This window comes from Panicum virgatum, chromosome 9N (assembly GCF_016808335.1).
Source record: "Panicum virgatum strain AP13 chromosome 9N, P.virgatum_v5, whole genome shotgun sequence".
In the NCBI taxonomy this organism is placed as follows: Eukaryota; Viridiplantae; Streptophyta; class Magnoliopsida; order Poales; family Poaceae; genus Panicum; species Panicum virgatum.
In genome coordinates, this window is record NC_053153.1 from 20,089,937 (window position 1) to 20,154,724 (window position 64,788).

A 64,788-nucleotide genomic window follows, 5' to 3' on the forward strand; every position below is an offset into this window, starting at 1 on the left:
ACCCGTTAACATAAAGCGGATATATGCACATACCTTTATAGTTTCTTTGTGTGTTAAAATATAAGTACGAAATGGTAGATGGACTCAAACTTTAGCTTGAATCATCTAAGGACCGGACTTAAAAGGGACAAACTCTTATCTTATAAAATATATGTTGGATTGTGAAGATACCACTAGAATCATGATCTGTTACCACCCTTAGTCCCCCCCCCCCCCCCAAATACTATAATAAAACTAACACAACACATGCCCTCGCAAACCATGCACATCCATGTCGGCGCCAGAAAATTAAACCACCGGAAAAGAGGAGTAGGGTACGATCGAACGGGTGGGGGCATCAAGGGCGCATCATGCGTCCTAGGGTGACAAACCGGTAAAGAGGAAAAAGGGCATCGTCCCTAGTGCAAGAAAAGGTGGATGTTAAAATGATTGGGTCGCGACGCAGACGCAGGAATTTTGATAAGATCAGATCTATCGATCAAAGCAGGAGAGGCGGGACAAGTGTGCAAGCCTGGGTTTCTTAAATCGCCTGCGTTACGCCGCCCTGACAGCGACACCATCATATGATGTGCCAGTTTTTCTTTTGATCCGATATTTTATATATATATATATATATATATATATATATATATATATATATATATATATATATATATATATATATATATATATAAACTCTCAAACGCGGCACTGACACACGGCATAGGAACATGTTTAAGACCCCCCGGGGAAAAGTTTGCGGCGATTCCATGCGGCTTTTGCACTGCACTGGCACTGGCACACGGCTGGATGGAGCTGAAGCAAGATAAAGGGTTGGAGGCAGGCGGGATGGAAAGAAAAAGAGGAGTGAAAAATGATTTAAAAAAAAGGGTTTCCTCCGACGCCGGGAGCGACTACTATGCGTGTCGTGTTCTGTGGTGTCAGCGTCACACAAAGCAGCGGTATGCTGCTGATGAGGCTTGAGATTACTTGTGTGTGCGTGCATGGCAGCATCAGAATGCACCGTACCGGGAATACATAAACGGTAGTTACACTTACACAGTCCGGAAACAATATAATTAACTTGTAGAGCTTGATTATATATATTGCTACTAATAAGTTGATTATCTAGTTTCTCTAGTAAGGTGATTATATATGTGTTCAAATTGGCACACGGCAAACTTGGTATATTTGCCGTGAGCCCTCGATTTGCCGTGTGTTTTTTCTCTTGGCACACGACAAATGTTGTGTTTGTCCTATGCTAGTTTTGTGCCATGTGTTTTTGTACAATTAAAGGTAAAAGTTGTGTTTGCCGTGTGTCTGAAATGTTGCACACGGCAAACCCAGGGGGCACCCGACAAATGTTGTGTTTGTCGTGTGCCAGTTTTGTGCCGTGTGTTTTTGTACGGTTAAAGGCAAAAATTGTGTTTGCGGTGTGCCCGAAATGTTGCACACGGCAAACCCAGGGCACACGGCAATCACACGTTTTCCGGTAGTGTCTCTCTGGTTAGATATCTGAAGAGTTTTCAACTGTCCATAAAGATACTTCAAATATCCGGAAGAGAGGGCATATGATGAATATGGATGACCACCATATAAGTAAACAAGTTGAAATTAGACTTTTCCAAAGTTGGACTAGTTGTACAAGCAAACATGTACAAGCAAAGAGAGGGTATATGTTTACATTGACTTGGTGAAAGCAACGCTGGCAACCAGTTTCTGTAGCAATTTTTCATACCGTACTTTGATTAACCGCGGATCCTAACAGCACGAATCAGTAGCAACTTCGCCTCTTCACAGACCACGCCACGTCATAAAACGGCATATATTTTATCTGCATACACCGAGCCAGCGGGAGAGAATGGAGAGTTGGAGACTAGATCATGGTCCACCGGCACAGCAACTACTCCATGCCGGCGAGCCGCGGCGATCCACGGCCATGATGGTCCAGCCAAACGCGCACGGTCCCGTGTTGCTGGAGACCATCTAAGCATCTTTCTTTTTTTCTTTAGCCCTCCCCACCTCGGGTGGCTTTGTACTCTTCAGGCTTGCAAGGAACTAATCAAGCAGAACCATCCATGATTGTGAAGATGAAATCGCAAATCTAGCACTTGTAGCTTGTGTGCCGCTGGACCACTCTCCAGTCCAGGGGTTAGCCACGAGCCTCAGCATACCCTCGATACCGAATCACATGCCGAGACGTGACTCCTAAGCTCGCCGAATAATTAGAGCTTGCGCCTGAAGGAACTGTGAACATCTTCCCAGCGAATCAGAGCCCGGCCAGATTCCCTCATCACTCCCTGTCCTTCCAACCTCGTCGTCTCACCCGGGTTGCGTGGGGTTAACAGAGGATTAGGCTGGCGTTATTAGAGGAAAAGGAAGCTTCTTTCTTGGGAGAAAAAGATTTTCTGTACCGCACTGGCTTTAGGCTGTGCCCCTGGGAGGACCATTTCTGTTGCAGCAAACCTCCAAGATTGTTCTTGTCAGAGACGGGAGCTATCATTGGCTCGGCGTGTTAACCTTTGCCAACTGTTGGGCCCTCCATAATCCCTGGCCTTGTGTGGTTGTACAAAGCTAGCTACATGGTGCGCTCCATTAACCTTTCAAAGCAGCACCTACCCGGCAAGTGAAGCTAGGACCAACTGTTGACAACAATGCTTCAACGGCCACCATCAAGGAGAGCCGGCCAATTTGGTTGGCCCTGGGTGGAGTTGTACGTGCGCGCGGATACAAGCCTTCTGATGCCATCAGATTAATTGTGTAGTATATGCTTATACTCTGATATCTGGCGCCACTAACCAGGATAACACAGTGGATGCAGCACAACTATAGCAATCTTGCGTAGAAACGTTGATGTACCTCGCCCAACGCTACTTGAAAGGTGCCAGACTGGTGCCACTAGGCGACGGTGAGGAGCTGACCATTGGCCTGGGAGCTAACCAGACACTGATGTACAAATATATCTAAGCTGAACCAAAGCAATTCACCAAACTTACAGATAGACTTTGATATCCAAGTGGTTGCTGCTTTGACACCTCTGAACTTTCAAAATCACAGAATTTTGCCATAAACATTAAGGGTGTCCTGCCCATATGACCATCAGAGCTGTGAGCTTCCTTCTGGTTAGGTTAAAGTGCCACCGTTCAAAGTTATTTTGGTTTTACTTCAAAGATTCCCAGGGTTTTACTAAAGGTACCAACACCTAAAGCACATACTTGAGTGATGTTGTCCTTACAGAGCAACAAAAAGTGACCAAAACATCATATTGCCAGTCAGAAGAAATCCACTTCACCTGAATATGCTTAGTTTCTGGCAGAATAAGGTGAATATTTCTGGTGCGCTGCTCTGGTTGTCTGTCATGCATACCTAATGAGTAATGATTCAGTGAGTGAACCAAAGCACCAGGGCATTAGGATACTGCCCTTCCAGATATCCAAAGAGTAAAAGTCACTGGCAACATGCATAATCTGCTTCCAAGGCCATAGCATGCAAGGCTTCCCCTGAAACTCCATCTATGTTCAGTAGAGAATAGAAATAGAACGACAAGTTGCCCAAATACCTGAAACTGAAAGCTGACTACCAGGAAGCTTTTGAGGAATCAGTTTGTTTCCCTTTGTCAAAAACCCAAACTCAATAAAGGATCAGATCTTCCCGTCAAAAAATAAAGGATAAGATCTTAGAGAATGAATTCTCTTCCACATTCACCATGAGGATGACCTTCAATCGGAATAGGATCTGCCAAAGTAAGATGGAAAAAAGAGGAAATAGTAAAGCTTCCATTTCTTTTGGTTGCTAATAGAGGCAGGAAAAGGGTAAGAGATATAAAGTTGAAGTGGCAGAATATATGAGTTGTTGGTCGTTATTCCCTTGCCAGAGGAGTCCAGCCAATAGTGAAAGCTATACACAAATACACACACTAGGCAACATGGAGAGACATGGCTCCCATGTTATCCCGTGCAACCCCCTGTTCCCCACTACTGCCCCTCCCGTTGCACATGGCCTTGTAAACAACCATTCCACCCCTCCCCTATAGTTAACATTGCCATGGGCCCCCTTCCCATACAGAACAATTATCACCACCTTCCTTCCTCCGTTCCTTTGTACCTGCACTTCTGTATTCAAACAGTGCTTTATTTTAAGTACGGTATGGTGCAGCAATATCTCTACTATGATAAAAGAAATTTGTGAGGGCTAATCAGAGGCTTCAATGAATTATTGCTTGCACTTACTAGCCTTGCTATGAACGGGACCTCAACTACAGGATACAAAAGTTTCAAACCAAATTGCACGTGCCAAAAATGCCAAATAACTGCAAGATTAGGGAATCCTTAATCAGCATCCTGTACCACATGTAGGACTTGAGTTCAGTAAGTTCAGAGCTGATGCTGTAGATAAATATTCCATATTGGTGGAGTCCTAGTTCTTTAGAAAGCAACAGGTATTCTTTACTTTGATACCTATCTACACCATCTTTCTTGCCAGGCCAGTCATGTGTATGTCATTCTATCATCCAGTCAGATATGAAAAAAAAAATCATTTAGATTAGCGGGCCAGGTGACTAATTAGCTAATTCCACTATTCCAGGATTAGACTTAGAGCTCAAAAGGGTACTGACCACCAGGGTAGGAACTGCGCTAAAGAATCTTGATACCCTAGAAATGTAGCAAGTTACTGTTCATTGATAGGAACATATGAGCATATAAATTCTAGCAACTTTTCAGCCATACGAGTGGGCTGGCCTTTGAGGCGTCACTTTCAGAGGCCATACTTACAGTTGCACAACTTTGATGGTGATAATTTAAACTAGAAGCTAGATAAGAATTATAGGGCTCACATATAACCATTAATGGAAACCTTTTGATGATCGCTGCATAGCCCAGAGCAGGAAGATTCTCACCAAGTTGGAAATAATAGATTTGATATAGCGGAGTTCTGATATGAGCCAAACAGTTCCTCGAACAGCAGATGCCAGTCTTAATATTCCTTCACCTGAAATAAACATTTGGAATGAAGCCACTGAAGTATAGGCGATCTTTCTATTGGAACAGGTGAAATATAAATGAATCATTTTAAATATGTCATCATGTAATAGAGAATAATTGATCTGATATTATATTTATCTGTCTTGACTCCAGATAGATTGGGTGTTCCTGAGTGTTTTATACTTGGTATTCAGAAGACGAACATTGGAAGCAATGAAGTGAGCACCACCATATTAAGTTGAATATGCAATCGGTTCTAATGGAATTAGTAGGGATATCCTTCAAATAAATTATACTTGAGTCACTCCAAATAAGCACAGGGTCTCTAGTCACTCCAATTGCTGGATAAGAATCGAAGTCCAGAAACTATTATACTTGAGTTTCACAGAGTCATCCTCCTTATCCTATGTTATACACATGTCACATCAAACAATGCAGCCCACCCTTTCAATCATAGTCAAAAGGGTATATCCTTCAAATAAATTATCATTGCTTCACCTGACATAACTTGCATTATGTACCAAGCTGCTTTACAAAAGAAGGAAACAAACCTTACATGTCCTGTAACAATTTGACTACTGACCTAAATAATGCTGGATGTGATATGGGGCAAGCTGGGTGTGATGGCAGCAGGATTGTTCAAGAACAGAATAATAATCCACTCACATCGATGTCGTTAATCACCATCCTAGAAAGAGTTCTTAATGTTAAGACTTAATAGCTACTAAGTATCATTCTTAATTGTGTTATCCCTGATTTGCAAATCTACATAAAGCACTCAAAACAATGACATGTCTACATTAACTAAATAGAACATGTATCCCTTTATGATTATTACTTCTGATAAGTTAGAGGCATATTTTCCTTGTCCTTTTTTTATGGAAAATCTTTTATTGAGTCATGCAGAAATGATATGAAGGCAGGTATATACTAAGCTAAAGCTACAAAATGCCAGAACAGGACATGAACTCAAATGCCAGAAAATAAAAACCACAGAGCAGGTAACTCATTTCACTCAAAACCAAATGCTTGTTCAATTATGGAGGACGGGAACAACATTCCAGCACTATATATACTTGAGTAATTCACCATCCATACAATTGGGTCCACACTACAAAATAGATTGAAATACTACCTGGTTTAATTAGTTTTCCACAAACCTTTTCTGAAGAATCTTTCCAGGTTGACCACCAAATATTGGACGGTATATGCTTTCCCCAATAGTAAACATGCATGAAGTGCATAAAGAGCTTACATAGTTCCCTCAGAATAAATAGCTTACATAACTACTAGAGAAGTTTGGTGCCAATAGAGAAGTTTGGTCAGATGATGCTCTTTGCTCTACCATGTTACTTATTTGTTACAGCTGAATTTGATAGTCTATCAAAATCTGTGACATTCAGGATATGTATGGAAACTCACTCCAAGCCCATTGCATATTTATCAGAATTTTGTTATTGTTTTGAACTCTCATGCATATGTCGATAAGAAAACAATTGTCATATTCATAAAAGAAACAACTAATGTAAAAGAAGCTTTCCCAACAGTGAAATTGTCATCGCCGAAACAAAAATCAAAGCCATGAACGGTAGTACCTTAGTAGAATTCCAGTTACTGTGGATCGATATTATGCATTTATATAAGCTGTTGAATATAGCTGTACAGATCTCAGAGCACACTCGCACAATTGCCAAAGTGACAGACAAGAAACTGTTAACCAGCAAGCCTTTAGCCCCCAGTCCATGTGACATGCAAAAAGTGTTGAAATATGGCTCAGACTGAAGTTGAAATAAGTTTTCATGTCACTCTATGGTTAGCAGGTGAACCAAAGTATCGAGCCAAACAAACAAAAAGTGTTGTGTGCCGTACCGTCTTTCGGCACCAACTATGTTTGAACAAATTGCTTAGATACTATTTTCCTTAGGCCCAATCTGCAAAGACATTCTATAACATTGTACCCATGTAGGGTCAGGCAACCAACAGTCAGGTTGCAGTTAATGTAAAATTATTATGGTCAACAACTGATCTGGTTCTAAAATGCAGGGCCAATTACTAGGTCGGCACACGCAACAGTTGTTGCGCGCCAAGCCACCACCTAGTCCGCAACAAAGCTAAGCCAAAGCCATCCATCATCGATCGGCACAACAAAGGGCGAACCGCATGATGGCCAGAGATGGGCGATATAATCACAGCCGGATACGAATGTCACGAGACCCGGTTACAGGATCAGCGCCGAGCAATCATCGGGGACTACCAGCTCCACCCACCCAGCCCGTTCCGCGCCAGACCGCCGCGCGAGCGCCGTGAAGAAAGCCGTGGAGGACTGAAGGGGAATGGAACAGAATGCACCAGGGAGTGAGGGAGTTACCAGTACCGCCGCCCCGTGACGGCGGCGGCCGCTAATGCGGAGGTCGGGGGGCTCTTCTCCGGTCCTCCCCTCTTTCCGGCCCCCTCCGGGTCGGACCGCGGGAAGGTATGAGCGAGCAAAGGGGTTGGAGCTCGCTGCTCGCCTGAGCGCGCGCGCGCCGGCAGGCGGCAGCTGGGGATTGGGATGAAAGATGGCGCAGCAGCAGGCGGCAGGACGCAGCATGAAGGCCATGGTCGCTGTGGTGAGCGATTCGGCTTTCAAGCTTGGGACGGCCCAGCGGGAAGGCCTGGCCTGTTGGTTGTGGGCTTGTGGTGGGTGTTCGTATGGCAGGCCAAATGTTGTTTCCGATCCAATACGTCCGTTAGCTTCCTCTCAAAATCTACTCCGTACTTCTGTTATGCGGAGTATTTTGTATGTTTTTGCACTCTCTCCGTTTTAAATTGTCAATTATTTTCACTTTTTCAAAAATTTAAATTATTTTTATGTTTGATCAAAATTATAGAAAAGATTACAAAGATCTATAGCACCAAATAGATATACTATAGAAGTATATTTTGCGAAGAATCTAATGATACTTATTTGAAATCATAAATGTTAGTATTTTATTTTATAAATTTGGTCAAGCTTGAAATATTTTAACTCCCCAAGAGAGTTAGGATGACTTGCAATTTGGAACATACCGTCATCCTCCATGTCTTCATCGGTGTCGCCCGTGGAGCTCCAGGTAGTCGGCCTTTTTGCCACCGCTTGGTGAGACCACTACCGGAGGCCCCGTGTGCTGCACACGGCAAACAACACATAGCAAATAGACGTCGGCAAAGATGTCCTTTGCCGTGTGCCATTTATCGGGCACACGGCAGACTCTTTGCCGTGTGGTTTGTAGCACTCGGCAAACAAATTTTGAAGGAATAAAAAAAAGGGAAAATTCGATTCATGCCACCACAACTCCGTGAAATTGGGTTTCATGTTCAAAATCATGCCACTCAATGGCATAGATTTCAACATGAAATCCAATTTCAAGAAGTTGGAGTGGCATGGATCCAACTGACCCATAAAAAAAACAGCCGCGTGTGGCGCCGCCGCCGGCACCACTGTCCGCCGCCGCCGACACCATTATCCGGCATCGCCACTCGGAGGAGTCGTAGCCGCCGCCGTCGTGGTCCCTGCCATCGCCGCTTGGAGGAGCCGCCGCCACCGCCACGCTCTTGGTCCCCACCACCGCCGTCGTGGTCCCGGCCGTCGCCGCTGCACGAGGGGGGCAGGCGCCTCCTGGTGCGCGGCGGCGCCAGAGGGGAGGGACGGCCGCCATCGGTGGTCCCTATTGGCCGGGAGCGCCGGCCGGGGCGAGTCATAGCAGGGGTACCTGAAAGGATCGATGGACCAAGAGGGGGGGTGAATTGGGCCTTTTTCAATTTCTAAAACACAATTAAGCAACCTTAACCTATGCAATGCTAGTAAGGCACCAATTCACCAACCGGATAACTAAGCTACCTACACAAGCTATGAGAGATAGAACGAGAAGTAAAGCCTAGCAAGGTAGAGCTAAGTTATGATCTCTAAGTCAAGCACATGAATAAATTGCATGAAAGAAAATATTTGAATAAAGAGAGTGGACAAGAGACGGCCGGATTTTTTCCCGTGGTATCGATGTGTTGGTACACACCCCTAATCCACGTTGTGACACTCACAAAGAGTCTTGTCACCTCCCAAGTCACCGAGATGAGGGCGCTCACTAAGAGTCTCCATTCACCATCCCGGCATGGTGGAGATCAAGCCACGTACAATCTTCTTCTCCGGGCTCCCACAATCCTTGGCAAGCTCCGCGAGAAACACCTCGATTACCAAGATCGCCTAGGTGATGCCAATCACCAAGAGTAACAAGCTAAGGCCTTCACTTGAGCAAGAACCGATCACCAAGAACGGATGCACACAAGCTTCTTGTAAGGATCGATGGACCAAGAGGGGGGGTGAATAGGGCCTTTTTCAATTTCTAAAACGAAGTAAAGCAATCTTAACCTATGCAATGCTAGTAAGGCACCAATTCACCAACCGGATAACTTAGCTACCTACACAAGCTAAGAGAGATAAAACGAGAAGTAAAGCCTAGCAAGGTAGAGCTAAGTTATGATCTCTAAGTCAAGCACATGAATAAATTGCATGAAAGAAAATGCTTGAATAAAGAGAGTGGACAAGAGACGACCGGATTTTTTTCCGTGGTATCGATGTGTTGGCACACACCCCTAATCCACGTTGTGACACTCACAAAGAGTCTTGTCACCTCCCAAGTCACCGAGACGAGGGCGCTCACTAAGAGTCTCCATTCACCATCCCGGCGTGGTGGAGATCAAGCCACGTACAATCTTCTTCTCCGGGCTCCCACAATCCTTGGCAAGCTCCGCGAGAAACACCTCGATCACCAAGATCGCCTAGGTAATGCCAATCACCAAGAGTAACAAGCTAAGGCCTTCACTTGAGCAAGAACCGATCACCAAGAATGGATGCACACAAGCTTCTCTCTACTCAAGTCCTTAATCTTGCTTCTTGATTGATTGAATGCACAAGTATGTGAATGATGAAGCTCAAGGTGGCTCTTGACTATAGTATGAGTGTTTGGATATTGTCTGGTGTCAAGAGTGTGCGAAATGACCCATTGGAGGGGTATATATAGGCAGCTCACACGAATAGAGCCGTTGGAGAAAAGCTGCCAGAAAACTGCGTAGCGCCGTTTAATCCGACGTCCCTCCAATAGTCAGCGTCGGTTTGACCGGTGAATGTAAACGGCCCCTTCTAAAAACTAGCCGTTACAACTTGGGCAGATTAACCGACGTATCATCGGTTTAACCGGTGAGTGTAGTTGTCCACTGATCCACTGAAAAACCAAGTCTCTGGACAACTGCACCGACGTTAACTCAAACCTATCGTCGGTTTAACCGGTGAGTACATCTTCTGAAATCCTTTGAAAAACCATCTCACTGGTCAATTGCACCGACGTCTTGATTCAAACATCGTCGGTTTAACCGGTGTATAGAACTTGAAACACCCTGGAAAAACCAACTCTGGACTAATGCACCGACGTTAAATTCAAACACGTCGGTTTAACCGATGTATTGACTTGTCCAGACTCTGCTGACTTCGTTTAACCGACGTATAGAAAATTTGAAGCGTCAGTTAAACCAGTGTATAGACTTCTTTCTGATTTTGTCTTTTCTGATTTGAGTCTTAAATGAAATCTAAATATTCTTGAGATATAAGTTGAGAACCACTTATTTGAACTTCTAGAAACCTGAGTGACCAAGGTGTGCATCTATTTTCAAATGACCATGTCCATGCTCAAGTTACTTAGCCTTAACCCCTCTTAATAGTGCGATCACTACAAAACTATAAAACTTATACTAACCTAAGTGTCCTTCTCAACCTTGTGACACTTAGGACTAGAAAGATCCTTAGCCTTGACATATATAAGTTGAATACCGAGATCGCCTTTTTGAATAACCGAAATTGAGGGGCCTCTTTTGACATATGACCAAATGAGCGATAATGATCTATTAAGCTGCACAAACTCATTAGTCACAATAATGGTTGTCATTAATCACCAAAACATACCTTGAGGGCCTAGATGCTTACACTTCTCTCTACTCAAGTCCTTAATCTTGCTTCTTGATTGATTGAAAGAACAAGTATGTGAAAGATGAAGCTCAAGGTGGCTCTTGACTATAGTATGAGTGTTTGGATGTTGCTTGGTGTCAAGAGTGTGCGAAATGACACATTGGAGGGGTATATATAGGCAGCTCTCATGAATAGAGCCGTTGGAGAAAAGCTGCCAGAAAACTGCGTAGCGCTGGTTAATCCGACGATCCTCCAATAGCCAGCGTCGGTTTAACCGATGAATGTAAACTGCCCCTTCTGAAAACTAGCCGTTACAACTTGGGCAGATTAACCGACGTATCATCGGTTTAACCGGTGAGTGTAGTTGTCCACTGATCAACTGAAAAACCAAGTCTCTGGACAACTGCACCGACGTTAACTCAAACATATCGTCGGTTTAACCGGTGAGTACAACTTCTGAAATCCTTGGAAAAACCATCTCACTGGTCAAATTGCACCGACGTCCCATTTCAAACAGCGTCGGTTTAACCGGTGTATAGAACTTGAAATCCCCTGGAAAAACTAACTCTGGACTAATGCACCGATGTTAAATTTAAACACGTCGGTTTAACCGATGTATTGACTTGTCCATACTCTGCTGACTTTGTTTAACCGACGTATAGAAAATTTGAATCGTCGGTTAAACCGGTGTTAAAGACTTTTTTCTGATTTTGTCTTTTCTGATTCGAGTCTTGAATGAAATCCAAATATTCTTGAGATATAAGTTGAAAACCACTTATTTGAACTTCTAGAAACCTGAGTGACCATAGTGTGCATCTATTTTCAAATAACTATGTCCATGCTCAAGTTACTTGACCTTAACCCCTCTTAATAGTGCGATCACTACAAAACTATAAAACCTATACTAACCTAAGTGTCCTTCTCAGCCTTATGACACTTAGGACTAGAAAGATCCTTAGTCTTGACATATATTTGAGTTGAATACCGAGATCGCCTTTTTGGATAACGAAATTGAGGGGCCTCTTTTGACATATGACCAAATGAGCGATAATGATCTATTAAGCTGCACAAACTCATTAGTCACAATAATGGTTGTCATTAATCACCGAAACATACCTTGAGGGCCTAGATGCTTACAGTACCTCGGCTCCTGCGCCACACGCGTGCCTCGCCGCCGGGAGAAGGAGGGGCCCGCCCCGCCGCGCGCGCCCCTCGCCGCCGCAGCCCACCCGCGAGCCTTGCCGCCGGGAGAAGGAGGGGCCCTCCCCGCCGCACGCGCCCCTCGCCGCCGTAGCCCGCCCGCAAAGCCTCGCCGCCGGGAGGAGGGGCCCGCCCCGCCGCGCACGCCTCTCGCCGCCGCAGCCCGCCCACGAGCCTCGACGCCAGGAGAAGGAGGGGCCCCTCCCGCTGCGCCCGCCTCTCGCCGCCTTGTCCAGCCTCGCCGCCACGCGCTGACTGCCACCAAGATCTGAAGGGAGCAGCGGAGGCGTAGAAGAAAAGGTAGCGGTCGGAGAGAGAGAGAGAGAGAGAGAGAGAGAGAGAGAGAGAGAGAGAGAGATAGGGAGAGAGAGAGTGCGTGTGGGCCAATGGGAGAGCCCCATTTCAAGGGACGGATCGATGAAATGGCAACTTTGCCGAGTGTCCACAAATACACTCGGCAAAGATGACATGATTTTTATTTTTCCTTTTTTTTATCACGTGTTCTTCTAAATTCATGTCAAATACAAAAGTTGTTAACTACAAAGTTTTAGATTCCATCGAGCTGTATGACTTTGGTATAAACTTTTTGAAATTTTAATTAGTATAAACTTATTTGAAATGTATTTAATTAGTTAAATATAGCAAATAAATACAAAAATATACCAAATTTTAATATGAAGTACCACATGTTGTATGTGAAGAGTGGAAAAACTTTAGAAGTCGAACTCAAATTCAACCGTCACTTTTACTCCAAACCTAACTACATCCTTCTCAAATCTCCGAATCTTCTCCGGAGATGTTTCCATTTGTAAGCATTGTATGTGAAAAAATTACGAAACCTACTCAATTTTTTACCACTGCCTCCACATATGATATAATGAGATATTGACAAATCTCATAATTTTCAGACTTCATTTGCTTTTTTAGAATTTTAAAATCATTCGAACACACGCTCGTGGCTGTGTTTCCTAGACAAGATGTTGAAAATTTCTTTTCATTTCATGTGTAAGACCTCAAATTGGGCTAAATAATATGAATATCATTTTTTCACTAATTTTATTTTATTATTTGAATCATTTGCAGTTCAAATATGACTTGATTCAAAAAATTGCTTGAAATACAATTAATTAGTTATATATAGCAAAAAAAATTTAAAAATGTACCCAATTTTAATTTGGGGTACTACATGTTGTATGTGGTGGGTAGAAAAAGTTTCGAGGTGAGAAGAGAAAAAAAAATTATAACTTTGCCGTGTGCCGAAAATAACGCACGGCAAACTATTGACTTTGCCGTGTGCCAAAAAAAAAGCACACAGCAAAGTCTTAAGCATGGATTTTGCCGTGTGTATTTTTTTGCCGTAAGTTTTCGTTGAGGCACCCAGCAAAGTGGCTCTTTGCCGTGTGCCCGACAAAAAGCACACGGCATTCTAGCGATTTCTGGTAGTGGACCTGGTGCGTGCGGTGGGTCTTGTCGCTCCGGTTGTGGCGGGCCTTTAAGGCGTGGGCCGCGCAGTGGAGGCGAAGAGCGCCTCGACGAGGTTGGGCGCGAACGTGCCGACGGTGGGGCTCGGTGGAGGCCATGCGCGGGCACTGAGGAGGAGGCGCAGTGGTTGCACGCAGGCACCGAGACGTGGGCTGCACGTGGGAGAAGTGGTGCTCGGGGCTGGCTGTGACCGAATCCGACCCTCTGACGGAGCGGAGCGGATGTTTGGAGGCTGCATGTAGAAGTTGGCTGTCGCTCGGGTGGCGCTGCGTACGGTGGAGCTTCCTTGGCTGCGGAATCAAAATGTGGGGTGGATGGGATTCTTCGGACCAAAGCCTTGTCGGGATTTCTGCTGGCGGCGATGGCGATGACATCCATGAACATTGTTCTCTCTGTTGGGGGCATCATTTTGGAGCCCATCTATGTTGCACAGGGTTCTCTGGGTGAAAGCCCTGTCCGCCTTCAGACGATCGACGGCGGTGCATTCGGCGTCGTCACCTACTTGGAGGCGTCGTTTTGCAGAGACCCGTCTCGGCCTGTGGCATTGGCGGTGTCGCCGTTGGTCAGGGGTTGCTTCCACCAGTGGCGCGGCAAGGCGGGTGGTGCAGATGGTTGGCTCGATGGGGTTGACGAGCCCTCGTGGCGGTGACTAAAATTATGCCGGCTACCAGGGGTCTTCGCATGAATGTCGGCTTTGCCTGCTTGCAGCGGACCGCGGCGGCTAGCGTTGCTTGCAAATTGCCAATGTGGTGCAGGACTACGTCGGAGGACGGCGCTTGCAGCAACAATACTATGAGAAGATTAGGTTTGCAGCGGACTGCGGCGGGTTGCTCGGCCTCGCTCGGCGAATCCGGTGCGGTACATCGTCGAAAGACAGCACATACGACAGCTTGGCTTGCTCGCATGATGGCAGAGGCTGTGTGCGCGGGTGGTGCAACGAGATACTGTTGCTCGGTAAGCGTGGCTCGTTTGTTTGTGATGGTGTTCTTGGAATCAGGGCAACAATGTTCATCCTTATGATAATCTAGTAGAAGGATTTGCGACTTGGAGTGCTGAGGCGGGTGTGGCGAGGCCCCAGCATGAGGCGAGGCAACAAGTGTGGAGTCCAATGGCGGATGTGGCGAGGTAGCCTATGTGTGGTCTCGATCCGGTGGTTTCACCCTGTCGGATGGTGTGTGGTGTTGTAGCGACACTATGGCGGTGCGTCCCGCATGACGGTGCCCTTCTTCGGTGTGGTATGGTCTGTTTTTCTCGTTTCCCTATCAGCACGGGTCCCTACCCGACGGCGGCTACATAATGAAGAGAAGGATTGTTAGCCGCGGCCCTAGCGGAGTGCGATGTCCCAATCCAATGGGGTCGTGCTGTCTCGTGGAGACAAATTGTGTGGCTTGCATCGATGTCCCAATCCAATCAACCTAAGTTGTTTGAGTGGAGTTGGGTTCAGCGCGTGTTGATGATCCAATTCAACCCGCCAGTGTTTTTGTTATTGTGTCTTTTTTTTCTGGTTATGACCTCCCAGGGCTATTGTTTTTTTTTGCTATATCAATAGAAACACAATCGTGGAATGTTGTTCATTTTTTAAAAAAAGACATCTCTGAAATTGTACTTGGAGTATCGAGGGGAACTTACAAGTTATTAGGATGATGATCATCTTTACAATGCACCAACAAGTATACTAACATGATTCAAGACGCATTCTTCGTAAGCAATCATCATGGCGTTATCCAATGATACTAGATGTATCACAGAGTTTACACGATGTCTTTCAGAGAGCCGTGACGCTCAGATTGTTTACATGCTCTTTCTCGTACCAAAATGCCGTCCTATCCTCGTCCTCAAACAAGACCAAAAAAAAAAGGAGCGTAACGTGTCCAAGAGTTCTGGCACCCATCCACAGGTCATGCTATGTACACTTATACAGTGGCTGAGCGTAACGAATGGAGGTGTTCGCGCCATTCGCCAGATGGACCGCATCCTATCTGTTTGGAACAGCAGGGATTCGTGTCAGATAATGATACAGACGAAAGAAAAAGACTGGCCGGAATGCTAACCAGCAGCAATATATAAGTGGTGGGTTAAGTGGTTTACCTGTGCTGCTGCCGTTTCCTGAACTGCACGAGCATCGGGTATATGTTCTCAAAGGCTCTGTATATCTCCTCCCGCACCTTGGCTCCGGTGAGGACGACCTTGCCAGAGACGAAGGCGAGGATCACGACCTTGGGGTCTGCCATGCTGTAGATCAGCCCAGGGAAGATCTCCGGCTCATACTGTCAAGCATCAGGAGAGCAACATGTAAGTAAATGCTTCAGGTGAATGACTCGTCAAGGCAGTGACGCACACATGTTTTGAACTGAAGAAAGAAAAAAAAATCAAGGACCAAACTCCAGATGTTGCTAATCGCGCAACCGTAACCTTACATTGGCAAACGTTCCACTGACCATAGCAAGGCCCTCCAGACGAATGGGAAATTTAACGTCACATGACCCAACCATATTCTGGATCTTGAAATCCTGCATGGCACCAGAACCGATAGAGTCAAGGTGAGAGATCAGGAAACCTGTTCCTTTTCGAAAGAACCAAAATGGCACAATCATTACCTTGAAACGAGCTGGGAAGCCGAGCTTTTGGACAATTCGCGCGTACTGCAATAGAGAATAACATGAAACATCAGATACATATTAGTTGCATAGCCAAATTCAGCAAAATACTGAAATCAGGATCCATTTGGAATGGCGAAACCATGCGACAATTTTATCTTACCTTCCTCGCAGCAAGCCTTGAATGCTCTTCGCTCTTTGCTCCTGTGCAAACCATCTTCCCTGAAGCAAAAACCAGTGCCGTTGTCTTCGGATCCCTTATCCTCATGATAACCGCAGCAAAACGCTGTCAAAACAGTATCAAGTTTAAGGTGAGACTCCAGTTGATAAACGAATGTAATATTTTCTTTGGTTCCACGGAGAATGTCCAAAGTAAACATAATAAAGCATCGGCAGCATTGATTATACCTTTGGGTTGTACTCTGCGTTACGAGCGCCGTTGGCTATGTGTTGCAGATCCAACTGGCAGTCCAAATTGACTGTGGCGACAATGTTCCTGAGACATTAAACAACAGGCTGGTTAGAACAACACTCAAGAAATTGGGCAGGAAAGCAGAGCAATCACCCATCGACCCTTTCAAATTAAATCAAGAAAAATCTATCACAGAGCAGCAGCAACTGAACGGCCAGAACAATAAATATGGTACTGTAGTTCGTTTTGGCGCAAGTTCAACAAACTTAGGTTCTCCATAGTTCAGGATCAAACTGGCCTTGCATATTTCCCATACGGTCCTACCCCACTGAGATCACGGTTCCCAGTTCAGGCTATCGACTAGATATGTAACCCCAAGATTAAGCTCGAGCACTATGTAAAAACGTGGCCAAATTTGGAGCAAAACGTTCAGTCGCGATCGGTTCAGATTATCGAGCAAGTGACCCAATAAGAATCCTGATCATAACCCTGTCAGAATCATGCGCGAATCCCCCTTCGCACAAGGCGCAACGCCCTGAATCGGTTCCCAATCCACGCGAACGCCAACCCCCTCCCGATGCAAAGCGTAACAGATCAAAACCTAACGCCGGCGCGCGATTACTCACAAACCCCGTCCCCAACCCCCCACCGTCCACAAACCCCACCAAATCGAAGCCCGCACGCGGCGTCACCGAATCTTTGATCGTGCCGGGGGGCCTCGGGACTCACTGGATGGTGGGGACGAGGCCGGACGGGTGCACGTCGAGATCCACCGCGCTCCCGCTGCGAAGCCCCAGCCCCAGCACCGTCGTCTCCGCGCCCGCCGCGGAAGCCATAGCTCGAACGCCGGCCGTGGGTCGGGCGGGGCGGAGCGGAGCTTGGAGGCAAGCGATTTGAACGGGGCCGGGTTTTATCTGGCGAGAGGGGAGGGGGGGTTGGTCGGTTGGGCGTGCGGCGGCGTTGGTTGGGCTCGGGTGCGGGCTGGCTAGGCCGCTAGGGTTTGGATTCGGTTGGGCTCGAGGCCACGAGGTGGGAACGAGGAGGAGGAAGGCGGCGCGGGTGTCTCTGGATTTATAGGCTAGGCCGTGGGTGGTTCTCTGGATTTATAGGGCTATGCCGTGGGTAGGGTTGAAAACGGTGGGGATAAATCCCGTTCCGTTCCGTTCCGATTTCTACATTTTACCGATCCGTTTTCATATTTTCGGACAAATTCGGAATCAATACGAAATACGGAATGTCAAATTCGAAAACGGGACGGAAACGGTTTGACCTATATTCCGATCATTTTCGTATTTCCCGTATTTGATCGGGATATCCCGTTTTCACTAATTCGGGATATACCGTTTTTTCAGCTTAAGCATAACTAGTTTCAAACCCAACCCCTTAGGCCTTGATGTCCCCGCCTCCCTCCCTCGCCCGCTGCCTCTCTCCGCCTCTCCCTCCACTTACCATCGCCAGCCGCCTCTCTGGCTCATGTCCCCTAAGGCCTCGACTCCGGTGTCCAGTCGTCCTCGGTCGTCGCCAGCCCCTCCTCCGGTTGTGAGTTGTGGTTGTGACTATGTACCGTCATTTGTCTATGTATTTTTATGTACTCATGTCGAGTTTGTTGGATGACTGGGCACGATCGTACGGGTCGGTGTTTCCGTTTTACCTTTCCGTAGACCGTTCGCTTTCGACACTTATCCGTTCGAATTGGTTCGTTTTCGATATACTGTGAGTCCGTATTCGTATTCGTGTTCGACTTGTTCGTTTTCGACATCGCTTTCGTATTAAAATGTAAAAGTGAAAACGGTAACGGGGTTATCCCGACCGATTTCAACCCTAGCCGTGGGTGGGTTTTGAGTTCGAGTCCAGGTCGGAGCAGGGTTCACCAAATCAGTGGGAACCGGTCCGGTTTGACCGGTAACCGGTCAAACCGGTCTGGCCCGGTTCCGGTTTGGGCCGGTACTAAACCGGCCCAAATTCAAAATTTAAATTTAAATTCAAAAAAATGAAAAATTCTCAAAAATTCCTAAAAATACTTCAAGGTGCGACGAATCTAATGGTGTCAAATTTTTTCAAAAATTCGTTCATTTAGTATAGTTTGCGGGGATTTGAATTAAAAAAAACATACATATAAAAGTATACAAACACAATGTAAAGGTAGTACAAAAGAGGATTGGAGGGTTCATTTAGGCTAAAATATGTTATATAAATATTTATTTAGTATACTTTGCAGGCATTTGAATTTAAATAAATTTTTTTTTGAATTTGGCCGGTTATCAGTCAAACCGGCCGGTAAACCAATCAAACCGGCTACATGGCGGCTTTTGAATTCAAATTTGAATTTAATTGGTTCCGACCAAACCGGACCGGTATACCGGAATCGGACTCCGCCGATTTGGCCGGACCGGTCGGCAAGTTAAACGCTGGGTCGGAGACGGACGGACAGCCCCCGGCAAAGAGAGCGTGGGTCGAGACTCGAGAGAGCCTCGGGGCTTGAGGAGGCCGGGAGATGAGTTGTGGCATGTTTCGTGCTGGTGAAGTAGACGAGAAAAGGCCTGGCCAGCGGCCTGGTGGTAAATGAATGGCATGGACTGGAGAGGCCGAAATGAAAATGGGCGTCCCAGGTGGTCATGTTGGGCCAAGGAGGGGGCCATGGGCCAAGGAGGCGTTTAGTTGGTTTGGGTGAAAAATTTTGGGTGTCACGTCAATATTTGAACAGATATCGGGAGGGTTTTTCAAACACTAATTAAAAAACTAATTTCAGAACTCACTTGGAAACCGCGAGACGAATCTTTTGAGGCCTTTGACCGCATCATTAGCACATGCGGGTTACTGTAGCACTTATGACTAATCATGCACTAATTAGACTCAAAAGATTCGTCTCGTCGTGTACATCCAAACTGTGTAATTAGTTTTATTATTTAATTACATTTAGTACTTCATACATGTGTTTAAAGAGGAGGTGAAAATTTTTGGGTGAAAATTTTTGGGAACTAAACGGCCCCCAATTGAATTGACTATTCGGATGGAAACAACGGCATTCCGGCGGCGGCGACACGAGCCGGCACCGCGGCACGGAACGCCTCCCCCGAAGCACATGGCCCGTCCAGCCGCGTAGGCGCAGCCACCCACAGCGGCGCAGGGCTTGGCATAGTAGGATTTGTTAGGTTGTTGGACTAGGTCTAGTCTGGCTAAAATTCTAAATCTGACTAGATTAAATCTGGGTTAGGAGATGCAAGAGCCTATATTTGATTGCGTGACTTGAGTTAGCCAGGGTATGCATATGTTTGGTTGACTGAATATAGTTATAGAATCACCTTGGACTAAGGCGAAGGTGGAGTTACCGCACCTCTGCCGTATCTACTCCTCCTATTCTCTCCGCTCATCAAATTCGTCAAGCGGCCATTGCTCGCAATTATCACTGCACACACCTCATGAATTTCAGATACGCAGTGATTCTAAAGCATATCAATTCCAAGATACCCAACAAGAAGGGAAAAAAGAAAATAGAACACCGATTCCCAAATCCACTAATCCAAAAATGAAGTGCAACCTCAGTTTCCACCAATCGAATTGCATCGATCCAAAATAAGAACAGGGCGAAAAGGAGACGGACAGACTGCAGCAGGCAACGAAGCAAAAAGCCAAATTGAACATCTGTGTAGCCAATATAGGCTTGCGCCGATTCTAAAGCATATCAATTTCAGGATAGTCAAAAAAAAGGAAAAAAGGAAAATAGAACACCGATTCCCAAATCCACTAATCCAAAAATGAAGTGCAACCTCAGTTTCCACCAATCGAATTGCATCGATCCAAATAAGAACAGGGCAAAAAGGAGGCGGACAGACTGCAACAGGTAACGACGCAAGAAGCCAAATTGAACATCTGTGTAGCCAATTTAGGCTTGCGCCGCGCGTCGAGCACCATCGGTCATGTGATCCACAGCCTTGGTGGCTCTCTGCAGTGGAGTACATCCACGATGGCCTGTTTGGCAAGTGCAGGAGCCGGCGAGAAGGCTACGCCAGCTAGCTACAACGGCCGCCGGCGGAGAGGGCAAGAGCCGAGAAAGAACATGGAGTGGACAGAGATGGGACTACTGCGGCCCGTGGGGAGCTGCCCAACCGCGTGGGGGAGCCGCCCCTGGCTACGGGTGGCCTGAGCTGTCTGGCCGCGCGGGAGTGCGCCGCTGCTCCGGCGGCCCGTAGAGGTGCACCGCCGCCCCGACCGCGCGGAGTGGCTCCGCCGGCCACGGGAGTGCGCCGCCGGGCCGTGGGGGCTGCTTGAACATGAGGGAAGGAGGTGAGCGGTGAAAGGAGGGAGTGATTCGATATGCAGTGTTGAGTAGAGACGACTTGGCTAAGCCTGGCACCACGGAAACAGCCGATCCTCGCGTTTCCACGGAGCCAAGCTAGCGACCTGTCGTTGCACAGCCAGGGATAGGCTAGGGGGCCTATACAGCCATCCAAACATGAGTTGGGTGGCCACTGAAAGTTTGGTTGGGAGTTCGCCACCAACCAAACAGCCCCATAGATCTGAAACTAGCTAGGTTTGTCCTGAGAGCACGTTGGCTCTGATTTCAACTCACTGATGATGGAAAGGTTTGGTCAGAGCTTGACATGCAATTCGAACCCGAGGTGCTGGCTTTGGTAAATGCCTTAATTTCTATCTAAGTGGAAAACGGTAAGCGGTTGAAATTTTGGACTGACAAGTGGTTGAGTGGATCGGTAATTTCTGATGTGGCTTCAACCCTGTGTTCTTTGGCCTCCGCAAGACCAAAAAAAAAAGACAGGTAGTAGCTGAGGCTCTTTGCAACAGGCGCTGGGTGAGATCAATTACTGAAACTCTCTCTATGCAAGCAATTGTGGAGTATCTGCATGTTTGGGACTTGGTTTCTGACGGGGAGGATTCCTTCACCTGGCACTGGACCAGAGATGGCTGCTACTCTGCTAAATCAGCCTACACCATGCTCCAGCAAAGTAACACCGGTTTTGAGGGGGGCAAGCGCATCTGGCGGACTTGGGCACCACCAAAGATCAAATTCTTCATTTCGCTAGCCTCTCGACAACGACTTTGGACAGCTGACAGGCGGCTGCGGCACGGATTGGAGGCGAGATCACTTTGTTGGTTCTGCGATCAGAGTTCTTAGCAGTTGTCGATAGGAGCATCACAGCTCAGTCCTATCATCTCACAAGTAATAGTTTAAGTAGCTAGCTAGAGGTTGTTTGATCATTCTGTGCCGCAGCTTGATTAATGGTCAGCACGAGCGCTCGGCTGCTCCGCGTCGTTTTTTACTCTCTTGCAAAACTTTCTTTTCTGCTTAGACCCTGTCTAGTTCTAAAATTTTTTCAAGATTCCCCATCATATTAAGTTTTTGGACACATATAAATGTAGTTTAAAACAATAACTAATTACACAGTTTAGCTGGAAATGATGAGATGAATTTTTTGAGCCTAATTAGTCCATGATTGGACACTAATTACCAAATAAAAACGAAAATGCTACCGTGGCTAAACCCAAAAAATTTCACAAACTAAACACGCCAATAGTACAAAGATACGATGTCATGTGTATTCGAGAAAAAAAACAGCGGCACAGGGCGTCCAGCGTCTGGATGGAAATGGGTCGGGTCGACCCATTGGATAGTTGACTTGACCCAAAAAAATAGGGCCAATGGGTTATAGGGGGCGACTTTAAATTCTAAAATGGGTCAATAGGGCCGGTACCTATTGACTCGATGGGTATTATGGGTCGACCCACTTATTATATTAATAATTTTTTTATTTAATTTATTGGTTTTCTTCATTCTTTTGAATAAATACAACTTGTCATAAATTGTTAGATTCTATATACTTCAAAATATAGTGAGGAATATCATACGTTGGAAGTGAAAATGGATAAAATTAAAATCATAGACCGCTAGTAAATATGTTTAATTTGATGCATTGCTAACAATCTTAACATATTATTGTGATATATGTTAATCTTGAATCTTATTTTTTTTAAAAGTGTTCATAGTATTCATATTTTAGGATTATAGAAAAATATTTAGATCGGCCCATAATATCCAATGAACCATTAAGACCATAATATTTAGGAGAAATTGGTCGACCCATTACCTCTAAAATTAGCCTTGAGGCCATGGAGCCGGGTCCAAGGCCAGCGCCGGGTCGGCCCATTCCCATCTTGAGTCCAGCGACGCGGCAGCCGCTGGATCCCACGCGGCGTCTGCGTTCCCGCCCCGTGCGGCGCGCACCCGACCCAACCGGGACCAGGGTTTTTTTTCCCAACCGGACACCCCAAATCGGAGCCCTCCGGTTCCGGTTTACCGGACCGGTTTGACCGGTTACCGGTAGAAACTGGTCAAATTCAAATTTGAATTCAAAAAACTCAGTTCAACCGGTTCGTACCGGTATACCGACCGGTTAGTCCGGTTTACCGGTCGGTTTGACCGGTTTGAATTCAAATCCAAATTTAAAATCGCATGTGTAACCGGTTTGGACCGGTTTACCGGCCGGTTTGACCGGTTTACCAAGTGGGCCTTAATGGGCCGTCTTATTTTTTTCTTTTTCTTTTTTTTAACTTTAAATGCCCGAAAAGTATGTTAAATGAACGATTTTTTGAGAAAATTTGACACCATTAGATTCATCGCACCTTGAAGTATTTTTAGGAATTTTTTAGGAATTTTTCATTTTTTTAAATTCAAATTTAAATTTTGAATTTGAACTGATTTGATACCGGCCTAAACCAAAACCGGACCGGACCGGTTTAATCGATAACCGGTCAAACCGAACCGGTTCCCAACGGCCGACCGGGACCGATCCACATCCCATCACCCACCCCCGGAGCCGGAGGGAAATCCCACGGCGGCCGCCCGCACACGACACCACGGCCCCCGCCGGTCCCACACCACCGACATCCCTCCGCCGCAGGCCGCAGCTGGATTGCATATGCGTCGTCGCCATGCCATCCCCGCTCCCGCGCGTCGCTGACCCCCTGGCCCGCGTTGGACCCCGACCCCTCCTAGCTCCGCGCGTCATTGACCCATGTGGGTGGGCACGCCTTATTTCTAGGAGGCGAGGGAGCGCCCACCGGAGACATCCCGCGGCACGGCAATCCTTTTCCATCCGGCGGTGAAAGGAATCCATCCCCTCGCCATCTTTAGCTCGACCCCTCGCCATCCAAATCTCCGGTGCCCGGCCATTGAAGCCCGCGTCCGTTCCGTCCCAACCCATTCCGCCGCCCTGATCCGCCCGCCCGAACCGACCATGACGGTGTCGCCGCCGCCGTCGCCGTCGCCGCTGCTGCCGCCGGCGGGGGAGCCGTTCCGCGTGTTCGTGGGGTACGACCCGCGGGAGCACGAGGCGTACGAGGTGTGCCGCCGCAGCCTGCTGCGGCACGCCTCGATCCCGCTCGACGTGCGCCCCATCCGGCAGCCGGACCTCCGCGCCGCGGGGCTCTACTGGCGGGCGCGCGGGCCCACCGAGAGCACCGAGTTCTCCTTCACGCGCTTCCTCACCCCCTACCTCGCGGGCTACCGCGGCTGGGCGCTCTTCGTCGACTGCGACTTCATCTACCTCGCCGACCTCGCGGGGCTCCTCGCCGCCGCCGCCCCGCCGGGCGCCGACGCGGCCCGCCTCGCCGTCGCCTGCGTCAAGCACGAGTACCAGCCCGCCGAGGCCACCAAGATGGACGGCGCCATCCAGACGGTGTACCCGCGCAAGAACTGGTCCTCCATGGTGCTCTACAACTGCGCCCACCCCAAGAACGTCGCCGCGCTCACGCCCGACGCCGTCAGCACCCAGACCGGCGCCTTCCTCCACCGCTTCGCCTGGCTCGACGACGACGAGATCGGGGAGGTGCCCTTCGTCTGGAACTTCCTCGTCGGCCACAACAGGGTCGACCCCGCCGACCCGGACACGCGGCCCAGGGCCATACACTACACCTGCGGCGGCCCGTGGTTCGAGCGCTACAGGGACTGCGAGTTCGCCGACCTCTGGATCAAGGAGGCCGAGGAGCTCAGGGCCGAGAAGGAGAAGCTCAAGCTCCTCGAGGACAAGGACGCCGACGAGGAGGCCAAGAACAAGGAGGGGAATTGATCGATTGGTTAGTCATACCGCATTAGATTGGTTCGTTTTTCGCTGCAGAAATCTCATTCTTTTTCTCCTCAGCATTCTATTCATTTCACGCGCCAATGTAGTTTATTTCATGGATCTGATTGTTGATACTGATATGTCGGGAGATTAGGATTGGATGGGTAGGCTATGGGTGGATAGCTGGAGTGAGTAAATTGATGGTAGTATACTCCGTAGCTTCTGTGTAGCTGCAATTGGCCGGTTCTATGAGTGCTCATCGTTAAGGAATAACAAACGTATTTTTCCAGCATTGCCCGAATGATGATATGATCTGTTCATTGATCCTGGTGGTGGTGCTATTTCTGATGGCATTGAACCTTTCTTCCTTTGCCTCCTTGGTAAGGAATGTCATCTGGCGCTGGGAAATTCGGTAAGCCATGGGGGGAATGTGATCCCTTTCTTCCTCTGCATCGCTGAATCAAAGAGGATTTGGTGTCCCACTCCCACTTTGCAATCCAGCACCATGCTGATTTTTGGCTGCGTACACCGCGGTGCCATCTTCCATTGTTTTGCCTTGCGGCGATTGGAATTGTGCGCTTTTATTAAGGAGTGGGATCTCCAACGGCGGAGATCTTCAGGCGCTGTACGCTTCTGAATGTGGTGCCGGGAATGTTACCTGAATAGTTGTATAATCAGAAGAGATATTCTCTTGTTTTTATTACCCAATCCACGTTGTCAGATGCTCGCGCCTGCAGCCAGGGCGCAGACCGACGACAGCTCGTGTGGCCCTGAAGGACATGGTTGCTTGCTATCAGCAAAAGTGCCGTCGCGTCATTGCTATAAACAGTGCGAGAGCAGCGCCGAGCCACTATCTCCATGGGATGCACGACAGTATTACGCCTACACAGGTATTAGGACATACAGATGAATGAACTACTATACAGATGAATGACTCCGTGAGAGGACGTTTAGCTGGCTCTGGCTACAAACATCCTGCGCAGGGCGTGCCGCTAAAGCTGCTTCTTTACATCCTCCTTCCTAAAAATGCAACTCTCACTTCCTAAGAAATCAAACAATTTCAATTTATTTGGTAATATAAATATTAATGTTATTTTGTATAAATTTGAAGCGAGAGTTACATTCTTTTGGTATGGATTTTTGGTATGGAGCGAGTATTACACTGTACTAGCTACACGATACAGATTCCACCTCTCATGTCGAGAAGGAATGGCTCGGGTTCGTGCTGAATGAACTACAACTGTTTTTGAGGCATTACATCATAGCTTCCTCAATATCTACATCACAGTATAGCCAGGGCCGCCTCCGCCTTCTGGAACAGTCCACTCGATGTTTTGCTTTGGATCTTTGATGTCGCACGCCTGCATATGCAGTCAACAAGTCATTCAGGTTCGGAGGAGGAGCAGAGGATGAAAGCAGATAGCCAGGTGCAGAAAAGAGGCAAGGCAGGCAAGCCTAGGTTCAAGCTTCGTTGTCATATCGCATCAAAGATCAAACACAATTGGAATTAATCAATCAAGAAGAAACATTGTGCGTTCGTTCATGAGATATCCTAGCGATGCCCGTCAATTATAGTTTTTTTTTCTCGAATATGCAGATCATGGGCATTAAGAAGATAAATCGATTCTGCCTATAGTCAAGTGAAGGAATGGAGAAAAATCGCGATTCTCCGCCTCTGGATTTCCAATTTGAATACATGATATATATGAATTCTTAAATGCAACTCATGCACGAATCTAGGGGAATGCAAAGTCCCTGAACCAAAAATGGAAATGGTTTACCTTGCAATGAAGACAGTTTTGTGCGTTTATGTGAAGCTTTGGATCACCTTTCTCGTCGGAGACGTATCTGCATGAAAACAGGCATGGCCAATAGTGATCAGAAGAGACTGTTCTGGCTACCAACTTAATCATTGCTGATGCAGCTAGGGACCACAATACGTACTCGTAAACTCGGGCTGGACAATAACGTGATTCTGGTCCAGCATACACTGGAAGATTTATTCTTTCAGGTACCGTAGGATCCCTCAAGCAGAGATGAGGAGGTTGATCATGCTCATGGTTTGTATTGCTCCTGTACCAAAAGAATGATGGATGATTATAGAGTGAATGTTTATTTGGTAAGCAGATTTCTGGTTATCCTACTTCAAACTTGTAATAAGTGCAATATATATCTCCAAAATAAATTCATTCAGTTGTCACTTAAGGTTCAAAAGTCTAATTGAAAAATAACCTATCATTAATGATCAATTAGGTAAATATCAGCGTGATACAGATTTGTGTGATCAATTCTAAGCAATGTTTAGATACATCAAAGACATTTACTGTACTTCTAAACCCACGAATAGAAAAGCTATTGTTAACAGGCGCAAATATGGAGAAGATAAAAGGCTTTCTTCATTCTTGCTGCAGGCATACCTGTATAAAGAAGTTGGAACATCGAAGGTTATGTGCCCATCTGGTTTAGGATACTGAATAGGCGCGTGCAGATTGGCTACCTGGGCACCAGGCAATCTTATGTTAGTCTCAATGGTGGGGAAAAGAGAAAATGATGTGCATTTTCACTGTTTTTTACAAAGCAATAAGCAATACGAGCAACAGCAATGCTGCACACTCACATCTATTGCTTCATGGTCGGGTTTTCCATGCTTTAATGTATAAGGTGACTTTCCTTTGAATATGTAGCTAAAAGTTAACAGATTAACATGAGTCAGCAAATAGAATATTTCCATGACTAAGCTCAAGTAATTTCTTGAATTGGAAACTCACCGTTCCAGTGCAGACAAAGCCATGCCCGGAACGAATCCGTATCCAAATGCCTGGGAGGAAAATAGTAATAAATAGGTGTTCAACTTACTGCATTGAAAGGAAATGCAGAATCTGCTTCTTTTGTTTACCCTGTTAGTTTAAGGGACTTGATACTTAACCACACAGCAAAGATAAGGTTGTTTGAGAAAATTGCTAAAAAAAACAACCACATACTGGTCTGTAGTTCCTAGCTTTATGAAGCTCTTCCCATATCCATGACCTCTTGAGATTCTCCCAGTACAGTTCCATGGAAGATCCTTCAATGAGAGCCTTGAAAGTCGCTTCGGCCGCAAGCATACCTTTTTTACACACCCCTCACTTTAGTACAAGGATTATCAATGTATAGTAAAATTAGGACTCAGCTCAAAGTATGCACATAATTCAGCAATGAAATCGGTAAAGCAAAAGGAATGAGTACTGAAAGAGGATGTTAAAGCAAAATACATAGAGCATACAGGCACAGATACAAAATCAACCATGAAGCTGGATAGCAATTGCACCAACAGAGCTGACAATTAAGTAAACCACAAATCTAGTTTAATTTCGAAGAAACAAAACATTTCTGTAATAAGACACCTGATTTCATAGCCGTATGGGTTCCTTTTATTTTGGGAACATTTAGAAATCCTGCAGAGCATCCAATAATTGCACCTCCAGGGAAAACTGGATATGGTATTGACTGAAATTTTACATTAATTTCATCAGTGCCTGTCTTATCAGTACAATTGCCAAAACAAAAAAACAAAGTTGGCACAGCTAACAGAAATAAAATGCTGGGTTTTTTTTGTTGTTGCAAATTTCAATGTATAGAAATAACAGCACAATGAATGAGTTTGAGAGCTGTACTTCAGCTCACAAAGGTCGTAGTGTGTAGTTAACCAATGATATGAGGTGCAATGATTGAATGAATTAAAAACTAACAGAGTGCTCAATATGGATAAGATATAAATCTTATACATGTATCTATTTGCTACGAAATTGTCATATCGTTTCAAATGTCAGCTTACCTGGAAACCACCTTCATTTAGAGTACGAGCACCATACTGAATAGCTGTTCCACCTTCCAAAAGTTTTCTGACAGCAGGGTGCTGCTTGAATTTCTGAAATATGGTCGCAGAATATTTAAGAGATAAGAGAAACAAAGGTCCTTTCTGTTTATTAAATTGTACAAAATCTGTCTGTCTCTAAATCACTCATATAATCGACTTGGCATCAATGCATCTACAAAGAAAACAACATACCTGGAATTCATCATACGGACTCAGGAAAGGATTTTGATAATTCAATGCAACAACCAGACCAATTGCTAACTGAAAAAAATGAGAGCAGATAATACATTAAGTACAGTCGCTCACTACTTAGCCATAAGAATCTAAATGTCTAAGTAAATATTGCGGGAAGTCATGAAAAGAACCCCATATCTAGCTTTCCAACCTGTAACTGAAGACTGTTGTGATAAGTGTTCAATTATTGAGTTTAAGATTTATTTTGAGCATGATCTAACCAGAGTTTTTTCTTGTCCTGATTCCTGCTAAGTAGCACACTTCACTAAGCATGAGCAGGTGTTAAAGTTGCTTAACTTGTGTCAAATGCAACCTACAACTTGAATACTTGATATTTAGTGTGTTTCGCCATTATCAGAAAAACAAAACATGAGGATAGAATATTACACCTATACTCACATGACACTATGACAGATAGAATACATCAAGTGCCAATTTGCATGTCTAACAGAAGAGTTACCTGTCGATCATCGAGGTGGTATATGAATGATCCTCCATATGTTTTCATATCCAATGGCCATCCAACAGTATGAATAACAGAACCTGGCTCATGCTTTCCTTCTTCAATCTCCCAAATCTAAAGAATAGAATCCACTTAGTTCTGAGTGCCATTACTAACTCATTTACAGGTAGTTAGGGGAAAAGGATGTGAATGTTTTGAAAGAGAGAGCTCATAAGTCACAACCCAAAAAAAACTAAAATACAGATATAACAGTGTAATTCCTAAAAAAAACATTGAAAGGGTAAAACAAAGGTTTGTAAAAATAACATAAATGTAGATGATCAAAGTTTGAATAACACAGCATACTACAAGGCATTTGGAAACTGGAAGTGGTCTAACGGATATCAAATACCTCCTTAATTCCAAGAGCATATGTCTGATGCTGCCCTTGTCCTCTTTCTCTGAGCTTGTGGTTCCTAATTATTTTCTGAAACATGTTCAGACTTTCACATCAAACTGCAATCATTAATAAAAAAAATATTTCAAATAATTTTTTTTGAAACTAGCATTCCACATGCTTACCTCTGATAATGAACCTCGGCAACCCTCAGCAAGCAGTGTTATTCGCCCTGCATTTTCTAAGTAGCTGACCATGAGAATAGATACGTGAGTGGAACAAAAAGAATGGAAAATGAAGTTATCAAATTTATAGAAATAGAAAATAATGAATGTTACTGTCTATCCAAATTCTAAACAAGAAGAAAAAAAGACCAGTGTGACTAACTCAATACGCACTCAATATTCTAGCATACATTTGCATGGGCAGATATTTATCCCCGAACTAGTTAACTGTATGGAAGGAAATTACATGCCTCTTAGTTCTACACCAGGTTGGAAAGTTTCCCTTCTGGTGCCATCCTTAGCAATACCAACATCATTGGTTGCGACGCCTGTAACTATTTGATTTTCATCATAAAGGATCTGTTAGAGAAGAATTCAGACAGATATTAGTCCTTCCACATATGAGTTTCTAAAATGAAGAATGATGATACCTCACTAGCAGCAAAACCTGGATATACTTCAACACCCAACTCCTCAGCTTTTGTGGCCATCCATCGCACCAATTGGCTCAAGCTGGACATAAGTCAATTTGTCAGGAAAGCCTGATCCTCCAGAATAGGAGGACAATCTAATTTCTTCGGAAGGCTCGGATTTAGATGATGAACATTGAACACAGAAGATGTTGGCACCTGATCACGTAGTTTCCTTTGTTGTCAAATGGAGATGGAAGTGTCCATGCTTGGTTCTTTGTTAACAGCCAGAACTTGTCAGAAGAGACAGGAACTCTGATTGGGGCCTGTCAAAGGCAACATAACCGCATAAAAAACCAGCATGTGCTTCCCAATCTACAAATTCTACACTATTCCGATCTGCATTATCAACAAGAAAATAGCTCAGGAAAACCACACATACAACAACAAAGATATATCCAACAAAATGCCCTCCAGCTGACAATTCGAAATTCTCAGAATGTTTAGATTTCTAATCGCATCATAAGTGTATCCATATGACTAGCAAATTAGCAATTGGCATTGTTGTATACTTGAATTGAAAACTAAATAAATAGTCATGATCAGTTGAATAAATCCTAGTCAAGTGTGAAATGAATCAAACACATGATCACTGGTAACACTGCGTCCCTAAATACATGAGACAAATAAAGAAAAAGTTAAAACGCATCATTGTTCAGAGAGCAGAAATGCGTACATCCTCTTGCCTCCACTTGGGAATGAGCTCGTCCAACGCCCGGGGCTCGAACACGTTCCCCGACAGCACATGAGCACCTGCGGCGCAACCAGAAAATTTCCCAAATCAGACGAAGGAAGAGCCCCGCCGCTGCTCCCAAAGTAAGAAGGGGAAGCGTGCGGGCCGGCATACCGACTTCGGAGCCCTTCTCGAGGACGCAGACGGAGAGGTCGGCGTCGGCGGCGTGGCAGAGCTGCTTGAGCCGGATCGCCGCGGCGAGCCCCGCGGGCCCGGCGCCCACGATCACCACGTCGTAGCTCAGCGCCTCCCGGCTGCTGCAGAGCCACCGAGTCGCGCCACAGCCAGGCGCGCGGGGTGGAGGGGGCGATGCCCTCGCCGACGAAAGCGCTCGCCCGGCGGCGGCCGCCGCCGCGCGGATGGCCCGGTGCATTGCTCCGGCTCGGGAGCTCGAGGGGTTGGGCGCTTGGGAATTTGGAGAAGAAGTGGGGCGAGGACTGGGGAGGAGAACACCGGGAAGACACGGAAGTATGGCAACGGAGTGGCTGTTGTTGGGGCTGTGCTTTGGATGAGATCGGTGAGGTGGACTGAAGACGAAGAAGACGAGCACGAACAGCTCTCTTTGATGGGCTGGCCCAAACTATTGTTTTGGGCTCGTGTATTGCCGTTTCGGCTCGAGCAGAGAGAGAGGGCGGAATAAGAGGAATGGGCCTTGTTCTAGCCTGGACCGTTCGTATTTCATTTCGTTCGTGTCTTCTGACAGGTGTGAAAGAGAAACACGGCCCACGCGCGAGCACTTTTGCACTTCATCCATCTTTTTTTAGACGAAAGAAGAAATATATAAAACCATAGTTGAGTACATCATCAGGTTACAAGCACGCTGGAATACAATCTGGTCATCTAAAAGACTTGTATAGTCTAAATTCTCAACGCTGGAATACAATCTGGTCATCTAAAAGACTTGTATAGTCTAAATTCTCAACTTCAGACCTATATGTCGCTTCATATAGAAGGCTGCACAGGCAAACACCCGGCAAACAAACTCGAGAACAGAAGCCCAACGAATGGCGGCCAACACTCTTGCAGGCGAAGTGGAGAAACTTCTTCTTTCTTGTGTCTTCCGTCTTCTTCTTTCTGCCACCGAAGAAAAAAAAAAAGACGGATCTGCATATTCTCCTTAGCCCTTCATTGTGGTCAGATCTAACCACAACAAAACGGAGAAGAGACCGGAGAAAATTATTCCATGATGGCGGCATCATCTCCACCTTGATGTCACCACCCGGAAACCCAAATCTCCATGTTGTTAAATCGATGAAGTTGTTGACGTCGGTGTCGCCCTCATCTTCAACAGATCCGCCATGGAGAAGACGAATCCACCCTGCCCCCTTGCCGTCACCGGAGAGGAGGAGGAGGAAATAAATCTCCAATACCAAGAGACTTAGCATGGAGAGACTCTAAACCTAGAAAACTTTAAACTCTAGATGACTCGATCTACTGGAGAAATTAGAAAAAAACAATGGATCCCCACTTCCCTCCGGCGAGACACCGAAGCGGAAGGAAGGGGGACCAAGCGGTGTTGGAGGCGGGAGACGCCGGCGGCGGCGCTAGGGCTTCTATCCGGCCGGCTGCTTGTGCTCGCGCAATTCTACGCATCCCTTTTGCACTTCATCATCGTGTCAGAGCTGGATGACGCATAATGGAGACCCTGGTCCCACGAGCGGCATAGGGACTCATAGAAGATAGTACAAGATTAACGGTTGTAGCTGTAGACGCTATATTCTTTCCTGCTCTCTAAAAGCATCTCCAACAGATTACTCATCAATCTTCTTAATACTAAAAATTAATATTTTCATAATAGAGATGCTCCAACAAATTACCAATTCAATCTTGTTACCTATAAGTTTTTTGGTAATCATCAAAATATTTAAACACACCTCCCTCTTCGGGGAGTTTTTCCTCTAACTATTCTTGTTGATTGCATTTTAGCAATTTGCTATAGTAACTATTAACTAAAATATAAAAGTAGTTATTAGTAATGAAGAGATAATATATTTTGGATATGTTGAAGATGCTCTTGCTCCATGTCAAAATCAGGTGTCAGCCGGCGACAACGTTCACTGTTAGGGACGCTCTAGCCTCTTAACTCTAAGGTGGTAGCGGCGCCACCATCCGAGCATCCATTTCCTCTCGAAGAGACCTCCACTGCTGCCAGTTCAAAGAGATGATGATTGTGCGGCAGTGAAAACCCTCTCTCTAGGAAAAGGATAGGATACGAAAAATATACACGCGGATACACGCACATGACACGTCGTCACGCAATGCCCTGGCCTGATGCCCGCTTATCACAATAAACGGGGAGCGAGCCAACCAACATTATTATGATTGACGAAGTTATTACATGTGTTTTCAGCCCATTTTCAAGTAAACGCTTTTGAGCTATGAATGACTGCGAATGCAAGCCACGCCTCGTTCCAGGAAAGCCATAATGACCTGCGCCACCAAGCAAAACCCAGAGGGAGGTGGCAGGTGCCATGACTTGAAGCTACACCGTGCACGCACGCGTCCGCCCACGACGCACACACGAAAAGGCCGGGCAACGACTCGCGTAACCCGACACGCAGCCGGTGATTTTGGCGACAGAGACTCTCGAGACGGACGGAACACTCGCGTATCCCCCTCCAGCTCTGCCTCCTGATTCGCACGCAGACTGCCCGGCATCTCTCTCGCCGGGTGATGATCGAGTCGTCGTCGTTGATGGCTCGATCGTACGCTAGCTCCTCGCTCGATCTTCATGTCGGAGTCAACCGGATCCCTCTACGGATTAGGCAATTTAAAACGGGATCATTAGCGAGCTAAAGAATCCATTAATTAGCTAGCTAGGGGTAGTTAAGGTTAACTAACCCGTCCTCACGGCAACAGGCCGCATCGCAGGCATTAGATTACGCTGCTTCCAGTACACCCTGAGCTGCTTGCACGTAGTTTCCTCTCGGTACTTCTCTATTGCGTACCAGACCAAGACGTTTGTCCCAGCACTTGGTTCAAGGAACAAGAACAGATCAATGATGCAATAGAGTAATGGTAGTAAAAAAAAAAGTAACAGTCGCAATGGTAGTAATATCCCCCCTGTAAAATAAAAAACTACTAATACAGTCGCAACAGTGCAGTAACAATATTTTTTTAATTGTGCCTATTTTATTGATTATAGAAGAATAATAATACAACCGCGAGTCCGGTAACAAATGATTACAGTTGTGAAATCGAGAAGACGACACGTTTTCCGCAGCTTGATTTCCATAATTCCATGGACAAGCTCGTGCCCAAGACCGGACCGGACAGGGGGCCGAGATCGAATCGCGGCGACCTGCGAGCCGGCCGACACCGAGGTAGACAAACGCCGCCCCTGTCCGGTTGCTGGACGCGCAGGATTTCTCGGCCGAGATCCCCCACACGGGCGCTCGTTCCGTGCGCCCCTAAACGCCGAGCCTCGCAGTCAATGGCCGAAAGCTTGCGAAATTGTTAACCCTACACACTCCCCGTCCTGAAGAATTTATGTTTACATATATGTAACTATATGGAGGTTCAACGTTGCCGTTGCCATCGCGACAGGTCGGATGCATCCGTCAGAGGCATTGTTTTTGTAGGGCTTCAGCAGAGTACTGGATTGCATACAGCTGAACACACACGGCCTTGGTCAGTTGCGACGTCGTTTGCTCCTCGCACGTAGCTTCCAAGCACACTGCGAAGACACTCATTTTTTAAATTCCCCTCCTCCATTTCCCCCCCTCCTTTTCTATTCCATATCCATTGCACCGAACCTGAGCTCGTTTGGTGCTTGTCAAGGCAAGCAAAGACACTGTTTCGTATTCAATCATCCGGATAAACATAAGTATAAGAAACACGTCTATTTGTTCATTTATTTATTATCAGTGGCCGCACGCACGGGTTAGGAAGAATATAGGTCCTGTCTCATTGTCTGATTCTCTGTAGGGCTGCCGGGCTCCGCACTCCCACAGATACACGTCCCCATTCTGAATGCCCTCGTGAAGCTTCTCGCTTGCTTCACGCGAAAATAAATGCCGCCACATCGCCATCGCCTCGATCCTCAGGACATTAGACAAATAAATTAACTTGCCCGGTTTTCGTGTGGCTGATTAATCAGTTTCGCGTGGCCGAATGATTGTTTTTCCTTTTGTTTTTTTCAGAGTGCGATGGAGTCGGGAGCTAGCCATCGGCAATTAATTAGGAGCGCATGGCCCGCAGGAGATCGCTGCATTGTGCTCTTGTGAGATCGGACTCGGACAGGAGAACTTTCTTGACGGATCAGTTGGGCATCTTTTTTCTGTGGGAGAAATTGAACGGGGCTGGAGCGGAGCCAGTACGTTAGGACGTCGTCTTCTACAACGGGCCCGGCCGGCCGCTGTACCTGTGCTCGCCATGGACCTCAATGCCATGCCCTGATGTGAACAGCGATCGGTGCGGTGATGCGTTCTATACGTCTGAGAACTGACGGACGATCGAACGACAAGCACAAACGAGCTCTAGCGCTTCGTGTTTTCCATTCAGATATCGTGTCTGTCTGTCCGTCTAGCAACCAATGATTCGGTCCCTCGCAGAACCTAAAGTCCTGAACACCCATAATTCAGATATAAAATTCTTTTCTGAAGAATGGATGATTTCAATACTCTTTCTTTTTTGTCAAGACTAGGTGATTTCAACACTCCTTTTTTTTGTCAAGACTGGATGATTTCAATATTCTTTTGCTGAAGATTGAATGATTTCCACATTTTTTCCTGAAAATTCGCTGATTTTAATATTGGAACTGAGATTTCTGGTCTCGGTGACATGCCAACCACACCAGCAGACTGGTGGCCTCTGAATCTTTTGTCGGTCTCCTTCTCATGCATGCATGGATGCCATCACTTTTGCTTGTTCATCTCCACAAGTTTTCACTAAACATCTGTTGTTGTTTATTCAGTTGCTTAACCGTGGAACAAAAAACTCGAGAGTGCTTTGCGGTGCGCTGTCAGAAAAAGTACCGAGCTACTTTTCACGCATCAAAGTCGTTGGCAAACTCTGTCGATTAGTCGCTAGCATGGTAGCGTTGCCGTGTACCATATTATACTTCACGAGCCGCGACCAAATGGAAAGGAGCTGACGGCCTGACGCAGAAGTCTGAACTCGATACTATTCCTTTCAGAGCAGTGGAGCGCAAAGACAGTTTTCTCGAACATGTGTAGCACACGGCGGAATTCAGCGCTGAGCTCGGCTCACCGGTCACCAGACTGTGTGACATGCAAGCTCGCTTCACCTTCAACTTCAACCATTGCTTTCAGTTCCAGTGCTTACCTCTTCCGGCACCTTTCCTGATTGCAATAATCTTCGATGCAGTAACCGCCGGGAGAATTAGTCGGCGTCTGGGAAACGTGAACAGCCTGATGAGTGATGAATTCAGAAAATACATTGGCTAATCGCCTGACTGATTGAGGTCTAATGTACCGACTACTATGCAGCTTTCAGCGCCGTGCAGTACTACTAAATCGTACTGACAGGTCCAAATAGCAATGAAAGAGTTCACTTTTTTCAGCGGCGCAGGACACCGGTTCCCCTTTTCTTGGCGACTTCAGTCCTCCATGGCACAGTTCGTCCCTTCCTCCAGCCAGCTGTTTCAGACCAAGCCACTAGGATCCATAGCTAGGCCGTGTCACAGCCCTGAAAAAAAAAAAAGGAAAAGAAAATGAAAATCGCCGCCGGGCCCACCTGTCAGCCGCCCTTCTCCCTCTCTCTGTTTTCCTCCGAGCGCCGCGGCACGCGTCGCCGTCGCCGGCCATCCTCGGGCCACGTGCCGGCGATCCTTGCTTCGCGTGCGTCCTTATCCGCACGGCCGCCCGCTCCCTCTCCCCTCTCGCTCCCGTGCCCGACCGGCTTTCCGCCCCAAACCCTAGCCCTCCCCCTCCCTCCATTGCCGCCGCTCCGAGCTCCGCCGGCCGCCGCGATTCGCCGCCGCCGGTGAAGCCCTCCACGATTTAGCGCGCGCGCCACCTAGCCCGCCCCCTCCTCGACTGATTTCGCCCCTCACCCGGCCTCATCCCCTCCCCAGCAGTGCCGCCGGCGAACGCCTCGGTCCGCCGCCGCCTAGCGTCGTCGCGCCGCCCGGCCGTCGCCGTTCCTCGCCCGCGCCGCCGCTGGTGAGCCGCGCCGCCCCCTCCGCATCCCCATGCGCGCGCCCTTTGCCCCGCTCCGGTCCCGCCTCTCTGCGCCGCATCACGCCGCCGTCCGCCGGCGCCGCCGCGCGCGCGGTGTCCGCGCGCACCGCGCGGTGCGTGCGCGCCGTGGCCGCGCCCCGCCGCGGGTCAAGGCCCTTGGTTGGCCTTGACTCGGGCCGGTGGGCCGCTGGCTAGCGGGCCCCACCCGTCAGCGCCTGCGGGTGTGGGAACCCGGGTGCACCTAGCGATTTGGCTAGGGTTTCTTTAGGGTTTATTTGCCTGCCACCTTGTAAAATCTCTAGAAAATCATGTATAGCTCCAAAAATTATGAAACTTGTTTTGTTGGATTCCTCTAGATAAGATCTTCTTAGGAAAAATATTGTTGTGCATGTTACTTTGTTGTAGATTTATCTATAGATTTATCTTGCAAAAGTGAGTTTATTGCTTAGTTATTTGTATACTGCTCGAAAAATGCCAAACCAAATTTTGTTAGACTCCTTGTGAGGTGTAGTTTTCAGTGGTGCAGCTTGTTTACATGTTTCCTTGCTGTTGGTTAGGGTTTCATTTCGATTTTGTGCTTGCTGTCCAAAAGGTGGTTTAGTATAGAACTTTTTGCTGGAAAGTGAGAAAATGGCAAAACCAGTTTTGTTAGCTTTGTTTTCATGCCCCGTATCCAAGATAATTTTCTTGGATTTGTTTAGTTTAGGTTGCATGCCTTTTCTGTTTTACTTTGTTTAGAGTGGCTGAAAGCTAAAATATTTATGGTTATTTTTTTAGGAAAATACTTTTACTGCAAAACCAATTTTCATGAGTTCTTTGCATTGTCCTCTGCATGCTCAAATTGTTTCATGATTTTTGCATGTTGTTAAGATCATTTCTTAATTCTTGCATCGCATTCATGCATTTTAGTGACCGAACCGCCGGAAGTCGAACCCGTGGAACCCGCCGAGTCCGTGGAGCCTGAACCCGGAGTCCCGTTCGTGGTCGAGTCTGAAGTTAACCCAGGCAAGCAGCTAAGCATATTCCTTGCACCTATTTAATCTGATTTAGTTTAGCTATCTCACCGGGTAATGTTGGGTGATATGTTATAACTGTATTGCATTCTTGTACCTGATTTCCTGCATTACCATTCCTTGAATTGTTATCCATACCGTTGTCACTTGTTAGTCAATGAACTACTTAATTTGATTAGATGCTTAGTCCTGCTTAGAATACTTATCTTGCTTGCTAGAAAGGAATGGATTGGAGTATCACACTTACCTGTTTATCCTTGATCGCACTTGAGTCGGGGCAAGTATAAGTTGGTAGTATCGAGATTCGAGCGGAATGTTAGGGCCTAGAGAATGAAGTCACATGGGCATAGTCCGCTTGGATCGATTAAGGACCGAGTGGACGACGTCGGTTTTGAGCACCTTTTCGTGCTACCACATATCCAATATAATGGAACGGATAAGCCAAATACCTTCTTTGACTTGGTCATTGGGGCCCGGTCCCAGATGCGTGGCCAACGGGCTATGCAGGGAGGCTTAGCAGGTCCCCGAGTGGAACTATGTGTAGGAAAATTTAGAGATGTCCTCGGTGGAACTAAGTCTCCACGCGCAAGCTGGGCGTACCCTCAACGGTTGAGCCATGTTGGGAACGGTTGACGCGAGTACCCTCTTATCCAACTTTAGCGGGTTGGGTGAGTCGCATGGTCCTTGCGTCGTGTGGGTAAAGTAGTACACCCTTGCAAGGTTATAACCAATTCGAATTGCCGCGCTCTCGGTTATGAGCAAGCTCTTTAACCCATGAACTCCTCATAGATTATCGTTTATGCTGAGAATGGTTCGTGTTACAGCTATGAACAGTTATAGTTGTGTTACTCTCTTAATCAACTAAAATTGTTTGGGGTTGGGCAAGATTAATTAATTCTGCTAGGTGATAGTGTAAAGAGCTCATGCTTATGCAATAATTACTTAACTTAAAGCTTTTCCTTGAGCCTTTGCATGATTCTTGTTTATTTAATCGCGTAAGTCTTGCGGAGTACCTTTTGTACTCAGGGTGCTTTCTAAACCTAGTTGCAGGTGAGCCAGAAGTGGTGTTCGGCCATTTCTACCCCGCTGATCCTAATGCGGGGGAAGAGTAGGCTGTTGCTGCTGTGGTGATGCCCTTGAGCAAGGCATCATCATCTTAAGTAAGTTTTATCGTAGCTGAGCTTCGGGAGAGCATGTATTTTCAATAAGCTCTAAATCTCTGTTTAATATGACTCGCGTGAGCCCAAGGCTTGTAAAGTGAAGCTTGAAACCCACCTATATTAAACTTGTAATATTAAGTCTCGAACTCTGGTTTTATATAACTGCTCTTTGTGGATTGTTGGCTATGTATTCGATTGTATACGGTATGTGCATATGTTGATTCTGGGCGTATGTTGGAGCACATACCGGGACTACCGGATTTGGTATTATTTTGAATGAATGACGTGTCGGTTATTCGTGTCTCTAGATGTGGGATAACACGTGGCACGCTCTACGGCAAGCACGTGTTAACTCTCATCTGGGTGATAATGACCGGCGGTTCGTTTAAAATAGTACTCCCTCCATTCACTTTTGATAGCTATATTTCACCTTGACACAATGACCAAGGAAAATAACCTTACTTATCATATAATAAATGCAACACGAATTTTTTTGTTGGTCCTCCAATGCTTTAACTGGAAACTCCTCGTTACTAATGCTACTTATTGCCACATCCCATGCCAATAGCAAATATAGCTATCATTTATGAACATTTGAGTTTTTGAAATCTCCCTCCTTCCCCGTTTATAAGGCATGGTGGAACATGACACGGTCTTCTAAACAACACTTTGACCATTTATTTATCATATATTATATCACGATTATAAACTTATAATCATTATAAAATATATTTGATTATGAATCCAATTATATGAAATTTGCATTATAAAAATAAAATTTTAATAGTCAAATTATTGGTCAAAGATGACAAGGTTTGAATCTTGATATACGTGTATGCCTTATAAACAGGGAAGGAGGGAGTAGCTATCAAAAGTGAATGGAGGGAGTATCAAATTGGGCGGTTCTCACAGGCCGACGGGTCACAGCGTCCTCCTGTCCCTGAAGAACATTGAGAGTTTGAGACACGCCTTGCTTTATTCAGTTACCGAGCAATTGTTCGGTGTCCCGTGAGGCGTCCGAATCAGCGCCAAATGATTGCATCTTGGCCCGCAAACCCCTGTACCTCGATGATAGCCTCAGCGACCTTTTGCTCGATCCCAGTACGCGCCGGCCTTGATTTCAGCAATCAGCAGCCGTACGCGGTACGCTCGTTCCCCCTCTCCCCAGGAAGAAACAAAATGGCCGATGAAATGCAGGGCCTGACCGGTGGCGCGTCACACCGGGAGCTCGCGCCGCAGCCCGCCGACGCACGGCCAAACCCGGTCGGCGCAGGGGGACCTGCCCAGCCCAGGTGATCATGATCACCCCATGAACAATGCGGGATCAGTGGATCATCTCAATGCTCACTGTTGAGAACTTCAGAGGCTGCGTACGTGAGTCGAGCATTCAGATGCGTCTTTTAAACGGGGACGCGTTTGTTTTCAGCATTCAGATTCAGAGCTACCCAATTGGCTCCAGCGACTTGTCACCTTCCCCGCGTCTTGGCTTCCTGGATTGGATCAGAATCCATGGCGTCGCGTCGCGTGTCGTTGCATTGGATCGCAAGGGAAGGGAGAGACCGGAGGATGAGCGCGCGTCTCGTTCGTCGACCGACGACCGGCCCATAAAAGCCGGCCGGCGCCCGGCGGGGGAGGGGTGGCTTGACGCAATAAATCTACCTCTCCTCTCACCTTTAAATCGCTCGTACGCGCGCCCATGCGGGGGTGTTGAGTTCACTGAACGCGAGCAGAGCCTCTGCCGTCTGCCCCCCGGAGTTCTTGTGAAGGTTCCCTGGTTCAGGAATCCGATGCGCTTGCACTTTGTGCGCGCTCGAGGCTCATGCCCCGTGCAAAGTTTGCTTGCCACTTTCAACCTTTGGGCCCATCAGCTACCTCATCGGTGCGTAGATCTAAACAGTGACAATATGCTCTAGTCTACAGGTCGCCTCAGCCTCACACAGCTCAAAAGGGAACCATGTCCTGAAGAAACCTGAAGCCCGGCTGTTTACGAAGTTCCGGGTAAAAGCTACTCGGATTCGTCTGGAAGGCGTGAAGAATCCCACGAGCTATGTGGTCGAGAAGTCCCGCATGATTCACAAAAGGCATTAATTCCCAAACGGCGATGATTTGAGTTGAAATCTTTTGCCTCAGGTTTTTTTTTTAGCTTGACTGAAACTGAACACCAACCGGATGCATGACCAATGATGAGTACTCGGATACCATACCAGCACAAGAACGAGCATCAGGAAGAATGCATCGTCAGAAAGCAGCCAAGAACGAGCGCATTTATCACCTCGCCTCTCGGATTCGTCCTCCCCGCAGGACGCATCATCATCGCGCGCCCTGTGCTGCGCCCGCGCCCCACAAGCTCCCGCCCGCCCGTCGGCCCGTCGGCCTCGCCTCCATTGACCGCCGCCGCCGCGCTCCTGCCTGCTCGGGCCTCGGGGCTCTGCCGCCTCTGGCAGTCTGGCTCCACCCGGCGCGGACCACGGCGCCACCACTGCACCACACCAGACGGCACCCCATCCCAATTCCCACCCCACCCCGAACCGAGCCGTCCCGATCGGCCTCCCGCCCGCCTCCGACACGCCGCTTGGCGCGACGCGCTTCGCCCACACATCCTCCGCGCAGGAGAATTGAGGGCTCGGATCTTTTTTTCCACCTAACGGCTGCCGTAAGCATCGTACTGACACTGGTTAGATCTCTGATGACGTGATGACGGGAGTAAATTTTTTTTTTGAAAGTTTAGGGAGTAAATTTTCGATGATGCAGTGGAGCAAGCAGTCAGGCTCCTTTCTGATACGAGCTGATCGGAGCTCGGCAGCGGCAGCTGACATGCCACGGAGAAGCCTCCGGCTTTTTTCCGCGGGAGCTAGCTTTAGGCGTCGCGCCATCATCTCGCGCGCTGCCTAGTCGACCGATCATCGATCAGTGGTGGTTGCCGGACATCCTGGATCGTGAAGGAACCATAACTGTTCGGCTCGGGGCTTGGGTTTCTGCAAATCATGTGTGCCCTGCGGTGGTTAAGCAAGCTTCAGCCGTAACCTAATCCAATGGAAGCTCCACATTGATGGTTATCTAAGCATCATCATCATCCATGTACCAGTGTACCAGTCCAATTATCCATGAAGAAGGGACACAGTTTCCGTCTGTAATCTATCGACCTCCACAGATAATGGAGGGCTAGGAAAATGAATAAAATGTCATTTTATGTCCTCCAGAAGCATGTTAGGTGAGGCCATGCATAATAGGAGCAGGGGGTGACTTGTGAGTAAGGTGGGCCCCGCGTGGCAGGCGCACCATCATGCCTCCCACTGCTGCATAATTTCCCCCGCTCGCTTACATCATCACTCATCAGTCATCACAGCTCACATCCTAATGCTGGCACTTCACAGTTCGCACCCCCACCAAATCCGAATTCCCCACGCCCGGCTGTATATAAGCCTCCTTCCCAAGTACACAGAGGCACGATACAGAGAGGCAGGAGGAGGACCCTCAAGCCTCTCCCCCCCTCTGCTGCCATCTCCTCTCCTCTGCTCTGTGTGTGCAAGAAACCCCAAAGGAGGAGAGAGGTGAAAGCAAGAGGCTAGGCTTCCTTGACGGAGATGGGGGTGCAGAGGTACAGGTTCTTCTTCTGCGGGTGCGGCGCCAATGCGGCGGCCGGCGACCGTGAGGGCGACGACGACGGGGATTTCGGCGTGTTCGGCGAGAAGGCTGAGAAGGGGGCTGAAGCCGGCCCGCGGGGGCTGTCGTGGGCGCAGGTGGAGGCGATGACGGGCGGGTTCACCTCGGCCGTGGTCGGCGAGGGCGGGTTCAGCACCGTGTACCTCGCGCGCCTCTCCGGCGCGCTCGCCGCCGTCAAGGTCCACCGCAGCAGCGAGCGCCTCCACCGCGTGTTCCGCCAGGAGCTCGACGCGCTCCAGCGCGTCCGGCACCCGCACATCGTCCGCCTCCTCGCCTTCTGCGAACAGCAAGGTTGGTGCCCCGTGCTCCGTCTCCTGTCTCCTGCACCGGCGAGCGGCGGGTGCTGAAAGGTTTCTGCTTCCGTTCGATTTGCAGAGGAAGGCGTGCTGGTGCTTGAATTCGCGGCGAACGGGAACCTGCACGAGCGGCTCCACGGCGGGGGCAAGGCCGCGGGGGCGATGCCGTGGGCGCGGCGGGTGTCGGTGGCGCTGCAGGTGGCGCGGGCGCTCGAGTACCTGCACGACCAGTGCGAGCCGCAGGTCGTGCACGGCGACGTGAAGGCCTCGAACGTGCTCCTGGACGCGTCCATGGCCGCCAAGCTCTGCGACTTCGGGTCGGCGCGGATGGGGTTCTCCGCCGCCGTCCGCCCGCGGTCGTCGGCGCGCACCATGCTGGGCTCCCCGGGCTACGTCGACCCGCACTACATCCGGTCGGGCGTGGTCACCAAGAAGAGCGACGTGTACAGCTTCGGCGTCCTGCTCCTGGAGCTCCTCACGGGGATGGAGGCCTTCTGCGCGGAGGAGGGCCGCCTCCTCACCGCCGTCCTCGCGCCGCGGCTCAGGGCCAACTGCGACGCGCGCGGGCTGGTCGACGAGCGGCTCGGCACCGCCTACGACGCCGCCGAGGCCGCCGCGGTGGCGGCGCTGGCCGCGGCCTGCGTCGGCGAGAACCCCAGCCTCCGGCCGTCCATGGCCGACGTGGTGCGCACCCTGGAGCAGAGCGCGCAGGGATTCATCTCCGCCGTCGGGAGGAGATCGGACGGCCACGAGAAGGTCTGATGAATCACCAGGGGGAGAGTCGTCGCGCCCCCCGAGGCGCTCAGATCTGGCATTCTGAATTGCCGAGTTGTTAAACTTGCGGCGGTGAAGTGCGTGCGCCGCACACGTGGTGCCCGGCTAATGGTTGCTAGGAGAACAAAGCGTTGTTCGTGGGCGAGCATCTCAAAAAGAACGCATCGAAAAAAAAGGAGAGATTATTTAGGGGGAAAGATTTGGAGGAGATAAAATGGCAACTACTCCTAGCTAGGCCAAGGTTCGTGTGCTAATGGGGAATTTCAATCATATTAAGCCAAAGGGGCATCGATCTGGGAGAGACCAAAAAAGAATGGATCGTACATCACACGATTCTGAGATTTTGTTGATTCTTGATTTCTTTTGTTATTTATGTAAAGTACATTGGGTGCTCTGGAATCATTCGCTCTTGTTGTTCAAACTTGTCCGTTGTTGTTTGTACTTGTAATTTAGCTAGATTTCGATTTGTATTCGATTTATAAAGAGCTTGGTCTGCCTAAATTCTGTGCGAAAAATACTTGTTGCAAATGCGGCCTCGGCAGAGCCGCAGAAGAGCAGTTTAAGTATAGAGGTATAGATGAACAATACTAGTGTTCTACTGTAGGGCACGGTAAGGCAACAATCCAGGAGTCCTGGTTCAAAAATAGTTGGGTGCTGATACGACTTTATTCCGCTGTCAGAGCCCGTGCAGGGCTAATAATTGGGTCCTTGCATCTAATCTAAGCGTTTGAACGCACGTATTCGCGTCTCCCTTCTCCGTGCCAACTCAAGCCCATGCTGCTCTCTGACCGAGTATAACACCAACCCATACGCTGCAACTTGCCATAAGAAAAATACCCCCACATATTCTTGGTCAAAAAGTTTATCCACTCTCTTTCCCTTTTCTTTTCCGTATTTCATTCCAAAACGAATTGATCAAAAGGTACCAGCATGTCGCCCAGCAATTGTTCCCATTTGTAGAACGGTAAATTGTCCTTGCTAGGAAAATAAAACGGGGGGAAATTAGCCCTAATAATGAATAAGCCAAAATGATGAGTCTATGGTGCTTAGCGCAGCGCAGATGAGCAGCCAGAGCAGAGCATGACTTTAACAAAGCCGTTGAGAGGGACATGTGCTCCCAAACCGTTCTTTTCCCTGAAAAAGAAAACTGGCACGCATATTATTATTGGCCCGCGGAACAGTCACAGGTCTCGCGCCGCGCGGCCAGACGGGACGGGACGTTGACGTGCGAGGTCCGGCGTGCATGCTGTGATGTTATGCTTAGCGCGGGACCCTTGAGGCCGTCCTTCCCACATGGCATAATCTCCCGTTGGCCTCGATGCTGCATTGTTCCACGGTTAAAAAAAAAAACCATGCCCTGTTTGCATTGGAGCATCGCAGTAGAAATTTTTCTCAGATCCTGCAAGGACTAGCTAGACGCCTAGACCTGCTGCTTCCCGTGAGACTGGCCCAAAATTCCTCCCACTGTCGTGGTCCAAACAGAGCCCAGCATAATTGACCAGCTCGATCCGGCAGCAGTCGGCAAGCCTCTCAGATAGAGCCCCGACGATCAGGGTAGCAGGGCGAGCTCTGAATGATCCCTGCAGGCGCGTGCGAATTATGCAGGGAGCAGTTGAGACGGTTGGGCGCAGTAGATACGATGCCAACTGAATTCGCTCCGATGTTCTGATCTCTGCGGCTCGAACAGAAAAGGTCGTAGAACAAAGGAAAGAAAAGACTGGTGCCGCCTGGCTGGAATGTTGGCTAGATCATATGCTCACATGCGTGCGCCCAATGCAAGTGGCGCTCACGGTCGTACTACTCGACTCCTCTCCGGCGTCTTCCCAACAATAATTTGCAGCCACGAGCGGACGAGCCCGTCCAGTGCGATCACGCGCGTATTCTAATGCCATTATCCTTGCATGATGGTTTTCGCAGGGATACTGGTAGCATCATGCAGCAAGCTAGGTTGTGCCATGATAAAAAAAAAGGGAGGAAATAAGTGAGTCGATTTTCTTTTGTGCGCTCCGATGAAAATTTTCTGAGAAGATCGTGCTGTTGTGAGCAATCTCCAGGTCCGTTTTACAGGAGAAAAGAGAGCTGGAAATGGAGGAGAAGTGCCTGTGCTCACATGGAGGACAGGCGCACTGGAATGCAGGGGAAGCAATGTGTGTGGGGGCGCTGTTGGCGCAGAACTAGGGCCAACACACGAAAATGCTTAAACGCGCAGCGAGCGACGGCACAATGCAGCACTGATGCTCAGACCGGTCAGACCGGTCGGGTATACCGGTCAGACCGGTTGTCGCCGGGCAGGCCGGCGGCAAGACCAACAAACGTCGCCCGGGAAGGACCCGTCGGGGCAGGCGCACTCAGGGTTGTTCTAGGATCGGCAGGCCACCTAGAACGCCCTCAATCGACGTAGAGACGAAGGAGGAACAACAGATAGTAGATGGGAAAATCTAGGGCAAAAAGAAAGTAAAAAGATAAAAATAGTATTGATTTGATCGATTGGATTCCCTAATCGGCCGTGACCCTTTATATTTATAGGGTGGGGTGGACTTATCCCGCAAGAAATCCTATTACAAGATCTAAATCTATTAAAATCCCTAGTTGTACTCGGATTCCACTTGGACCGGTCAGACCGGTCGACCCGGTACCGGTCTGACCGGTCGGCTGCTGCCGGACCGACTACAGCGTCTGACCGGTCAGACCGCTAGGGCGTACCGGTCAGACCGGTCTGTATTGTCTAATGCTAATTTTGGTCGTCAACATATGCCCCCCCTGTTCTTTGGCAAAGCTTGCGTGCCAAAGAACACTCTTCTGGACCAAAATTGTCTAAGGGCGATGAATACTTCGGCCATTTTTTTGTGCTAAGGGCGATAATAATTTATCGGCCATATCTTGCTTCTTCTTCAAGCTAACGACGAAACAACTTGCTTGGGCCTCCATACCGGCTTCATGGTCGCCGACTTTGCTGGTACAACCTCCGCTTGCTATTCCATGAACTCTTTCTTGCACATCCTTTGCAACCTCCTCTTTTGAGAGTGAGATAAACCTGAGGGACACCACCTCGGTTGTAGATATTTTGAATCTTGTTTTATGTTCTTCTCACACTCCTCGTTGCAATCAGTGTCCCTTTTGACCAGATTATCGCTAATCGGTCTTTGCGAAGCAAAACTTGGATATATAGGAGGATAATGAATATTATATGACTGCATGTGCATCCTACTATAATCCAAAGGCATATAACAAGAATACCAACAATACCAAGGAGCAATCGGCCCATTAAATAAATTACCTTGGCTCAAACTCAATAGCACTTGAGACGATGATGGCTTTGTAACCTTAACCTTATCTGGCCGTCCCTTCTGCTTCTGGACGACTCCTTTCTTCTCATATTTGGCCAAGAGTTCTTTAAAACTCGGCCTTTCTTTTTTTCTTATTGTTTCTAGAATTTTTTCCAGAACTCCCAGAGTGACCGGTCAGACCGGTCTGAGCAGACCTGGCGCCCTTTTTCTGTTCTTGCCCCTAAGCATTGAATCTTTCAATAAATCTTTAGGGATCTTCTTTGCTGGAGCTTCCTGGTGAGATTTCGAGGGCTCAAATCTCTCTTCACCGATAATTACATTTTTCCCTCTTGTTGACTCGGCTTGATTCGGCCGAATTAACACTTTGGGATTACTCAACTCAAGCACATATGTATGTGCAGGAAAAGAATTCTGATCCACTTTCATTTGTGGAACAATTATTCGGCCTTCATTAACAGCCGATTGAATCTGTCTCCAAAGCACATTACAATCATTAGTCACATGAGAGAAAGTATTATGAAATTTGTAATAAGCTAATTCTTCAAGCGGCGGTATGACATGCGACATCTTGATGTATCCATTCTTTTACAATTCATCAAATTTTCTCTCGCATTTGGATACATCAAAAGTAAATCTTTCCAGCCGATCTTTGTGAATCGGCTTAAGATAACTGCACATGCAAGGTTTATCATTGGAGGGCCAAACAAATTCAACGGTATAAATATCTTTACCTTCATCGTCCGAACAATTGGAATCACACCCAAGCACATAAACAGGACGATTAGGTTTTTCGTTGGACTTTTGAGAATCTCTAGCTTCTTTAGCTCGGCTTTCATTAGCCAGAGGTTTTTGTAGTACTTGACTAACATCTAGAAATTCTTGTCCCTCTAGCTTTACTTTATGAAAATCAAGTAAACCAGCAAAATTTAGATCAGCCAAATCTCTATCAGAAATTGTCAAACTATAGCATCGGTTTCTAGTATCTCTAAATCTCCTAATATACTCAGAAACACCTTCATGTATTTTTTGTTTAACCGATGAAAGATGTGACAATCTCAATTCAGTTTCACCAGTAAAGAAATAATCATGGAATTTCTGCTCTGAATCGGCCCATGTGCGAACTGAATTGGGTGACAATGAAATAAACCAAGTAAATGCAGCACCCGACAGAGACAAAGGAAATAATCTCAATTTGTAAATATCACTAGTACTAGCTTCACCACATTGTATAATAAATTGGCCGATATGCTGTAATGTAGTTCTACTATCATCACCAGTGAATTTAACAAATTCAGGAATTTTAAAACCATGTGGATATGCAACATGCTCATATTCTTCAGGGTATGGTCTATTATATGATCGGCATCTTCCTTTTGGATGTATACCAAAAGTTTGTTTAAAGATTTTAATCACTTCATCTTTAATACTGCCGGATTCGAAATCATCGGCCATAGGCCGATTAGGTGTGCCATAATATTGAGCAAAGTTCGGCGGTGTAGAATGCTGCAACGAACTTGCTGCCCTATGTGGTACATTTGCATGAGGTGCTAAATTATAATTAATTCGGTTACGCTGGTTAGCCGAATTAATTATTAAAGCATTATTAGTTGGACTTTTGTAATTAGCCGAATTATTCATTGCGTTATCGGTATTAGATGTAGATGCATTATTACCGACAGATTTCATACCAAGATGTATTTCAATTCGGCTAAAGCGATCGTCAAACATATCATGCATATTTTGGCCAATAAATTCTAACTTATTATTCACATGAGAAGAAACAGCATCATCTATAGCATTAGCTATTTCGGAATTAAGGATAGGTTGTTCGTTCTCATCGAATTTTACCTCAAACTGTGAAGCGTCGAATGCGTCATCCGTCGTGACCTTTCCTTGCCGGTCGATGGAGAAGTGCGAGATGTACTGGCTCATGGCTTCTTTTTCCAGCTTCTGGATCTCTTTCTCCTTCTCTTTTCTAATTTTCTGGATCTCCTTCTCCTTATCTTCTCTGATCTTCTTCTGGACGCTATCAAGAATCTTCTGATGCTCGACCGAAAGTTGTTGAACATTCGGCCTCCGGATATTGGCAGAATCAACTTCACCAGGTTTAGAAATACCGGCCATGGCAACCAATTTATTTCTTCTTTTCCCCAGCAGATTCGCCAAAAATATGTTAGCGCAGAACTAGGGCCAACACACGAAAACACTTGAATGCGCAGCGAGCGACGGCACGATGCAGCGCCGATGCTCAGACCGGTCAGACCGGTCGGGTATACCAGTCAGACCGGTTGTCGCCGAGCAGGCCGGCGGCGAGACCAACAAACGTCGCCCGGGAAGGACCCGTCGGGGCAGGCGCACGCAGGGTTGTTCTAGGGTCGGCAGGCCACCTAGAACGCCCTCAATCGACGTAGAGACGAAGGAGGAACAACAGATAGTAGATGGGAAAAAGATTGGGCAAAAAGAAAGTAAAAAGATAAAAGTTGTATTGATTTGATCGATTGGATTCCCTAATCGGCCGTGACCCTTTATATTTATAGGGTGGGATGGACTTATCCCGTAAGAAATCCTATTACAAGATCTAAATCTATTTAAATTCCTAGTTGTACTCGGATTTCACTTGGACTGGTCAGACCGGTCGACTCTACCGGTCAGACCGGTCGGCTGCTGCCGGACCGACTACAGCGTCTGACCGGTCAGACTGCTAGGGCGTACCGGTCAGACTGCTAGGGCGTACCGGTCAGACCGGTCTGTATTGTCTAATGCAATTTTGGTCGTCAACATGCGCATGATTATTCCTACCATTTTCGCAGGAATCCTACTGGCCAAGTTATAATTAAACAGAAGAAATAAAACATTGCAGAAATTCATTCCAAGGCACCTGGAATCATCATCAATATATTTTTTGATGGACAGGAGGACTATCAGTAGTTGTGGATAGCAATGCAAGGAACCCGCGCGCCTTTTCTTAGAACGGAGAGAATGTTACTTTGCAAGTTGAAGTTGCTTGCGATTCCTTCCAGATTTTCGATACCCTAATCAGGGGCACATCACATGCACAGCGAGCGATGGAACTGAAATCACATTCGAGTGCGGTTTCTGTTGGCCCTGCAGTTGCAGTTGTATGGTCACGAGCACGTAGTACCTGCTACCAGCAGTACAAAATCAGAATCCGGAGCACTTGCATATATGATGCTGCTTTTGAGTCTTGACGATGCCGAAAGAGTATGTTAACTGTAAGAAGGGACTACCTGCAGAATCAGATCTCTGAGCTGTTAACTGTCCTGTGATGGCTGCCGGAGTACATCTTACCAACAAGAGAGATGACGAAACCTTCGCCACTGAACATGCAAACGAAGAAGATGCCGATATCAAACAGAGCAGTACAGGTTGTTCGTTCACGGAAAAGCGGCGGCGGCTGGGGCGCCAACCATCCTAATCCAGATTGTACTACCGGTTCACGGATCGCAGGCAGAGAAGAAAAGGGACCAGGGCTTTTGCATGCGCTTGTAAACAACAATAGGGTTAGTTCATCAACGAACTTATCAACTACTGCAGTGTCACATCCACCAACTAGCTTGCGTCATTCATCATCCATGGTTCGGATCGAGGACATACGTAGCACATGCCAAATGCTAGCATGAGGTTGACATCTGCAGAGGTTAACTACTTAACCCAACTACCGTTACAACATCAACAACAAGGACACAAGGAAAAGGCCAGAGCCCCCATTACAAGCTGCTACTTCCTTCACTCACAATTCCAGATAAATAATATCATGACGCTTTGGGAATTAACTGAATTCATAAATATAGTTTTGGCTAGTTTGTATAATATATTTATTGAAACGCTATATGTATCATTTTAAATAACCAGACCCAACTTATAAAAAAAATGTAATTTGTAGTAACCAAAATTTAGAATACTAATAATAAAGCCCCTGGAACCTAAAATGTCACTCATTTGCGACTGGAGGAAGCTCTCTTACCAAGCAAATAATTCAGGTATGGAGTATGTTACGTTATATCCACATGAATGCCGCTAGAATACACTAAAGAAACAAAAGAAAAAAACAAGAAATGATTTCTGGTGGCCATAACCATAAATGAGCAGCTAACCATCAACAACTAACCCTTCTGATCAACAAACTTATAATTCATCACATCTGCATCCATCGGACCATCTTCCCTGGCCTAACATGGAAGAGCAAGGCGCACCGGTATGTGCGTGCATAATGGAGAGCACAACCAATGCAAAGATGGGGGACGCACGGCACGGCACATGCGGGAAACACTTCACGTCGGGGCAGCGCTGTGGCTGGCATGCGTGAAACTGTTGGAGGCCGATGGCCATATGGGGGACAGGAGAGGAAGAGGACCCTATGGGCTAGCCAACATCCTGCCTCATCCATTGCTGCCTGCATGGAGGGTCTGCATTGGTCACTTGGTCCGTAGGTCAACCCAACAATGTACATGTAGGACCAGAATATACTACTAGTAGCAGCAGCAGTACTATTCATGTGGTGAAGAATATATGGATCGGACACTGCCAATTGAAACAGTACGGAAGTTGCCGGGTAACAACAGACTTCGTTCTTTATCGTGCAATAGAATTAGCAGTCATTCTCAGAGATTGGTCAGGGACATTTAACAATGCCAAGCAACCTCTTCTGAACCACCGCCAAGTAAAATTAAAGAACATTAGGGCAGAACAATCACGTACGCACGCCGGTTAATCATTCATTTTTTGTTAACGATAATGATCGAGTAGTACTTACTACTACACTGCTGCCACTAACTACTAATAACTATAGGTTCTCGATCGAATCGAGCTGGCAGTAGATACTAGACGCCGATGATCCAATGAGCTAGGCGCTGCATGAACTTTCAGAATTTACCAGAGCTAACAAGCTGGGCAAGGGCAAGTAGGCAGGGCATGCATGATTGCTAGAGTGGTAGCTGCGTGGAGTCCATACGCTGCTAGAATGGTGCCATGGTGGTAGCTCATAACGTGCTCCACAATGCATGCGTGTAGGAGTGTATGGACTCCATGCTTGTCCAACGCGTGTAGCCATTTCTCCAAGCACAAGGAAAGCTGGCTGTGTAGATGCATCGTCGACACATGCATCCTTCACGGGCACACCACCTACATCATATCGCACACGCCCCAGCCGCCATATGGGTCGCGTTGGTGGGGCGAAGGATATGATATGATGACGGCCTGCCGCTGATCTACTGTAGCATCACTGTAGCAAATTATGAGTTAATTAGGCTCATTAGATTCGTCTCACGAAAAAGCACTCAGCTGTCAAAAAACATTTATAAATAGATTTTATTTAATATTATAAAATAGTAAAATTCTTTTTGATATGATAGGGACTTCTGAAAAAAATTATGATCCAACGGGGCCTAATAAGCGCCGGTGTCGACGAGGGCGCGCGCATGCCATGTGGGATGGCGGCCGATGGGCGCGCGGTGAAGATGACGCACACACCTCGTGGCGACGAGAACGGCTTCGGAGAGGGGCCCTATTTTGGTTGTTTGATCCTGACCCGAACGCGCCCCCCCCCGTCCGGGATGTGTTGGCGAGCGAGGATGAAGGTGGCAGCGGCAGACACTGCCTTCAATTAGCTTACCAAACCTTGATAACACTGCTGCATAAAAAAGTTTAAATTTTAAAACACACCAGTGCGGTTGTTGCGGTGTGATTTGATTTACGGCCATTGTTCCAGTGATTGCGGATTCGCATTTTTACTGTCCAAGTTACAGTGTTATTCCAGCCTTCAGCGATGGAGGAACTTGGCTCCTGGCCGAGCCGTGACCGATCTGATTCTGTACAAAGCGTGCCCTCCTCTGCCAACGCCTCTCCTGCATGCGCTGGATCTCTGACAGTCTGACTCCACGGGTGGCGTCACGCGTCGTGGCAGGTGGGCCCCCGCCCCGCCGCCGCGGGTGACCGCCAGCCTGGCACCACCCCTCCTCTCTCGGATTGGAGTCCGTTGTCTTCCGGATCCCCCGCTGACATCCGCCCTGCCTGGTGGCCCCGCGGCCCCGCCCCGTGCCACCCCAGCATCCCTGGAGTTTGAATTTTGGCGCCCGTCCTCACCGGATACGGGGCCCGCCGGCACGTGCCGTTCACGCCAGCCGTCACGTGCGAGGCTTCCTCCTCCAGCTCCCAGCCCCGACGTCACCCCTCTCGATAGAGGCAGGCGGGTGCCGGGGCGTAGGCTTAGCTGGATCTTACGAGCGGCCACCAGCTCCAGCGCACATCCATGATCCATGATCCCGTCCACCTCAGCACGGGGGGAAAATGTACAAGGGACCAGCGGCCCGGGATGATTGGCACGTATCTAACTGCTCCCCCATAATGCGCGCGGGTGGTATACCCTACGGGTGCCGGTATGTGCGCGCTCGCTCGGGTCGCAATCCGTATGGCGCTTTTCAGCAGTTCGTCGCGCTGCGCCGCGGAGTTCCCAATCCAGCAGGGAAAAAAATAAATGAAAGAGAGAGCCGTTACACTTGTAACAAACTTTGGAAGGAAGCGTGCCAGGCCGCGAATATTACGGGTGTACAAGAGCTGTACAAGAAACTTTTTTTTTTTTGAAAAAAACGACGGCCCATCCACGCGCCTCTGATCCCACCACGCCGCGCGCGCATGATAACTCCCGGCCCAACCGACCTGGGCTATGGCCTGGCGCCATCTCACCCCGCCGGCAGGCCCCGCGGGCCAATGATGCGTGCCGCGCGCCGGTCCATGTGGCCGGCCGGCGCCACGCTTTACAGCCACCGATGCTGGCTACTCCGACGCCCGCGCGGGCCGGGTGCGCGCGACACCGCCGCCGCCGGTAGCCAAGCGGGACCGGAGCAGGAGCCGCCGGCGACTCGGCAGTCGGCAACCGCGACGGCATCGATGGGCATGGCATGGCGCTAGCACATGCATCTGGCATGGGTTTGTTGGCGACGGCGTGCGCCCAAGGCTCCCGCCGCCGCCGCCGCCGCAGCAGCTAGAAAAGGGCGCGCGCCTTTGTGTCGCTTTGGCTCCACCTTTGCTGCTTTAGCATTTGCCCCGATCTGGGTTTTCGGATTGGGTGGGTTCTCAGTCCTGACCAGGGTTAACCGAACCGACCGGTCCGGTCAAACCGCCGCCCTCCGGTAGCGGTTTACCGGACCGGTTTGACCGGTAACCGGTGGAAACCGGTTGAATTCAAATCCAAATTCAAATAAATTCAAAAAATCCCGTGCAACCGGTTCCGACCGGTTTACCGGCCGGTTTGACCGGTTTACCGGCCGGTTTTACCGGTTTACCGGTCGGTTTGACCGGTTTGAATTCAAATTCAAATTCAATAGCTCCCGTGCAACCGGTTTACCGGCCGGTTTTACCGGTTTACCGACCGGTTTGACCGGTTTACCGGCCGGTTTGACCGGTTTGACCGGTGGGCTTTAATGGGCCGGCCCATTTTTTTCTTTTTTCTTTTTTGATTTAGCTTTAAATCCCCGCAAACTATACTAAATGAACGAATTTTTGAGAAAATTTGATACTATTAGATTCATTGCACCTTGAAGTATTTTTAGGAATTTTTTTAGGAATTTTTCATTTTTTGAATTTAAATTTAAATTTTGAATTTTGGCCGGTTGGGTACCGGACCAAACCGGAACCGGGCCGGACCGGTTTGACCGGTAACCGGTCAAACCGGACCGGTTCCCACCGGTTTGGTGAACCTTGGTCCTGACTCGTGAGATGTTCGCGTTGTTTACTATACTTGGGTTGGCTCGAAAGAGAGGGCGTGTGTCGAGCCGATGTTGGATAGGGCCGCCGGCCGCGGCCGCACACTTCTTGAACCGTTAGCTGCCAGATCGATTGGCGCATCGCGATCTCCTTTTGAGGAGACAGGCCATGATGTCCCGAACGCTGCTACCCTGCTACTGTATCACAGTGCGGGCACTCCTTCTGCTCCTCGTTATCCTATTCCCCCCCTATCAGATTGACACCGTACGGGGCGGTTAAAAATCTTTTGTTTTTCCTACAATGCAGAGGTCGGCACATGTTTTCCTAGGGGCTACCTTTACAACGCGGGCGGTGCAACTTTAGGGCGTCGCATTTCTTTACAGGCACGGCCCTCCAAGCATATGCACCCAGAGCCGATGACGTAACTCGGGAGGGCACGTGTCGCGATACAGGGCCGGGTCCGGGTCGGTACTCGAGCCTTATTTAGTTGGCTCGTGTAAAATTTTTAAAAGTCAATCTTTCTATATTTAAAGTAATAAATATAGATTAATTATAAAATTAGTTACAGAACTCTTCTGTAAATCGTGAGACAAATTTAATAAGCCTAATTAATTCGCCATTAGAGATTGTTTACTGTAGCATTACTATAGCAATTTAGCGTCTGATTACGGCCTAATTAGGTTCATTAGATTTGTCTCGCGATTTACAGATAAACTGTGCAATACATTTTTTATTTTGTCTAGATTTAAATCTCCATGCAGGTGCCGGAAATTTTTTTTTGAATTTTGAATTATGCAACTAAACAAGGGCTCGGTACGGGCTAGGCACAATCATTTGGCTGCAGTGCACCAGAGCGGCCCAATCTGATGTACTGTACAGTGGTCAGTGCCGGCCTTTACTCGGGTCTTGTTTAGTTGCGTCCGTAAAGTTTTTAAAATAAAATCTTTATACATTTAAAATATTAAGCATAGACTAATCACAAAACTAATTATAGAACTCGTCTGTAAACTACGAGACGAATATAATGAATCCATCATTAGAACATGTGTAATGTAGCAATTACTGTAGTAATTTAGTGTCTAATCATATCCTAATTAGGCTTATTAGATTCGTCTCGCAATTTACAAGTATACTATGCAATTCATTTTTTTTATTTTATCTAGATTTAATATTTCATTCATATAATTTTTTTTTGATACGATAGATTTGGAATTTTAAATTTTACATCTAATCAAGGCTCGGTCGCTGCGACATCGGCGCGCACCGCGCTGCCGGATGCCGATGGGCAGCGCGCGGGGCCGTCGAGGCGCCCCTTGCAGGTTTCACGTGCCGCGCACAGGATCTGAGTATTACTATTGGGTCAAGTCAAGCTAAGGTCTGGGAGATATCGTCGCACGAGCTTATCAAAACGGGCCGCCATGTGGTCGGCCCAATTTTATGGGCCGGGTGCGGCTAGCGGGAGGCGGTTCGAGCCCATCTTTTGGGAATTCCACCTGAACATCATAAACGGGCTCATCAAAGTACGGGGGACTACAAGAAGACGGTCAACCAGCGCGTCTTTTTTTTTATATATTTTTCAAAAAAAAATTACAAAAATATATTTTTGGTTTTAGATTTTACAGTTCTATACCCCTACCGCCCGGCAGGGGGCGGCAGGGGGCCTACCGCCCGGCAGGGAGACGGTAGGGACCTATATGTAAATAATTTTTTTTAGAGGCCCTTGGCGGGAGCCTGCCGCCCCCTTGCCGGGCGGCAGGCCTCCTGCCGCCCCACCAGTTGGCGGCAGGGGGCCTGCCGCCCGGCAGGGGGGCGGCAGGCTCCCGGCCCAAATATAAAACTCCGCCCCTTCCCTCTGCGCCCTCATTTTCTGCCCACGAGATCCAGAGAGGGGAGAGGTAGAGAGGAGGGGTGAGGGAGGTAATTCCACCGGCGAAGCCCTGCCGGATTTTGGATCCAAACCGCAGGTAACCAATATTTCTCAACTATTATAGACTTGTTTCTAAAATAATTATGAATTAGAATAGATTTAGTTTTTGGATAGTGAAATATAGAATAGTAAACTTAGAATGACAGTACCTTATTGTTATTGCAGCATAAGGCAATGGCTGCCTTCAATTCTGTTGGATTTTCATGGTCCGAAGAAAAATCTAGTATATTTCTTGAGATCATGACACGTCTTGTAATCAGTAAGAAGTTGGATCCATTAGCGGATGGTACGATAGAGATGGTGTTGTCCAAATTAGTTGAGTTTAAAGATTTGACATTGTTTCGAGGTATTACAATGCAAGATTTAAAGAAACACCTGCTAGAACGTCGGAAGATATACATGAGGGTATGTGAACTAGCGAATCATCCTTATGTATTGGATTCTTACAAACTACTTGTTAGATATGGATGCGGCCAGAGGTGTATGAGATGCACATTAAGGTAACTCTTATTCAGTTCTAATCACGTCCGTTATTTGTAATCCATATTTACGAAATAGTAAATTTTTTGTGTAATTATATGCTATGATTACCCCGAGGACACGGAGTTGATTAACAAATCGATACCAAATTTCCGTAAATTGGTATGTATCTTCGGTGGAGTTATGCCGCAAACTAAACGAAGGAGGTGGAAAAAATCTTCGGGTGATAGTTCTCGGCCTCCCAAATCATGGCCTCGAACACCTGATGTTCCTCCCCCTGTACATAAATCTAGAACCAGAAAATAGAGAAAAGGAAAGTCGAGAGGTTCGTCAAGTAATGCTGCACCACCTACAGCACCACCATCTGTCAACTGGGATGACGATTTAGATGATTTCATGACATGATCTGTAACATATGATGGACATCAGTTTTAGATTGTGATGTAAATTGTGACGGGACGCATGTACCTTTAATTGTAATACTTATATGTTTGCTATGTTTGATTGTAATGATTATATTTATGATACAATACCACTAAGATACAATGAACGAAATATAAATAGAACATTAAACAAAATACCACATAACATATTACATTGAAGGTTTCATTCGTTACAACCAAATTCGAGACAAATACATAATATATTTAGTTTCGTACACATAAATACATTGCAAGCTGTTACGTGCACAACTAGATGCGGCGAATTCTTGTAGGTGGAGCTGATCTATCCGTCGGATTCCCGGAAGGTCCAGCCTCGGCAGCAGCAGTGGGTACTGAAAGCTGTGGGCACTTCTTGTAAGTGTGACCGTCCGCTCCACACAAGTTGCAACGTTTTTTCTTCTTTCCAGCCTCGGACTCGTCCATTCCGTTCCGGATCCGACGTGTCTGCCGTCGGCCTATGCCCCGCTTCGTAGCTACATCAGGGATGAGCATTGGATGGGGATTTTTTTGAGTGAATGGGCCTAGAATGCCGATGCCGTATATCTCATGACACCAAGTCTGTGCTGCGGCTTCTTTTGTGAAATATTGAGAAACATAGGACGCAGCATCTAACCCAGATACAGAACAAGCCGCGATGACATGGGAGCATGGTAAGTGATGCACCTTTGGCTTCTGACATCGGCAGAACACCCTCCCGTCAAGGGTTATCAAAACTTCTTGAATTACCCTTTGTATGCGGACACCCTATCCGGTCCTGTCCTTGCATGATACCTCAAATCTTTGCTCCTTTGTGCCCATCGATATGACTGAGTGAAATCGAGCCTTTTCAATTTTTTTCTCCATGTACTCATTGACCCTTCTGAAAAAATGCACTCCTGGATCATTAAGTAAGGGAGCGGCTGATGCGTATTGCTCCTGAAAATACCATATACATCCATACATGATGAACTCAACAATGCCAACAAGAGGAAATCCACGAACACGACGCATTACCATATTGTAACATTCAGCATGGTTAGTCATCTCGATCCCATAACGTCTCCCATCTGTGTCATACAGAAGTGACCACTTCTCTTTAGGCGCACCATCAATACACTGTGAAAATGGCTTAGCATTTCCAACTAATGAATCTGTAGAACATCTCCTGCTGGATGATGAGGCCTGCCTCTTAAGCAATTCAGCGCTCATGTCATCAATTATACCCCACAAAGCATCAAACTTCCTCTGCTGATTCTGAGTGCACAATCGCTTGAACAAATTCATCAGATCCTTATTCTTGAACCGCTCATAAAAGTTAGCAGCCATATGCCTCACACACCACCTATTGACAACATCTGGCCATATAGGAGGTGAAAATTGACTACCTTCTTGGAGCTGCCTTATAGCTGCAAGTAGACATGTATGCCTATCACTGATAAGGCAAATATTAGGCCTTCCAGCAACAACGTGAATCTTCAGACGTTCAAAAAACTAGTACCAGTTTTCTGTGTTCTCATTCTCAACAAAGGCAAAGGCGATGAGAACTATCTGCTTGTTGCAATCAATTCCGATTGCCGTCAATATTGTTCCCTTATATTTCCCTGTCAGGAAAGTGCCGTCAATACACAGAACAGGAAGGCAGTAAATGAATGCCCTCACACATGCTCCAATGCAGAAGAAAGCTCGCAGCAGAATGTTTGGCCCCCCTGACAAGTTCGGTACACTGTATGTATCAAAAGCACTTCCAGGATTTCTGTCCACAATTGCTTCAAGCATACTGTCACAGAACAGTCCGAATAATACCAATCAAGTGCAATAATTATCACTTAAACTCAAACCAGAATTACTGCACTCAACCAGTACACTCAGACCGCCTGCTTTAACCAGGATCGATTACACAGGAACTCTCGCCAAAAGACGAGCACGGATGATTACCGGCAACAAAAGTGTTTACAAGCCAGTTTTACAATTCAAACCTCAGAGTTTAAACGCAGCGGAAAGTAAATTAGAGTTTAAAACAAGTTTCAAAATACAGTATGGTAACCAACGTCACAGACAAAGACGAGCTTCACACCTTGCCCACTGATGTGAGGCTCACCTGCCCGAACTTCACGGAGAAGATGGGACCCACTCGACCGACCAACCCGGATGAAGTGGTTGACCGATCCACGAGGCGCAGACCTCCTCGGAGTCCTCCGGAACGCAACCTGCTAAAATATATGGCAACAACAAGCTTGAGTATTCTAATACTCAGCAAGGCTTACCCGTCTATGGGTATACTTAGCCCATTAACTAGACATGAATCACTCGACTTTCTTTTCATAACTTCCATATCCATAACCAAATCCATCTCCGCCCGGTCTCCATTTTTCCTTTCTTTTTCTCAAGGATTCAAACTCCAACAACTTTTCCATAAGCAACAAGACCTATCTCTCGTGAGTGACAGGAATCACTCGACTTCTACCAGATTTACTTAAGCATAGCAGTACTAGCGATACCTGAACTAGTAGAGACACTGGGTAGCCAAGATTATGCATCTATGGTTCCAATCAATTCCTTGAACGTAAATGCACAATACTTTAATATAACATGGAGTAATTAAAAATAAGGGTCATGCTCCGGGGCTTGCCTTGCAAGTCAGCGGGGTTAGCGACTTCTTCGGAAATGGGTTCGACGGTGTTCTCCTGCTGCTTTCCCGCTTGTGGCTCCGGGATCAGTTCGGCAACCAACTCGCAGACGGCTTCGCTCGCAGTGTCTACACGTATGAAAAGATGCTATGCAGGAATTACAACGGTGCAAGGCACTCAGGAGGCAATACGCCAATTAAAAGAAGAAACGACATGACAACGATTTATTAAAGATTCAAAATACAAACAAGCAATCAGAATCAAATATTTCTCAAGGGTAACCTATTTCGACCCTACTGCAAGAACAAAAGTTAAACTGAAACCAAGCCAAAATTAAAAGATACATTGCAGAAAGTAAATTATTTTGGCCCTAGCACTATAAATTGAACAACAACAGATCCACGAACATACACATAGGCCATGCACCTGGAAAATTTTCAGTGGACCACACGTGCAAAGAGTAGGCTACCATAAAATTTTCAGAATTTTTTTAGACAACAGAACAACCGATACAAAACAATCTAGCTTAAACGCAAACCATAAATTTAGCAGGGGTAAAATTGACATTTCACCTGCACAAATATTTTTCTACTAAAGATCCTGATTTTATAAACCTAACAAAATTTATTTTGCATTTTTCTCATGTTCCTGCATTTTTCTACAAATTATCAAACTTTCAGCCGAAATAACAAAAATAAATAACTCCACCCTTAACCTCTGACCCGTGGGCCCCACTTGTCATTGGAACAAAGAGAGCAAAAAGGGGGGCTCCCCTGTTCTGCTCTGCCGCCTGCCCCGGCCGCACACCGGTGGTGCACGCCAGCGCGCGGGGCGGCCGTGGACCGGCCCAGCCGGCGGGGCAGCGCGGGCGGGCCCACGCGCAGGGGACAACGCGGCCGCGGCCGAGCAGAGGCACGCATGGGGGCGGCCCAGGACGCACGCGGGTGGCAACGGCAAGGCAGGGAGCTCGGCTCGGCGTGAGCGCGTGGAAGGGAAAGGGATGGCGAAAACGAGCACGACTCTGTGCGGATAAGGACGGGTGTGTGAGCACGATGGGCGAGGTTCGTCGGCGTGACGCGTGGCGACTCCAACGTCGTGGCCGGCGAGGCACTGACCAACTGGGGAGGCACAGTAACCGAATTTGAGTGATTTTTAGCCGACTTTGACCGTCCAAAGCTCCAAATTTTACATTGGAACATGAAATTTGGCCAAAAAAGAAGTTGTAGAGAACTATAAGATCTACAACTTTTGTTTTGGGCGGAAGTTGATTTGAAGATCGGATTAGAGACAAAAACGGGGTCGAACACTGCTAAAACGATGTTTACCGCGCGAACTCGATTAACGCTAACGATTGTGATTAACCTTAATTAGCGATTCTAAGCACATAATTAGCGCTCAGTAACACTGGGGTGTTACAGCCTTCTCCCCTTAAAGGAATCTCGTCCCGAGATTCAGGCACGATGGAACGTATAAGATGAGATGGGCAAGTGAGAAGTACCTTGATGAGCATTTAGAAAGTCCGGATACTTGGATCTTAGAAATTCCTCTTGCTCCCAAGTAGCTTCATCTTCGGAGTGATTACTCCATTGAACTTTGTAGAATCGGTTGGTGGTGCGGCGAGTAACTCGATCCTTGCGATCAATAATCTTGATAGGATGCTCAGAATAAGTAAGATCGGACTCTAATTGAATCAAGTCACTTTCCACAACTTCAGTAGGAACTCTAAGGCACTTTTTGAGTTGTGATACATGGAAGATGTTATGAACTGCAGAAAGATTTGCTGGAAGATCCAATCGGTATGCTACAGGGCCACATCTCTCCACGATTGGGTATGGACCAATGTAGCGGGGAGCTAACTTTCCTTTTACTCCAAATCTTTGTACGCCTTTCCAAGGTGATACTTTTAAATAGACATGGTCACCAACTTCAAAAACAAGTGGGTCACGCCGCTTATCCGCATAACTCTTGTAACGGGACTGCGCAATCTTCAAGTTTTCTTGAATCAGATGAACTTGTTCTTCGGCTTCTTTAACCATGTCAGGTCCAAAAATAGTCCTCTCTCCAACTTCGGACAAATTCAGAGGAGTACGGCATCGACGACCGTATAAAGCTTCGAATGGTGCCATTTTAATGCTTTCTTGATAGCTATTGTTATAAGAAAATTCAGCTAATGGCAAGCCTTCATCCCATTTCTGCGGGTAGGCTAAAACACATGCACGGAGCATATCTTCTAAAATCTGATTAATTCTCTCCATTTGGCCATCTGTTTGAGGGTGATAAGCTGAGCTGCGGATCAATCGAGTTCCTAAACAAGTATGCAATTGTTCCCAGAAGCGAGCAACAAACTGGGTCCCTCGATCTGATATAATAGTCTTTGGCACTCCATGTAAACATAGGATGCGATCCATATACAACTCGGCATACTTCTTTGCTCGATAGATTGTTTTAACTGGAAGAAAATGTGCGGATTTGGTCAGGCGGTCTACAATGACCCAGATCGAATCATAACCCTTTTGAGTTCGAGGTAAACCAACAACGAAATCCATGCTGATGTCTTTCCATTTCCATTCAGGAATACTCAAGGGTTGCAATGTTCCAGCTGGCCTGAGATGACTAGCTTTGACCCTATGACAGATGTCACATTCTGACACATACTTGGCAATCTCTCTTTTCATCCGAGTCCACCAAAACTGTTGTTTGAGGTCTTGATACATCTTGTTGCTAACAGGATGAATTGATAGTCGAGAGGTATGAGCTTCATCAAGAATTTGCTTTCTGAGTGCAAAATCCTTAGGCACCACTAATCGGTTCTTAAACCATAACACATTCTCACTATCTTGGTGAAAACAACTTACTTTCGAATCTCCTTCTGATAATCTCATCTGAATTTCCTTTATTCCTTTATCTTTCTTTTGTGCTGTGATGATTAGATCACGGAGAGTAGTAGTGAGTTCTAGATGGGCCAGTGTGCCATGTGGTACAATGCTCAAGTTCAGCTTTTCCATTTCAAAGCAAAGAGACTCGCTTAATGGTATCACTGAGATGCAATGACAGTGAGCTTTGCGACTTAGCGCATCTGCAACTATATTCACTTTACCCGGATGATAATGCACTTCAAGTTCATAATCCTTGATCAGTTCCAACCATCGCCTTTGGCGCATGTTCAAATCAGGTTGAGTAAAAAGATACTTAAGGCTCTTGTGGTTAGTGTAGATGCGACAAGGACTACCCAAGAGATAATGACGCCATATCTTCAGAGCATGAACTACAGCAGCTAATTCCAAATCATGAGTTGGGTAGTTTTCCTCGTGGCGTTTGAGTGACCTAGATGCATATGCAATCACTCGGTTCTCCTGCATCAAGACACAACCAATACCAGTACCAGAAGCATCACAGTATATGTCAAATGGTTTTGATGTATCGGGTTGAGCCAGAATAGGTGCAGAAGTTAAAAGCTTTTTCAGAGTATGGAAAGCATCTTCACATTTGTCATTCCAATGAAACTTGACACCTTTCTTGAGTAGGTCGGTCATAGGCTTAGCAATTTTTGAAAACTCTGGTATGAATCGACGATAATACCCAGCTAATCCTAGAAAGCTGCGGATTTCCTTAACCGATATTGGAGCCTCCCAATCCAACACATCTTGAACTTTTCCTGGATCAACTGAAATACCCTCTGCAGATACGACATGGCCTAAGAAAGGAACTTCTTTAAGCCAAAATTCACATTTGCTGAATTTTGCATACAGCTTGTGCTCTCGTAGACGTTGAAGAACAATATGAAGGTGCTTGGCGTGCTCTTCTTCATTCTTGGAGTATATCTGGATGTCATCAATGAATACCATAATAAACTTGTCCAACTCAGGCATGAAAACCGAATTCATAAGATACATGAAATAAGCTGGAGTGTTAGTCAATCCAAAAGACATGACTAGGTACTCAAATAAACCATAGCGAGTGGAGAAAGCAGTATTTGGAATGTCCTGAGGTCTGATCTTTATTTGGTGATAACCGGATCGAAGATCTATCTTAGAAAATACCTTAGCTCCGGCTAACAGATCAAAGAGAATGTCAATGCGAGGCAATGGGTATTTATTCTTGATGGTAACTGCATTTAGAGGCCGGTAATCAACACATAACCTCAAACTTTGGTCTTTCTTTTTCACAAATAAAGCTGGGCATCCCCACGGTGATGAGCTTGGACGAATGAAACCCTT

General features: G+C 47.1%; 4 protein-coding genes across 4 annotated transcripts; 2 read left to right on the forward strand and 2 right to left on the reverse strand.

The window, feature by feature from the left end:
• Positions 1–15,315: 15,315 nt before the first annotated feature.
• On the reverse strand, positions 15,316–18,044 carry LOC120688421 (TATA-box-binding protein 1-like). The gene is made up of 7 exons (XM_039970740.1): positions 17,356–18,044; positions 16,623–16,710; positions 16,378–16,500; positions 16,215–16,259; positions 16,035–16,127; positions 15,706–15,884; positions 15,316–15,596 (listed from the first exon to the last, which is right to left on the reverse strand). Exons 1-7 carry the CDS (start codon positions 17,460–17,462, stop codon positions 15,593–15,595), a joined length of 639 nt encoding a protein of 212 aa, XP_039826674.1. The 5' UTR covers positions 17,463–18,044; the 3' UTR covers positions 15,316–15,592.
• A 5,586-nt stretch (positions 18,045–23,630) lies between these two features.
• Positions 23,631–25,008, forward strand: LOC120688423 (protein CDI-like). The gene has a single exon (XM_039970743.1). The coding sequence runs from the start codon at positions 23,877–23,879 to the stop codon at positions 24,705–24,707; it is 831 nt and encodes a 276-aa protein (XP_039826677.1). The 5' UTR covers positions 23,631–23,876; the 3' UTR covers positions 24,708–25,008.
• Positions 25,009–25,765: 757 nt separating this feature from the next.
• LOC120688422 (electron transfer flavoprotein-ubiquinone oxidoreductase, mitochondrial-like) lies at positions 25,766–31,568 on the reverse strand. Its single transcript, XM_039970742.1, has 18 exons — positions 31,172–31,568; positions 31,001–31,077; positions 30,484–30,590; positions 30,286–30,367; positions 30,106–30,214; positions 29,816–29,862; positions 29,646–29,720; positions 29,252–29,368; positions 28,750–28,818; positions 28,516–28,608; positions 28,085–28,187; positions 27,683–27,807; positions 27,470–27,519; positions 27,319–27,385; positions 27,119–27,198; positions 26,646–26,774; positions 26,483–26,549; positions 25,766–26,062 (listed from the first exon to the last, which is right to left on the reverse strand). The coding sequence occupies exons 1-18, from the start codon at positions 31,428–31,430 to the stop codon at positions 25,979–25,981; spliced, it is 1,740 nt and encodes a 579-aa protein (XP_039826676.1). The 5' UTR covers positions 31,431–31,568; the 3' UTR covers positions 25,766–25,978.
• An 11,207-nt stretch (positions 31,569–42,775) lies between these two features.
• Positions 42,776–44,607, forward strand: LOC120688424 (salt tolerance receptor-like cytoplasmic kinase 1). Its single transcript, XM_039970744.1, has 2 exons — positions 42,776–43,327; positions 43,412–44,607. Exons 1-2 carry the CDS (start codon positions 42,958–42,960, stop codon positions 44,092–44,094), a joined length of 1,053 nt encoding a protein of 350 aa, XP_039826678.1. The 5' UTR covers positions 42,776–42,957; the 3' UTR covers positions 44,095–44,607.
• Positions 44,608–64,788: the final 20,181 nt, after the last annotated feature.

Excerpts from the sequence above, each read along its gene's own strand:
- LOC120688421 (XM_039970740.1), bottom strand. The coding sequence starts at position 17,462 with ATGGCTTCCGCGGCGGGCGCGGAGACGACGGTGCTGGGGCTGGGGCTT. Across the intron at positions 16,711-17,355 it reads GGCCTCGTCCCCACCATCCA|GAACATTGTCGCCACAGTCA; the intron begins GTGAGTCCCGAG and ends TTAATGTCTCAG. Across the intron at positions 16,501-16,622 it reads ACGCAGAGTACAACCCAAAG|CGTTTTGCTGCGGTTATCAT; the intron begins GTATAATCAATG and ends CTGTTTTGACAG.
- LOC120688423 (XM_039970743.1), top strand. The coding sequence starts at position 23,877 with ATGACGGTGTCGCCGCCGCCGTCGCCGTCGCCGCTGCTGCCGCCGGCG.
- LOC120688422 (XM_039970742.1), bottom strand. The coding sequence starts at position 31,430 with ATGCACCGGGCCATCCGCGCGGCGGCGGCCGCCGCCGGGCGAGCGCTT. Across the intron at positions 27,386-27,469 it reads GCTTTGTCTGCACTGGAACG|CTACATATTCAAAGGAAAGT; the intron begins GTGAGTTTCCAA and ends GTTAACTTTTAG. Across the intron at positions 26,063-26,482 it reads AAAACTGTCTTCATTGCAAG|GCGTGCGACATCAAAGATCC; the intron begins GTAAACCATTTC and ends CTGCATATGCAG.
- LOC120688424 (XM_039970744.1), top strand. The coding sequence starts at position 42,958 with ATGGGGGTGCAGAGGTACAGGTTCTTCTTCTGCGGGTGCGGCGCCAAT. Across the intron at positions 43,328-43,411 it reads CGCCTTCTGCGAACAGCAAG|AGGAAGGCGTGCTGGTGCTT; the intron begins GTTGGTGCCCCG and ends TTCGATTTGCAG.